Source organism: Myxine glutinosa, chromosome 2 (assembly GCF_964187855.1).
Source record: "Myxine glutinosa chromosome 2, kmMyxGlut1.1, whole genome shotgun sequence".
NCBI classification, from domain to species: domain Eukaryota; kingdom Metazoa; phylum Chordata; class Myxini; order Myxiniformes; family Myxinidae; genus Myxine; species Myxine glutinosa.
Window position 1 is genome coordinate 102,640,421 of NC_136262.1, and position 72,089 is coordinate 102,712,509.

At 48.0% G+C, this 72,089-nt stretch overlaps 1 protein-coding gene across 1 annotated transcript; it reads right to left on the minus strand.

Annotated features, from left to right (window-relative positions):
- Nucleotides 1–7,372: 7,372 nt before the first annotated feature.
- LOC137421508 (E3 ubiquitin-protein ligase TRIM7) lies at nucleotides 7,373–37,799 on the minus strand. Its single transcript, XM_068107633.2, has 6 exons — nucleotides 36,827–37,799; nucleotides 28,365–28,460; nucleotides 20,032–20,265; nucleotides 19,901–19,923; nucleotides 13,264–13,382; nucleotides 7,373–8,197 (listed from the first exon to the last, which is right to left on the minus strand). The coding sequence occupies exons 1-6, from the start codon at nucleotides 37,403–37,405 to the stop codon at nucleotides 7,662–7,664; spliced, it is 1,587 nt and encodes a 528-aa protein (XP_067963734.2). The 5' UTR covers nucleotides 37,406–37,799; the 3' UTR covers nucleotides 7,373–7,661.
- Between the last annotated feature and the right edge of the window lie 34,290 nt (nucleotides 37,800–72,089).

A 72,089-nucleotide genomic window follows, 5' to 3' on the forward strand; every position in this document is an offset into this window, starting at 1 on the left:
CAGGAAATCAGAGCTGTCTCACTTGACATATCACGTGCCTTCGATACGGTCTGGTACCCAGCTCTGCTCAGCAAACTCTCCTCCTGTGGTATTCATGGAAATCTCCACTCATGGCTTGCGGACTTCCTCTCTGGTCGTAGGCAACGTGTGGCCCTGAATGGATTTCTCTCATCTCCCCTTCCTGTTCTGGCTGGAGTTCCCCCAAGGTAGTGTTCTGGGCCCTGTGCTATTTCTGGTCTTTATCAATGATCTCTCCGACTCTCTGGAAAATCCTCTCTATCTCTTTGCTGATGACTCCACTATCTGCCGCTCCATTCCTCATCCCTCAGATCGACAGTCTGCAGCCTCCTCACTCTCTGCAGACCTGGACAAAATCACAGACTGGTCAAACAAGTGGAACATGTCTTTCAATCCTGACCAATCTCACACTCTTACAATGTCTCTCCGAAAGGACCGACTGGAAAACCCTCCCATCTACTTTCTCAACAATCCTCTCCAAGAAGTTCTGTCGCTCAAGCTTTTGGGTCTCACTATCTGCCATGATCTTTCTTGGGAAAACCACATTTCTAAGCTGGCCTCCAAAGCCAGTCGCCGACTGGGCATCCTCCGTCGTGCGAAGTCTTTCCTTGGCACACCTGAGCTCCTCACCACATACAAGGCTTTCATCCGCAGCTCAATGGAATACTGTTCCCCCCTCTGGGCTGGTGCTCCTGCCTCACACCTAGCTCGGCTTCACCCTGTTGAGGCCAAAGCTTTCAGAATCATTGGAATCTCCTGCATTGAAGTCAACTCCGAGGGCCTTTCACTCACTCACCACAGGCAGGTTGGTGGTCTTTCTGTCTTCTACCGACTCCTCTCCGGCCTTGCTCCCCCAGCTCTCTCTGTGCTCTGTCCCCCAAATATTCCTTCAGGTCGCACAAGATCTGCCTGCAACCCTCTTATGGTTAAACTGCCAAAATCTAGGCTCTCTGCTCACATTCACTCTTTCATTCCCCTTTTCTCCCGCCTCTGGAACAAACTCCCCCACTCCCTTCAATCCCACTCATCCCTCCAGGTCTTTAAAACAGCTGTTCACCACCATCTCTTATCTTCCCCCATCCAAACCTTGATCTTTTCCACCCCTGGTAATTCACCCCAGAGTCCTTGCAGTGTTCATATGTTTTATACCTCTCCCACCTCCCCCCAAGTCCTCCCGATGTCACTGCTCTCAAATGTTGTGTTTGTGTCCTTCCCCCTCTCTCCCCATCTTGTCTGCCGCTCCCCTTGTTTTTTGTGTTTTGTGTGTCGGTTTGACTTTTTGTGTGATTAATGTTCGCTCTTTCACGAGCCTCGATCTTGTATACAAAAAAAAAAAGTTCGAACTTGATCTGTAATTTATCGAGGAAACCATGTGCCAAGTTTGAAATCATTAGCATTAAGCGTTTGGTAAAAAAAAGTCCGGAAAACTGTTCTTTGCACGACGGACTGATGGACTGACGGACTGACTGACTGACGGACGGAGGGATGGCGTGCAAACCTATAGTCCCCTCCGGTGTACACCGGTAGGGGACTAATAACTGAAGTCCTATGATGACCTAAGTGTTGCTTGTGGCCTACCTATGGGGTGCAACCTTTAACCCTTTGATGTCATATTTATTTACAAGAGTGTGGGTTCTCAAAACCGCAACAATACTTTGAAAATCCTATTGTAGTTTCACTTTGTATTAAAAACAAATAATTACCCCATGACACGCCGTGGTCAGCTGAACTCAAGGGAACAACAGCTCCACCATTTGTTTTGAATGATAAGATTTGAGTCTGGCGAAGAAGCAACATCTGGGAACTCGGACATGTTGCAGAAAGAGATAAGCTGGGGAATGTTGCAAAACGCCTAAGAACATGTCTTTATGGCTTGCCTCAGCAAATTCGGACTGATAGGATAGAGGATGGGGCTATTGATGAATTTCCCCCTTTTTCTTTGAACTGTCTTTGGCTCGCTGAGAATAATCTGATTCGGCTTATATATAAACGCACTCCTGGCTTGTAAAAGTCAGAGTTTGTTTGAGAATTATTTTGGCTCCTCAGAGCTCTGTAAATCTCTGTCATCTCTCCACGATCGTGCATTGGTATATTAGTTAATTTTGTTACTCTTCTTCTTCAACGTGGCGGACCTTGGATTCATTCACAAACATAGACAGATAACAGACTTTGACCTCTTGACCCCAAAATCTAATCAGCTCATCTTTACATCATTCTACATAACTCTACCAAATTTGGTCAGAATCTCATCCCTAGTTCACAAGTTATCGTGGTAGCAGGATTTTTACCTGACATGACCTCTGACCTTTAGCATTTGAACTCGTGACCCCAAAATCGAATCAGTTAATCTTTACCTCATTATACATTCTTGCACCAGGTTTGATTAAGATCCCTTCAGGTGTTCTCAAGTTATCGTGGTAACGAAAACCTGGACAGATGGACCGACCGACCGACAAACAAGCAAACAAACTGAACACATCATGCGTCTGGTGACTTCGTTGACGGAGGCATAACAACACATCATTTCCACTCAAGGTGATTCTTTATTTTACAGATATCAGAAACATTTTTGCATGAGAAATTTAATAGAACATTTATTTTAAGGCCAATAATTTTATTGAGCAGCTTTCATGAATGCAGAGACGATGACGACGACTACGACTACTACTACTACTACTACACAAAAATTGTAGCAATTACTCAGGATGAAGAGAAGCAAGATACCTTTTCCACAGGATGATTAAACAGCTTTGTACTGTACGAAAGCCGCAATTACAAATCAATTGCATAATCAAGATACAAGGTGTAGAAATAAAGCACCACTATTCAGCCAAAATAATGGTAGAGAAAGATCTGGATAATCCTTTAAATTTTGACTGTATTGCAAAACATCAGGTATTTCGGAATCCAGAAGTACCTGCTTTTTAGGGCAACAATGGTGAAATGGATGCCGTCGAGAGGAAACGGAGGAAGGCCGCAGAAGAATTCATTTGATGGTTTAATAACCACGTTGGCGAGAAACGTTTTCTGACCAAGTTGTCAAACAAGTCTGTCCAAGTTGACATCCAAATGAAAGGTGAGAAGCAAGTTCCATTACACCGAAAGCCAATTACAAATTATTTCACCCAAAGAAGAATACCTAGGCATTGTAAGGGAAGGCCCTATTAAAATACAGTTAGCCCAATCAGGAAGGTTATCACAAGCAAGTGAATCGAAAGACCTTCATTCAACCCGTGTGATTACAACGATAAAGTTAATTTTGTTAAACCGGTGACATGCTGAGGCGATTCGTCTTTACAAATGCTCGGCGATTTGTGCCTCAATGTCCCAGGGACCTGGCCCCAGATTTCCCTGGGGTTCACCCTACCATAGAGCGTGTCGGACCCGAGTCGCTTTTTGGGCCCTGAAAATGGCATTAGGTAACCATGCCCAATAAAAATTGATGAAGTGATTTACTGACAGCCACTGATATCGCACAACAATCACAAACTCTTTCTGTATATTGAAGGTTCCCCGAGGCTTTCGACCAGTTTATTAGGAGAGAGGTTGGGGCCTTTAAAAAAAATATATATATATATATATATATATATATTGGAACAGGAGAATTTGAAAGGCAAGAAAGTGATCTCGGTGTTCTCTCTTTTCTGTGAACATCAAGTGAATGTTTAAATTGTCGCTTGGCAGATGTAAAGTGACTCCTTTTAGACTTGATGTGAAGAAATGCTTGACTTACAAGGACTGAAAGCCAAAGCTGGCTGAGGAATGTTTTGCATAAGCCATGAGCATCAATCAGCACTTGGTTAAGTGTTTTCATTTTTGAAAAGTAAAATTGGGAGAGCATGGGTCATCATAATCCCAAAGGAATGACAAAGAACGGGTCTGGTCTCGCGTACTTGGACATCATTGAGGCACCGCAGCCTGTCAACAGTTGTGTACCAAAAATGGACCCATAACTGTATATGAGAAGATTCTTAAAGCTCAAAGCCAGACACTACTCAGTTTAGTGATGTCTAAAGCACTGGTACGAAGCATGTCGCCGAGGGGTTTTCAAATATCCTCAAGAATCAAGTCCTCAAGAATCAAGTTTTCAAATATCCTCAAGGATCAAGTTTTCAAATATCCTCAAGAATCAAGTCCTCAAGAAACAAGTTTTCAAATATCCTCAAGAATCAAGTCCTCAAGAATCAAGTCCTCAAGAATCAAGTTTTCAAATATCCTCAAGAATCACGGTGTAAGAATCAAGTCAAGTTGAACATGTACATTCCTTCTTGTGCATGCCCTAAAGGCTGGAGGACACCCAACATGGAACTGCTCAACCACCTTGCTTCACCACACATGATATCAAGAAGCAACTTCCTTAACACAAGACATGCAACAGGGTTCCAATAACATACAATTGTTGAAAACCTACGCACCAGAGCTGACTTGTCCTCTCACCAAACTATCCCAGTCCTGTATAATGTTGGCATTTTCTCAAAATTGGAGAAAAGTCCTCAACCATGACTATAGCCAAGAATCCCAACGAGTCCAATCCAACCAGACCATCAGCAAAGTGATGGAAAGTGTTTAGAAAAGGGCTTTCCAATAACACACAAAAAAAAAACTTCAAACATGGTTCAATTACAGAACCTAGTTTCGCTTATGCTCGAACCATTCAGCACACAACGTGGTCATGTGACGATGCCATACATGGACGCAATGGTCAAATGCCAGAAAAGTAATAGTTGCTGACCTTGACAGCAAGGCAGCATTTAATTATTACTTCTGGCAGCAAGAAGCTCTAGAAAACTCCCAAGGGGCTATCTTTCCAACCTCCTAGACATAGACATTGCTCGCATCACTCGTGGCAATGACCATGGCCTAACCATCTTCAATTGCTTGTTCTGCACCGACCGTATTAACATAATACCTACAGAAATGAAGCCACACAGGCCGACCAGCAACTGCAACTATCCTTAATACTATCCAGGCACCAAGAGTGAGATGTCTCAGCTCCTGACTATCAAATATTTACCTTGTTGTGACATTTTCTTTTCTACTATTTTGCTGCGTAAATTATCTGAACAATCTGCAAGTTCACAGTCAGACACACCATCTTGGAGACCACCATTGACATGAAGTGGAACAGTAGGGGCTCAAGGCTAGCCGAGTTTAAAGGCAAGACACACTGAAGTGACAGGCCCAACTTAAAATCCCTTGAAACCTAGTCCCTGCATGAATGAAGCCAGAAGATGGAGCGATTAGTGACTTGCATGCGTGAGCCTGTGGTTTGTCCTGAAAATTATTTCTCAGGTGGCCTCGCCATAAACCGCTTTATCTTTTTTTTTTCTAAAAGCATGGCCCGCACATCAATCCACCTGTTATTCATCATCAATGACACCTGCAATCTGTCGAATCAATGAAACAGTAAATTGAGACCTATGTCACCACTGTCCTCATACTGTTCAAAAATTTTTGTGCAAACAATTTCTGTGAGCAATGAGAGAGCGAAAAAAGCCTACAAGGAAATAGGAGTGGGTGCAGGAAGGGTTAATGTAGGAAGGAAGGGTTAACGTAGGAGAATGTGTGCTCCCCCTACCTCACCTCAAATAGCATCAAAGCCGACAATACGCGAGACGAGGAAGAGGATCATAGCTCAGTGTTTGCCTCAAAAGCTGGTATACCGAACCAATCCCTGCCTTTAGGACGCGGACTTCTGTTTACCTGGGGAGTGAGAGCATTCTTGCCAGCCTTAACTCTGCCCCAGCATCCGCATCAGGCCCAGGTGCCATCAGTGCCAGCGTTCTCAAACCCTGCTCTAGCTTATCTTCTGTTTGCTCTTTCCAGCCTTCCCTTAATCGTACACAGCTTCTCGTCTGCTTTGATGACATCCAGTATCATTCCCAACCATAAGAAGGGTGAAAAAGCACATCCCCTTCCCGATTGGCCGGTAAGCTTATTTTCAATTTCAACAGTAATGGAATCCATCATGGCAGCTGACATTGCCTTCCCCCTTATCAAACGGCCTTATCTCTGATAATTATCAGTTTGGATTCTGTTCAAGTCAAGCAACTTTGAATATACAGCCGCTTCCACCTCAATAATAGAATTATATGCCAACTCCCAAACAAGAGGTCAGGAATGTGCCTCTGGATAAATTAATTGGGCATTTGTGGCTGTCTGGTACGCTGTTTCGCCTGCCAAGGCATCCGTAGCATCCAAGAGAACCTTCACTCTTAGATTGCCGACTTGCTTCACTCACGTAGCAAGTCCATAGTTCTGATTGGAATCCTTTCCTCTTCCAGTAGAGGCTGGAGTGCACCAAGGCAGTGTCTTGGGTCCAGTCATGTTCCTCCTTTGCATAGATGGTCCCTCTCATGAATCGTCCTTGCCAATTCCACGTTATGACAAATGATACTGCACCCTACCAAAATGTCAGCAGCATCTGCTTCACTGTCTGCTCAACTGGAAAGGATCGGATGCTTGTGTAACACTTGGAACAAGTCTTTCAATCCTTGTAAATATGATTCTCCCAGTGTATGTCCATAAGGTAGTCGAAAGAGCCCACATAACTATTTCCAGGATCAATCACTGGAAGAGATTCAGTCCCTTAACTTCTGGGTCTCCGCATCAGCCATGATCTCTCGAAGGCAAACAATGTATCATAGCTGGCCTCCAAATCCAGCAATTTATGGGCATTCTCTGTCGTGGCAAGTCCACATCTCACAACCTGCAAGGTCTTTGTACGTAGCTCAATGGAGTACTGTTCTCCGCTAAGTGGTGGTACCCATACTTCACATATGTCTCTTCTGGTTGCTATGGAATCCAAAGTTCTTTGCATAATTGTCATCTCCCACAGAATCAGAAGCACAGGACCTGATGCTCTACCAATCATCCCTCCGTCGCTACAGGTCGCACATTATTCCAGAAATCCCTCCCAGGGAAAACTCCCATCATCCAAGCTTGCTGCTCACTTCCACCCCTGCATTCTTCCCTTTTCCGCTTGTATAATCTCCTTCAGACTGTTCAGTCCCACTCTTCCATCCAGGGCATCAAGTTGGCTGCACACTGCCATCTGAGTTCATCTTCCATCCATACCTGTGAACCTGAAAACAAACATTTTAATACACTCACTCACCCTTCCTAACAACCCCATATCCTGGCAGGTTGACATTTCTCTCTCCTGTCCTCTTCTGTTTCTCCTCCGGATAATTCCTCCCCTTTTTCACTGTTCACTGACTTTTTACCCCTCTGTCACCTCCCCTCATCCATGAGCCACCGTTTTGGATTAAAAAAGAAAAAGGTTTTCAAACATAAACACAAAAAGGCCTACATCGAGCAGGCCAATCCAGGCATTGTACAATATTATTTGTTAAAAAAAAAAAAATTTGATAAGATAATAGTAAAAGCTGTTATGGTCCCAATGAGAATGTCATAGGATAATATAAACTTTTGGTTGTATTGACCATGTATAAATGACTGGTAGACCAATTGTATTGCAAGAGAAAGTTGCAATTGCACAAATTGCATGGAAGCAAATGTATATGTACGTACACACTAACACACACACACACACACACACACACACACACACACACACACACACACACACACACACACACACACACACACACGTTGCATTGGGTCAAGATATTTGAAAGTTACTACTTTCCAAGTTTAACAAATCTCAAGGAATGATCATATTTTACAACTGCCAGGACTGGGAACACAGGCTCGGTAAACCGTGCCCGGAAAATAAACAAACTGGCCATCGTTGCCACATTGTAGAAGATTACAGAGCCAAGGTTGAAGTCTAAAAACAGGCCAACTTTTTTCATTCCCTGTTGATGAGGCACCTGCCATTCTTTGCCATTGCTTCTCGCGAAGCAGCGGGACTCTTTGTACAAGCACCAGGACAAGGAATTTTGCCCAAACTTGAACTCGGTTCCAAGCTTTCTGCGTGGTAACGAATTGTATGCAATGCCGACGCTCCATAGTTCTGCCTTGCTAACATCCACCTCCCAATAATGGCGTCCACTGTGAAAACCTTTGCTTGCCATCACCTGGCCCCATTGGATGAATCGACTGGGAAGGTCTTCGTAGGATTGTGGCAATTTAGTGGCAGTCACTGCTGTCAGGTCTTCGGAATATTTCAGGTTGACATGACAGGTACTTGGAGCAATGGTGGGAATCCTTCCATCTGCATGAGAGTGCCACGCCAACATCACCATCATTCGTATTTCACCATGCAATGTATTGTAAAAATAACTCTAAAAATCCAAAGTAAAATGCGACCGTTGTCATTTGTGTTTGCAGAAATAACAATATTATTGAGAAATAACAATGTTGCGAAGAAATGGGAGATAAAAGAAAAGGAAATCAAATGGAATACGATGACAGCATAGAATAGCAACTTTTCACTCAAATCTTTAAAAACACGTGGAAGCTTGTACGTTACCCAGAACGAGATAAATATGATAGCTGTTTCAACTTTTTCGCCTTTTTTTTGAATTTCAGTGGTGCTAATACTCAATTATGATACGCTTCACACATGTACGTGTAATTTACCTTTTTTTTCTCAGTCACTGCTGTGCTATCAATGATGCTTTTCTTGTATTGATAAACGAGGGTAAATCAGAAAGTAAAGGCAATTTATTGGGTGTTAGCTTTACACCCATATTGCCTTTACTTTTTGATTTAACCTCGTATGTAAATGGACCACAATTTTGAAACGGGTTATTTGACCTTTAACTTCCCTCGTCTCATGCTCTTCGAAATGCGAATTTCTTTCCTTTACGAATGCATCATTATTTTTATGCTGATGTTTCTGAACAAGTTCAATCAAACACGTACCGCTCCTGCAAACATAAAAACATTGGGGCAATACCCCTGGTGCTCACTTGGTAGAATAAACAGTATACTGCAACGACTAAAGGTATTTTAAACCAATTTCAATGGTTGCTAGAAGACAGGGCAGCATGTAGAATCATACTAACATAATCATAAGACTTTAAACAAACAAAGAAAAAAAATACCTATTTTGGGGGGCAACAAACATTGGTACATGACAGATGATGAAGGTAGTGGTGAAGTTTCATCGAAATTGTGTGTGTAGGTTCTAAGAAAAAAAGCAAATACGTATTTTGGGGGCAGGCCACCCCCCATAGACCACCTTAAACCCCGAATTTTTAAATACCAGGAACAAACTTTGGTACAACACAGGTGATTACGGTTTTTTTTGTTTGTTTGTTTTTTTTTGTTTTTTGTTTTTATACAAGATCGAGGCTCGTGAAAGAGCTAACATTAATCACACAAAAAGACAAACCGACACACAAAACACAAAAAACAAGGGGAGCGGTAGACAAGATGGGGAGAGAGGGGGAAGAACACAAAAGAGAGGGGGAAGGACACAAACACAACATTTGAGAGCAGGGACATCGGGAGGACTTGGGGGGAGGTGGGAGAGGATTAAAACATATGAACACTGCAAGGACTCTGGGGTGAATTACCGGGGGTAGAAAAGATCAAGGTTTTCGATGGGGGAAGATAAGAGATGGTGGTGAACAGCTGTTTTAAAGACCTGGAGGGAGGAGTGGGATTGAAGGGAGTGGGGGAGTTTGTTCCAGAGGCGGGAGAAAAGGGGAATGAAAGAGTGAAGGTGAGCAGAGAGCCTAGACTTTGGCAGTTTAACCAGAAGAGGGTTGCAGGCAGATCTTGTGCGACCTGAAGGAATATTGGGGGGACAGAGCACAGAGAGAGCTGGGGGAGCAAGGCCGGAGAGGAGTCGGTAGAAGACAGAAAGACCACCAACCTGCCTGCGGTGAGTGAGTGAAAGGCCCTCGGCGTTGACTACATCGCAGGAGATTCCAATGATTCTGAAAGCTTTGGCCTCAACAGCGTGAAGCCGAGCAAGGTGTGAGGCAGGAGCACCAGCCCAGAGGGGGGAACGGTTATGGTCAAGTTTCATCAGAATTGCATGTGTAGTTTCTGAGAAGAAAGCAAATACCTATTTTGGGAGGCAACTCCCCATAGACCCCCAAAGGGGCAGATTTTTTTTAGTGTCGTGAACAAACTTCGGTACATCATGGGTGGTGAAGATTGTGGTCAAGTTTCATCGAAATAGTGTGTGTAGTTTCAGAAGAAAAAGCAAATTCCTATTTTGGGGGGTCAAACCTGCACCCACTTTGACCCCCTGTAGACCCTCTCAGACTTGATTTTCCTAGTGCCGTGAACAAACTTCGGTACATCATGGGTGATGAAGATTGTGGTCAAGTTTGATCGAAATCGTGTGTGTAGCTTCAGAGAAGAAAGCAAATTCCTATTTTGGGGGGTCAAACCTGGACCCACTTTGACCCCACCATACACCCCAAAGGGGCATATTTTTTAAATACCCTGAACAAACTTTAGTCACAACACAACAACATCATTTGTGGCAAATTTGGTCGCAATCCTATCAGCGGTTTCGGAGAAGAAGTTTCAAGTGTTTACGGACAGACGACGCGCAATCGCATAAGCTCCCCTGAACTTCATTCCAGGTGAGCTAAAAATAACAGAGCAAATAACTTGAACAATAGATTGCCAAACAGTTGGCCAGGTTGCAAATGTTAGAAATTTGGTGTTGTGATTCTGAATGATGATAAACTTGTAAAGGGTGCGACTGCGCTGTGAAACTGGCAACGTGTTGAGAGTATTCACCGTGATATCCGAGCAAATTAGCTTCAAGTTTCTGGGGCCCAAGTTGAAAATACGCCTCTGTGGTGTGTTTCCAGCCAACAAACAATCGAGTGTGTACCGGATTAGATCTGCCCCTGAAAAACAAGTTTTGGTGAAAAATTTATCCCACAAACCAGCAATGATTAGTCGTGGAGCCCCATAGCCAAAATATTCACAGCAATTGTGCATTTTGTCATAAGCATCTCTGACGGCCGTGGCAACCGTGCTCTTAGGAAATGGCTACTAGCTTATGGCGCCCCGGAGGATATGTTATTTATTTATTTGACATTGGAGCAGTGTACTTTGAATGCACCTCGACTTGTTTCACCTTTATTCGCCTTTAAATTTGTTCTTCCCGCAACCGCTTGAGCAATTGACACAAAACTTTCAACATAACAGCGCCGACCCATGGAGAATTGTTAACAAAGTCACATGATGATTGGATGGAAAATGTAGCCGGCATTCTAAACAGTCTGGTTTCTGTAGGCATTGGTTGCCGGTTGTTTCACATACCAGGAATCACAAAACGGCTTCGAACTTGCTTCACTCAGCCGTGGCCGAATAATTAAGGAATCCTCCGAACTCTTTCTTGGCATCAAGCGTGTGTATCCGTGGGAGTTAAAGGGTTCTTTTATTGTTGGTTGCATCGTTTCTTTTTATGCATTGCTCTCATTCTTGTTTCCTTCCTGCAAGCCATTTGCTCTTAATAGAGATACCTGGTCTCGGGGTGAATTCCGCTTGGCCTGGCTGCTTCGTTTGAAGGTTTACGCTGGTTGTAGTTTAGTGTTGTTTCGACTGTGGCCGTGGTCTCAAGGTTTGCTCGGCCTAATCTACTACAGTCACGTGAAAAAGTAAGTACACCCCATGTAAAGTTTTGACTTTTTCAGCATATTTCAACAAACAGCTATTTGATCTTCATTTCAACAATATTGGTAGATAAAGGTGATATAATATAACAAATATCATGAAACATTTACATTTTGTAGTCCATTGTATAATTTAAATAAACATAAATGCAAATTTCGCATGTGGAAAAAGTAAGTACTGTCTGTGTCTGTTGTTGGTCTGTGTGTCTGTCTGTCTGTGTCGCCATTTTTCTCAGAGATGGCTGAATGGATCTTCGTCAAATTTAAGAGGTTCATCAGTAAGTGCCTAGGAGTGTTTTACGGGGAAAAAATTATGAAAAAAGATCATTTTTTTGGAGTAAAAAAAATAAAATAATAAAAATCGCTCGATAGTGCCTAAGCTTTTTAAAATGAATGACAGTTATATACAAGTACACATTCGCATAAATAAACACAAAACAATCACCAGACATTTGAATACAAATAAATCAAACAATTCCGGAAGTGTACGAAGTTGGTAGTACGGCTTCTTCTTCTTCCTGATCGGCATCACACTTAACTCAAAAAGGTGATGAATGCCACATTCACCCACCAGCATATATATGAACTCCCTTTCTCTCCTGCTGCCCCCTACCCCATTCCCCCCCCCCCTCCTCTTTCCCCTCCCCTTCCCCTCCCCTTCCCCTCCCCCCCTCTCCCCCCCTCTCCTTCCACTTCTCCTCCCCCACCCAGCAACGCCGGGTACTTCTGCTAGTTAATAATAAGAGGCACGGGCATCTATCGGCGGGACACCCGGTTAATTCTGCGGCCCCAGGAGCAGTGTAACGTGGTAAATAGGCCTGAGAACTTGCTCGGGCTGTGGCTGGCAGTTACAGTAATTTTGACACGACCCACATGACTCAAACTGGGCAACCAGAATGGATCCGTGGCTGTAAAAATATTCGACCAGCTTTTTATTTTATTTAAAAAAAAAAAAAGACAAAAGTCAAATGGCTCATCATTTCCTTCAAAGTAAGACATTTACATTGATGAAACATCCTGCTTGTGGAGCAACAAAACAGCTGCTTTGGTGTTGGATCCCATTTTTGTTGGTTTTCTTGGTTCTGGTTTTGTTTTTGTTTTTACAAATTTCAGTGCCTCCAACTTGTTGTTGTTGTTGTTAAGACGAGGATGCATATCCGATTCTGTTTTTTTTAATAGACCTGGACCAGTAACTAATTTCTAAGAATGATGTTAACTTACCAACTGCCCTTCTGATATAAATGATACATGACATCTCAGATTTTGGGTGCAGTGGCTTTGGTATTAGATGGTGAAAATAATGCAGTGGTCTCGCTAATGACATTCAAAGGAGGTGGTCAGCCTTCCTCACTTGGTCTGCACTTGTGGGGCTGGTCGACAATATGCGGTGGGGTCTCAAAAGCCTATGGGCAATGTGGAACAGGCACCAAAAGTTCCTGCATATAAAAGGTGACACTGTCCACATACTCGGAAAGAAATATTTCTTATTAAATAAATGACACGAGGAGCGCGAAGTGGTAGCGATTTATCGGCTGTTGCATGGAGCTAAGAAGATAGGGTTTTGTTCCTGAAAATAAAGGCTCACTCATGTCTGACAAAGGAAAGAAAGGAACAACATAAGCGATTATGGAAATATTGTAAACAAAAAACAGTTGACCAACAAAATAGTTGATGTCCTTGCACTTACACACGCATTGAAGCATTGCAATGAAGAGGTTATTGCAGTAAGAATCCATGATCGTCTGCTGAGTCTGGCTGGTGGTTGACTTGCATGAATCAGGATTGTTCTTCCGGAGATTTTCCACACTGCAAACATTTTACATTCACAGGCACATGGTGTAAGCAATGACTGGTGAGAACCTACTGATTGAAAGGACCAAAGTTTAAGTTGCGGTTAATATTCTGGTCAAACTTTCCCCAACCCTGCTCCCCCTCCCCACCCCTTCCTCAATAAATGCTGTACTCATCACTTTCTCCCCTCCAACTCCCACAAACTCGATCGTTTTTCATGTTTTAGTTAAGCACATGCTCGTTTGTCGTTTTTTTCGTATACAAAGTCGAGGCTTATGGAAGAGCGAGAACAAAGAACAGACCAGAACATAACAGAACAGAAAGAACAATGTGGAAAGGGGGGGAAACACACCAACAGCAGGGCAGAGGGACACAACAGAGGGCATGGGGGGAAGCAGAGGGGCCGGGAGGAGAGGAAGCAGAGAGGGAGCGGGGAATGGGGGAAGTAGAGATGGAGCAAGGCGTGAGGGGAAGTAGAGAAGGAGCGCGGGGTATGAGAGGAAGCAGAGAGAGAGTAGGATGTGAGGGGAAGCAGAGAGGAAGCGGGCCATGAGGGGAAGCACAGAGGGAGCTGGGCATGGGGGAAGCAGAGAGGGTACAGGGGGTGAGTGGGAGCATAGAGGGAGCGGGGCGTGAGGGGAAGCAGAGAGGGAGCTGTGCATGGGGGAAGCAAGTATAGGGGGCAGGGTTTGGGGGGAAGGTGTGATGGAGGGAATGCTCAAGTTGGGGGAGGGGAGTGCGGGTTAATTGGTTAGGCCTTACTAGCCGAATAGTGGAGGGGGGAAGGGCAGGAAACACCAACAGAGGGAGTGGGGCATGGTGGAAAGCAGAGAGGGGCCAGACAGGATGGAAGCACTGAGGGAGCAGGGCATGGGGGAAGCAGATAGGGAGCGGGGTGTGGTAGAAAGCAAGGGTAGAGGAAGCAGGAAACGTTGGAAATAGGTCACTCTGAGGAGATAAGAAAACCCAAAAACCGAAAAAAGGAAACCAAAACAATGTCAGCAAGTTGGACTGCCTCCACGACCTCATTTCTGGGAGTCATCTATCTATAATTCCAGTAATCTCTGTGTGTCTGTCTGTGTGTTTGTATGCGACAACGATTTCTCGACAACTACCGGTCCGATATACTTGAAACTTGCCAGGTATATTGCTGGGGACCCGAGGATGTGCCTTTTCAAGGTTTGAAATTAATCGGACAATTACTTACCGAGATATGTCCAAAAAACGCTTCAACCAATCACAGAGCAGCGAACGATCGCGTTTGCCGAACGTGGCGGGCACACTCTGCCTCGGATGGCACATTTGAGAGCGTATTCATTTATTTCACGTTTGCAAACTATGTTGGCGTTAAACTATGTTTTACAACTGATAAAAACGAATTTGCGATTCATTCGCTTTCCTGCGCGTTTGTGTACGCGATGGCGATTTCTTTACCAAACTCCGGAAGCCGTTCGCTTTGGACCGAACCATTGCATGTAAATAGAGGGGGGGGATTGTCACCACTCGCAAGCCGTTCGCTTTGGACCAAACCATTTCATGTAAATAGAGGGGGGGGATATAATTTTAGATATAGATATAGTACGGGCAATGCCCTAGTAATTATAAATGAGGAACCGTTATTGTGACGGATAATTCACAAGCATCAACATAAGCTAAAAAAAATTCCGTTGTTTGGAATCAGGAATAATGCAAAGGCTAAGCCAGCTGAAAAAAGGTTTGACTTATGAGTACAAAGGGCTGGAAAAAAAATATGAGCAGTGCCGAGCTGGGCTGGGCCTTCCCTCTTACTGTGATGTCATCAAAATAAACAAATCTGTTCACACGTGGTTATATGCCCCTAATGCGGAATAGCTCACCCGACAAGAAAAATGAACTATTGTCAGATGAAAATGTATCAGATTCTAGGGATGATGATCATGTACACTACTGGTCAAAAGTTTTAGAACACCTCAATTTTTCCAGTTTTTATTGAAATTTAAGCAATTAAATCCAGTGAATAACCTGAAATGGTACAATGGGAAGCAGTAAACTGCTCAAGGTTAAAAAAAAAAGTTTAGGTTCGCAAAAACGGGAAAATAATGTAAATTGCACAGTTATATTGTAAAAAAGGCCTTCTTCAGGCAACAAGTTATGGGTTAACAACTTACAACTGTTCTGCAGCAATGTAAGTAAATTAAGCCTTGAAAGTTGATGCAAACAATTCCAACAGGTGTCCCAACCTCTGCTGATTACTTGATTACAAACCCCCTGTCTGTATAAAAGCAGTATTGGAACAGACGGTTATTACACCCTCTGAAGCATTATTTTGACAACTGGAGGAAACTCTGACAGGAAGAGGTCTGGCAGACCCAAAGCCACAACAGAATCAGAAGACAAGTTTCTGAGAGTCAACAGCTTGCATGATAGGCAGCTCACAGGACAACAGCTTAACACTGGTCGAAGTAAGCAAGTCTCAGTTTCAACTGTGAAGAGAAGACTTCGAGCTGCAGGTTTGACAGGTCGAGTGGCAGTAGGAAAGCCATTGCTATGATGGCAAAATAAGAAAAAGAGGCTTGCCTGGGCCATGAAGCACCACCAGTGGACTACTGAAGACTGGAAGGAGGTCTTATGGACCGATGAATCAAAATTTGAAATCTTTGGTTCATCACGCAGGGTTTTTGTACGCCGTCGAGTAGGCGAAAGGATGGTTCCTCAGTGTGTGACACCAACTGTCAAACATGGAGGAGGAAGCGTGATGGTCTGGGGCTCTTTTGCTGGATCCAGAGTCGGCGACTTGCACAGAGTGACTGGCACCCTGAACCCAAAGGGCTACCACAGCATTTTGCAGGGCCATGCAATACCCTCTGGTATATGCCTAGTTGATCAGTTGTTCATCCTACAGCAAGATAATGACCCTAAGCACACCTCCAGGCTATGTCTAAACTACCTTCGAGGAAAAGAACAAGACATTAGGCTTCAAATCGTGGAATGGCCAGCACAGTCTCCAGACTTAAACCCCATCGAGCTGGTTTGGGATGAGCTGGACAGAAGGGTGAAAGCAAAGCAACCTACAAGTGCAACACATTTGTGGGAACTTCTGCAAGTGTTGGGAAGAACTTCCCGAACAATATTTGATTTCCATTGAAGAAAGAATGCCACGAGTGTGTTCGGCGGTTATATCTGCAAAAGGTGGCTACTTTGCTGAGTCAAATATTTAAATTAAATTTTGTTAAACAAAATGATTCTATGATTTCTTTTTTATCTCCAATTGTTTATTTGTTCTATGCTTAATTTCAGAGTACATTGAGACCATAAACTGCGTAAATTTCAATAAAAACTGGAAAAATTGTGGTGTTCTAAAACTTTTGACCGGCAGTGTATATGTAGATACCGGGACAATATTTCCATACATGTATAACCCCAAAATAGTAATTTGGGACACTGACGATTAAAACATACCTGGTGTGCACAACCAACAGGACAACGTGGAAGGACGACAACACAACAGTGATTGGTAACTTTTTATGGCGTAGCCCGCAGGGCAAAGCTGTCTAGAACATTGTTTGTCTGTCCGTATATCTGCATGTATGTATGTATGTCCGTCCCTCACAAACGTACATCAATCAGAGCTGAGTATCTGGTCACATGACAGGGTTGATGTGATATGATTACGTCTGTGACGTCATTACAGCGTACAATGGCTGACTCCACACACCGCCATTTTGATTCCTATGCCGTTCAGGCCGAACATATCGTCGAACCTGTCATATATCACAATCGCCATGCTCTACCTATACGTTTTTCATGCAGTGCGAAACACAAACAAACCGATTGTTAAAATGACCATCAAATATTGCAAGCATAGACATTACAGGTCTTCCAACAACACAGTACGTATAGGCCTTAGGCTTCATACCTCACCTTCAGGACGCTTCAGACAAATTAGCCCAGATTTCTTAACACAGTATTATCGTTTTCATAATAATAATAATGCCAATAATAATAATATAGTAAATATAATCATAACACTGCAATCCCTTTGTTGTGACTGCAAAGTAACTGGATTGGAGCGGTGTATGGTTCATGGATGTCTCGATGAGAAGTGGTGTACTAATTATCGCGGGAGTAAGGAATTAGCCTTGGTTTATTAATACAGTAACAACGTCTTCGTAATAATAATAATATAGTAAATATAATCGTAACACTGAAATCTTTTTGTCATGATTGCAAAGTTACTGGATTGAAGCGGTGTATGGTTGGTTCATTGTCGACTCGAAACATATAGAATAAACCAGCATTCTCAATGCAATCTCTTCACTTCCATTGTAACAGACAGCTTAGAGATTTGGAGTACTTCAAAATATTTTAATACTTACATTATTTGCTAACTTGCTTCTTGTTAATTTGCTTCAGAATCATTGGAATCTCCCGTGATGAAGCTATCTCCGAGGGCCTTTCACTCACTCACCGCAGACAGGTAGGTGGTCTTTCTGTCTTCTACCGACTCCTCTCTGGCCTTGCTCCCCCAGCTCTCTCTATGCTTTGTCCCCCAAATATTCCTACAGGTCACACAAGATCTGCCAGCAACCCTCTGATGGTTAAACTGCCGAAATCTAGGCTCTCTGCTCACCTTCACTCTTTCATTCCTCTTTTCTCCCACCTCTGGAACAAACTCCCACACTCCCTTCAATCCCACTCCTCCCTCCAGGTCTTTAAAACAGCTGTTCACCACCATCTCTTATCTTTCCCCATCCAAAACCTTGATCTTTTCTACCCCCACTAATTCACCCCAGATCCACCTTGTTTGAAATTCCAACTTCTTTCCTGGAAGTCCCGGCAGTGTCCATATGTTTTATACCTCTCCCACCCCCCACCCCCCTTCCCATGCCTCCCCCCCCCCCCCAAAGCCCTCTCCCTCCCACAGATCTCTCGATGTCCCTGCTCTCAGATGTTGTGTTTGCGTTCCTCCCCCTCTCACTCCATCTTGTCTACCGCTCCCCATGTTATATGATTTATGTGTCGGTTTGTCTTTCTGTGTGATTAATGTTAGCTCTTTCACGAGCCTCGATCTTGTATACAAAAAAAAAACTAAAAAAAAACTGGTATCTCCACCCAGGTCATACTGTCCTGTTCAACTAAAGTATCAAACAAGCCCGGCTATGCCGATGTTAGCCTTTTGGTCTTGTCAACATTACGGTGCCAAGGTCACATTTTACATTATCTCATGCAATTGTTTTTTTTGGGGAGGGAAGAGCCAGGGAAACACAAAATGCAAAACACAAAGTGCACAGGAAACACAAAATGCAAAATACTGTGTCATTTCTTTTATGTGTCCGTTTGTTTTTTTGTGATTATTGTTAGCTCTTACACGAGCCTCGATATTGTATCCAAAAAAAAAAAAAAGCACTTTAAATTACTAGAATATTTGACCATAAAATGTTGTGTTTTTTGATCGTTTGTTTTTGTTTTTTTACACAAAAATATATTTTTACCAAGATTTATTTAAAATTCTATTTACATTTGTTAAGACAAACATGAAGTTCTAATTCAGTAAACCTTTAAATCGCTCATGCTTCTGGATAAGTGTCAAAAAGGAAACTCCTTTCCAAATATAATTTGTCATTTCTAAATACCGTACACTGCAATAAAAAATTAAACTAGAACGGCACTCTACGACGTCACGACGTCGACTGATATGCCTCCACCCACATTATTACATCATTATACATACTTGTACCAAGTTTGATGTAGTTCCCTTCAGCCATTCTTAAGTTATCGCAGTATCGAAATACATAACATGACCTTCGACCTCTTGACCCCAAAAATTCAGCCCATGCTTAAGTCATGATACATACTTGTACCAAGTTTGATTTAAATCCCTTCAGCTGCTCTAAAGTTGTCACATTTTTATCTGATATAAGTGAGGAGACTCTGACCTATGACCTCTTGATGCCATAATCCAATCACTTCATCTTTGCATCATATATACTTAAACCAAGTTTTGTTAAAATTCCCATCATTGGTTCACAAGATGGCCCGGTATCATAGTTTTTTTTACTTCACATGAATTCTGACCTTTGACCTATTGACCCAAAAATCGAATCAGTTAATCTTTACATCATTATACAGACCTCTACCAAGTTTGACTTGGATCCCTTCAGCCGTTCTCAAGTTATAAACCTATTACAGACTCTTACATTTGGCCTTCACCCCAAAATCGAATAGGTTCATATTTGCATCATAATACTAGTTCATCAGTATATTAGTACTTGTACCAACTTTGGTCAAAATCCCATCACTGGTTCACAAGTTACCATGTTAACAGGATTTTTACCTAACATGACATCTGATCTTTCACCTTATGACCCCAAAATATAATCAGTTCATCTTTACCCTATTGTACATTCATGCACCGAGTTTGACTGAGATCCCTTCACAAGTTATCGCAAGTTATCACGGTAACGAAATTATATTGCGGACGGATGGACAGACAGCCGGACAGACAACCCAAAAACATAATGGCATAAAAATTACCACCCCCATTTTTGTCATACCTGGTAAGAAGTTCATCAAAATCCTGCAAGAAAATAAACAAACAAATATCAAACCAATTTTAGCCAATAGGATTTACAAGTTATAGAAAATTAATATACAAAAGTATAGAAACCATGGATTCAAAACTCACCTTCAAAAACACAAGCGAATTTTCTTCTTCTTCAAAATCTTTCAGCTTCTGCTCCAGGTAATTCAGCTCTGTTAGCCGACCCTGAAGCATCTGACTTGTGGTCTTTACATTCCCCATGACGATTCCTTCCAGGTGATCGAGTTCACGCACACACTCGGCTTTCTCCTCACCCAACGTGACTGTGAGCTTTCTTTGAACATCTTCAACTTCACTCTTCAAATTACCCATGGTCGTCTACAAAAACGAAAACACACAGACGCAACAGGAGAAGCCTCTTCCACAGCGTGAAAAATAAAGAGTATCAATATCAAGAAGAGCGGTCTTGGTACAAGAGGGTTTCAATAAGCAAAGGAGACTAATGACAATTTTGCAACAAATGCCGGTGTAATTTGGATATGAATGAAAGAGTCCTGTGACCCGGGAGGAGATCAGAGGAATGATAGAGGGAATGGAGAGGAAAAGAGAGAAAGAAGGAAAAGGAAGTGGTAGAGATGAAAGAAAGTCAATAATGCCACAATTCCGAACATATGTGGAGGACTCTCAAGATCACACAAACTTGTTTAAACTGTGCTGATAGCCGGTTGTGGCCATTCATGGTCAAATAACAGAAATTCTGGAAAGAGGATTTTGGAGGGGCTCTGGACCCTTCCCTTGAATTTGTCTACCGCCTCTTCAGAGCCCGACCGGACGGTCATAATAGCTGCCCGAAACAAGGTTTAGGAGAACTGTTTTCAGTCTATAACCTTCCTTTTCCTTGAAGACAAGAAGTTATATTGAAGACTAGAAGCTCAAGAGACTAAACCTCTTCCAGTGGAGGATCAAGGAAATATACTGAGACGCAATAGAAACTGACCACTTCTTTTGGATGGAATGCTGCTGGATCCTGTCCCATCCAGTCCTCAAGCTCTCAGTCAGCTTTGCACGAGTCCTGGCCGTGCCAGCTACACATCTCCCCAGCTCATCCCACAGGGTTAGGTGGTAGGTGGTAAGTTTCTATTGCGTCTCAGTATAGATAGGAGGGTTCTTTTGATGATCCTCCTTAAGGGATAAGGTTAGAGATTTTCTAGGATTGAAGGACCTGTTACATTTATCAGACCAGTGTCTAATCACTAGCAGATCAGCAGATAAATTACTGACGAATCACGAGACATATGTCCGACCCACACTTTCGGCTGATAGCTGTTACGGCACTCCGTCTCGGAAAGGTTTCTCCCACCTGGTCGAGAGGATGGATAGGAAAGCTGCAGACTGGATGGGATAAATCAGTTCATGAGAGAAAGTAGACTTTGTGAAAGTATTCTCAAGTGGAATGAATATCCAGTGTTGTGGAGATGGTAGCCCAATCCTTTTGTGAAAGGGCAGATTGAAGTCCCTGCCAGATGGCCCGAGTGAAGATACATATTCTGCATTGTTGAACTTGTTCCATTGAAATAGTCAGAGAGAAATGGGCTTTGGCAGGAAAGTGATCAGAAGAACCAGTTGGGGCAGATGCAGAACAAAATATCTGATATAAAGATTGGAGTCATTACTAGGTCCAGGAGAGAGGATGTACTAGTGGTAGATATCTGGTTTGGTAAGTTTACAGATCGAGTCAAATCCATGGACACTCAGAAGGCCTTTGCTCCAATGCCAGGGTGGGTTGTCGCCGAGCCAACACCCAGCCAATTGGCATTGGCTGATGACAGTTGAAATCACTGCAGATGAGAAACAGAGTAAGTTGTTCCATGTTAGAGGAAAAAGAAGAATATGGTATAGACTCGTCATCATTCGCTAGACAGTATACCACGCCATACATTATGAGTGGGTCGAGTGTGGTGGTGGACTTGTGGCGGGGAACAGGGGGAGAGGAGGGGTGTGAGGTGGGGGCATGCGGTGTCGCGGTGAGTGGAGTGGGGGTGGAGGAATGTGTGGCAGGAGGGTGGTGGCAGCAGGACGCTTGGCCAGGGGGTGGGATGCATAGCCGGCGGAGCAGGACATGTGGTGGGGGGAGAAGGATGGGCTGTGGGGAAGCATAATGAGGGACACGACGGAGTGGAGAGGAGCGGGGGACTATGGAAAATGTATGGAAAACTATGGAAAATTAAACATTTTAAAATGTCATTAAAACCTTTAAAGTCAGAAGCAAATTCGTTATATTAGCAGATATTTAGAATGAAAGATAAAGAATGAGTGAAGGAAGGAAATTGGAGGCAAAATGGTTAATATTTTTCATGTTCACATTCCTTTTTGTTGTTTTTAAAATAAGAGGGGGGAAATGACAATGGCATCCAAGGTCAGCTCCACACATGGCTTACTGACTTCCTTTACTCTCATAACCAACATGGAGATCTCAACGGGATCCTTTCATCTCTTCTCCCTGTTAAGGCTGAAGTGCCTCAAAGCAGTGTTCTGGGCCCATTCATATTCCTAGTTTTCATTAATGATCTCTGACTCTGGAAAATCCCCTTCATTTGCTGACGATTCCACCCTCTGTTGTGACATCCCTCATCCTTCAGACAGGAAGCAGATTATTCTCTCTTTTCAGACCTTGGCAGAATCACAAGCCGGTCAAACCCTTGAAACATGTCTTTAAATCCTGACAAATCTCACACACTCACTATCTCTCTCTGAAAGGACAGTCGGGCAAACCCTCCTATCTACTGTACTTTCCGTGGAGGTTGGTCGAGGTCCAAATGGGCCGGCTTGAGGCGGTCCACGGAGATGCGGTCCGCCTTGCCGCCGATGTCGATGGTGAACGACTTGTCGTCCCTCTTCAGGACCCGGAAAGGTCCATCGTACGGCGGCCGGAGCGGTCCCCGGTGTGCGTCGTGCCGGATAAAAACGTACTCCGCAGTGCGAAGTGCTGGGGGGACGTGGGGTTGGGGGCAGCCGTGGTGGGACGTGGGCACGGGGGCAAATCTCCTGGCGGCCTCCTGGAGGACCGAGCGTTGGCGAGCCGCGGACCAGGGGCCGGTGGCGTCAGGGATGAATTCGCATGGCACGCGCAGTGGCTGGCCGTAGACCAGCTCGGCGGTGGAAGCCTGGAGGTCCTATTTAGGGGCCGTTCGGAGGCCCAATAGGACCCACGGGAGCCTGTCGGCCCAACCATCGTCCTGGAGGCTGGCCCTGAGAGTGGCCTTCATCGAGCGGTGGAACCGCTCGCACAAGCCGTTGGCTTGGGGGTGGTAGGCCGTGGTGCAGTGAAGCTTGACCCCCAAGGCCTGGGCGACCGTGCCCCAAAGCTCGGAGGTGAATTGCGGGCCTCTGTCGGAGGAGATGTCTGAGGGGGCGCCGAAACGGGCAATCCAGGTGCCAATGAAGGCCTGCGCCACGTCGGCGGATGTTGTTGATGCCAGCGGGACGGCCTCCGGCCACCTGGTGGTCGTGTCCGCCATTGTGAGGAGGTGGGTGAAGCCCTGCGAGGAGGGAAGGGGTCCCACCAGGTCCACATTGACATGGTCGAAGCGCTGCGCGGCCACGTCGAATGGTGCCAACGGGGCCTGGGTGTGCCGGTGGACCTTAGCGCACTGGCAGGCGACACAGGCATTGGCCCAGTCGCGGACGTCTTTACGGAGCCCGTGCCAGACAAATTTCGCTGCCACGAGCTTCTGTGATGCTTTCCGGCCCGGGTGGGAAAGGCCGTGGAGGGCGTCAAAAATGTGCCGCCGCCATCCGGTGGGCGCGATGGGGCGAGGTTGGCCCAGGGAGATGTCGCACAGGAGAACTGTGCCTGTGTCCTCGAAGGGGACGTCGGCCAACCGCAGGCCTGTGTCCGCTGTCCGGAGGGCTTGCACCGTGGGGTCGGCGGTCTGGTCGGCCGCCATGCGGGCGAAGTCCACACCCAGGTGGATGGCGTTCGTGCCGGACCGGGAGAGGCAATCGGCCACAGCGTTGTCCTTGCCCGTGACGTGCCGGATGTCCATCGTAAATTCGGACACGGCGGAGAGGTGGCGCTGCTGGCGGGCCGACCATGGCTCCGTAACCTTGGCCATGGCGAAGACCAGGGGTTTGTGGTCCACAAACGCCGTGAACGGGCGGCCCTCCAAAAGATGGCGGAAGTGGCGAACAGCCAGGTAAAGGCCGAGGAGCTCGCGGTCGAAAGCGCTATACTTGCGCTCGTTAGGGCGAAGCTGCCGGCTGAAGAAGGCCAGCGGTTGCCAAGCTCCGTTCACCCACTGTTCATGCACGGCGCCCACCGCGTAGTCGGAAGCGTCCGTGGTGAGGGCGATGGATGCGTCAAGCGCCGGGTGCGCCAGCATGGTCGCGTTGGCAAGGGCCAGCTTAGCGCCCGTGAACACCGCGTCCATCTCTGTGGTCCGGGCGATGTCGTACTTGGCCGGCTTGCCCCGGAGGGGTTCGTACAGGGGGCGCATGAGTTGGGCGGCGCGAGGCACGAACCGGTGGTAGAAATTTACCATCCCCAAAAATTCCTGTAGGGCCTTGATGGAGCGAGGGTGCGGGAAACTTGTGACTGCCTCCACCTTGGTAGGCAGCGGGACGACCCCGCGCTTCGTGATGCGGTGCCCCAGGAAGTCGACGGCCGTTACGCCAAATTGGCATTTTGCTGGGTTGATGATGAGGCCGTGCTGGCCGAGGTGCTCAAAAAGCGTGCGCAGGTGGACGAGGTGCTCCGCCCGGGAAGTGCTGTCGATGAGAATGTCATCCAGGTAGACAAACAGAAAGGTGAGATTGCGCAGCACACTGTCCATCAGCCGCTGGAAGGCCTGGGCCGCGTTCTTAAGGCCGAACGGCATTCGGAGGAACTCGAAGAGGCCAAAAGGTGTAATTACAGCCGTCTTCGGAACGTCGGCCGGCCGGACAGGTACCTGGTGGTAGCCCCGAATGAGGTCTACCTTGGAGAAGATCACGCGCCCCGCCAAACGGGCGGAAAAGTCCTGTATGTGTGGTATCGGGTACCGGTCGGGGGTGGTGGCATCGTTGAGGCGGCGGTAATCGCTGCATGGTCGCCATCCGCCACCCGGTTTGGGCACGATGTGCAGGGGCGAGGCCCACGCACTATTCGAGCATCGCACAATTCCCAATCGCTCCAGCGCATCGAATTCCGCCTTTGCTACGGCGAGTTTGGCCGGGTCGAGGCGGCGAGCCCTGGCGTAGACCGGTGGACCTGTGGTCGGGATGTGGTGTTCGACGCCGTGCATGACGGCGACGGCCGAAAACGTCGGCTGCATGAGGGTGGGAAACTCGGCGAGTAGGCGGGTGAAATCGTCCACGGCCGGGAGCGCGCAGGCTAGCTTGGTCGGAGCGGAGCCGCTCAATGAGCAAGCGAGCGAGCTGAAGGTCTCCGCGTTGATGAGCCGACGCCGTTTGACGTCGACCAAAAGCCCATGCACGCAAAGAAAATCTGCACCCAGCAAGGCCATGGGCACGTTCACCGTGATGAAGTCCCACCTGAAGCGCTGGCCCCCGAAGCAGAATTCGACGCTGCGCGAACCGAAGGTGCGGATGGAGGAACCGTTTGCGGCGACAAAAGCGGGGCCGCATAGATCGGCCCGTTTGTCCTGCACCGAGGCGGGTATCACGCTCAGCTGAGCGCCTGTGTCACACAAAAAACGCCGCCCGGACTCCGTGTCCGTGATAAACAGAAGGCTGCCTGAATGGCCAACGCTCATGGCAGGCAGCGAGCGCCGGCCTGGTCGTTTCCCGACCCGCCGAAAGTGCACGGTGGGCGGCACGTTCTGGCCTTCTGCCCGAACCTGGCGTGGTAATAGCACATGGTCCGCTCTGGTGGAGGCTCCGGCGGTCGCGTCGGGTTCGGTCGACGGGGCGTCGCGGCGGCCGCTGCCGTCAGTGGCGCTGACTCGGCCGGTGGAGGCGCCAGTCGTGGCGCGGGCATTGCCTCGGTCGGCCCAGGGTCCCAGGCAGCCGCTCCGACGTGTTGCCTGGCCGAGCAAAATTTATCGGCCTCCTTGGCCAGGGCGCGAGGGTCCGTGATGGGCGAATTAGCCAAAGCTAAGCGTACCTGCCCGGGTAGCCCTGGAGGAACAGCTCGCGGAAGAGGAAGTCCGGGCTGTGGTCACCGAGAACAGCAAGCATGTGGTCCATGCTTTCGGACGGATGGGCCTCTCCCAGCTCCGGGAGGTGCAGTAGTTGTCGTGCGCGTTCAGTCTCCGTGAGTCCAAACGCACCGAGGAGTAGGCCTTTGAGCGCGCCGTATTTGTCGGCGTCCGGCGGGTGCTGTAGGAAGCTCAGAACCCGGGAAGCGGAGGAGGCGTTGAGCGCGGAGACCACGTGGTGGTAGCGCGTCGTGTCCTCCGTAATCTTTCGCAGGGCGAATTGAGAATCGGCTTGAGCAAACCAAACGGCCGCGTGAGAATCCCAAAAGCCCGGGAGCTTCAAAGCTACAGCTGACTCCATCGCCGTGTTCGTAGAAAGGGGTCACCAATTGTGGGAGCTGTGCTCGCACGATAAAATCGGACAAAATGGACGACGCCAGGAATTAAGTTTCTCTGCCCGTTTGACTGATGACGTCATCATTAATTTTTTTCGAAGCGAATTTATTCCTAGATTATGCTCAATAAATTTCATCTTGATCGGATGAAGTTTTGTACCTGTCGAATTATGACGTCATAATGGAGGCACCTATGACATCATCATTAATATATTTTATTCCCCATGGAGAGTTCTTTACAATGAGCCATGTCTCAATTTTTTCTATTCAGTGCTTTCGGAGATATAGAGGTGCAAAGTTTTTCGGTTTTTCCAAGATGGCGGCCGAGCCACGTTACCTATGACGTCATAATTATCATTAAAAAATTATACAGGTGGAGTTGCACCTATGGTGAAAATTTCCTGTCCGTCGGACCAACGGTTGCAGAGAAAATCATATTTATTCTGTGCGGACAAACAGACAAACAAAGCGACAAACAGACAAGCAAACAAACAAGAAGACGTCATGCGTAGCACGATACTTGCAAAATCCGTCCTCCCCTCCCCCCCCCCCCCCCCAAAAGTTTTCCATTGATACAGATTGTCCATTTCATGGAGATTAAAATTTACAATCTTGATCAAAGCTCGGGTCAACAGGATGAAAAGTGACGATTTTTCAGCTGAAAAATGAGGATTTTAGAAATTTGGCCTATGTTGACCTTTTGGCCTATGTTGACCTTTAGGCCTATGTTGACCTTTCGGCCTATGTTCACCTAAAATATAACTTGTGGTTGAATTCAGTGACCAGATATGCAAGTCCTCTTCAAATTTCAAGTCAATCAGATGAAAATTGAGGATTTTAGAAATGTGGCCCATGTTGACCTTTTGGCCGATGAAGACCTCAAATATACTTGGTGGTTGAATTCAGTTGCCAGATATGCAAGTCCTCTTCAAATTTCAAGTCAATTGGATGAAAAATGAGGATTTTAGAAATTTGGCCTATGTTGACCTTTTGGCCTATGTTGACCTTTTGGCATATGTTGACCTCAAGAATACTTGGTGGTTGAATTCAGTGACCAGATATGCAAGTCCTCTTCAAATTTCAAGTCAATTGGATGAAAATTGAGGATTTTAGAAATTTGGCCTATGTTGACCTTTTGGCCGATGTTGACCTCAAGAATACTTGGTGGATGAATTCAGTGACCAGATATGCAAGTTATCTTCAAATTTCAAGTCAATTGGATGAAAATTGAGGATTTTAGAAATTTGGCCTATGTTGACCTTTTGGCCTATGTTGACCTTTTGGCCGATGTTCACCTAAAATATAATTTGTGGTTGAATTCAGTGACCAGATATGCAAGTCCTTTTGAAATTTGAAGTCAATTGGATGAGAATTGAGGATTTTAGAAATTTGGCCTATGTTGACCTTTTGGCCTATGTTGACCTCAAGAATACTTGGTGGTTGAATTCAGTGACCAGATATGCAAGTGGTCTTCAAATTTCAAGTCAATCAGATGAAAATTGAGGATTTTCGAAATTTGGCCTATGTTGACCTTTTGGCCTATGTTGACCTTTTGACCTATTGACCCCAAAAACAATCGGCTTCTTGCTTTTGACCAACTCTACCACTTGGTGAAGTTTCGTGAAGATCGGTTGAAAATTGTGACCTATAGCCCGGTGACAAACAAACAGACAGACAGAACCACAAACACAACCGACCAATATACTTGAAAAATCTTCGATTTTGCAAGTAACAAACAAACGGACTCAAATGCAATACCCTCTCCTCTGGCGACGGTAATAATAATCACCACTCACGTGGAATTTACAATGGAGATCATCCAAAGATATCCGTTAAAGTTAACGGATTCAGTGCAATTCCAATCAACATCTGTACGAGTTGTGGAGAGGACAACGACCCCCATTACATGCTGAGGGGTTTCATGCACTTCCCCTGAGCAACGTACCTGCACTTCCGTCGTTGTTCGAGACGAATGCTTCAACATGTTTGAGGTGAATTTCTTCATCCCCAGCACTTTTTTCTGCTCTGATGGAATCTTTTTCTGTTGGAAATAAATACAAAGCATCCGATTCGTTTCAATTAGACGATGATGCACACAAATATCTCGTGAAATCCTTAAGCACGATGAATAACATGCCATTTACCCTCCAAGAGAGCGTACCCTGGATTAGGTGGTGGTGGTAGTGGTTCGTATGCGGCCTGTGACTGCTTGGGTGCACCATTTTCTTGGGGCACGGCTGTCTCTCCCCCCTACCCCCCCGCGTCTACCCTCCAGCTATCTGGTACTCATTTTGCCGACCTCGGAAGGATGACAAGCTGAGTCAACCCACCTGGTGGTAATTTCAACTGCACCACATGGCTCGAGTTCAAGACCCTAAGATCTCAAGCCAAACACCTCAACCGTTAAGCCAACGTCAGGCTTATTTGAGTTGATGCAGGGACGTCATGGGATGTGAGTTTTACTCACATTTACATTAAAATACCGACATCTTTCCTGGAAGTCCTTGCAGTGTCTATGTTTTATATCTCTCCCACCTCCCCCCAAGCCCTCTCTCTCCCACAGATCTCCCGATGTCCCTGCTCTCAAATGTTGTGCTTGTGTGCTCCCCCTCTCTCCCCATCTTGTCTCCCGCTCCCCTTATTATATGTTTTTTATGTGTCTGTTTGTTGTTTTTTTGTGATTAATATTAGCTCTTACACGAGCCTCGATCTTGTGTACAAAATAAATAAATAAAAACCTCCATCATGCCATACTCTTTGCAGACCGTCAGTGCTGCCAAAGCAGTTTCTTGGCAAGAGTTATACTGGGTGGTTTGTCATTGACTTATCAGCGGTGTTTGTCCATGCTCCATCTTCTGAAATGCTGACCATCGCAGCAAGGAAGCAGGTAAATTGGTCCGAGTTTGAACCAATGATCCCCCAAAGAAAACCTTGATCTCTTCAACCCCCGTTAATTCACCCCAGATCCACTTTCTTTTTTGAAATCCCGACTTCTTTGTTTCCTGGAAGTTCTAGCAGTGTCCATGTGTTTTATACCTTTCCTGCCCCCCCCCCCTTCCCATTCCTCCTCCCCCCAAGTCCTCTCCATCCCACAGATCTCCCGTTGTCCCTGTTCTTGTGTGCTTCCCTCCCTCTCCCCATCTTGTCTCCTGCTCGCTTTATTGTATGTTTTGTGTGTCGGTTTTTTTTTGTGATAAAATGTTAGCTTTTACATGAGCCTCGATCTTGTATACAAAAAAAAACAAAAAAAACCTCACAGACTCCTAGTGGATGCTCTCACCATTACACCCCCATCTTCAGCCCCTGAGGTTCTGTCGCAAAGGAGTCAAATCCAAGATATGCAAATTACAACAAGCGGTATCATTGAAAACGATGTCTGGTGTTGGCTTAAGATTTTAGGGTCTTGAGTTTTAGCCTTCGTCGTGCAGTTAAATAAAACCATGTGGGTTGACTCAGCCTGTCGTCCTTCTGAGGTCTGCGAGTACGAGCTTACTGGAAACGGGGGGTCGGGGGGGGGGGCACAGCCGTGCTTCCAGGAAATGATGCAACCAGCAGCCACAGGATGCAGACTGAATCGTAATAATTGAGAAGGATAAATTTGCACAGAGGGATGGAGCATGGGGTGAAAAATGGATGCAAGAGGATGTAGACTGCCAGGTGTTCCAATTTTTCATTTCATTTCGTGACCTGAAAATCGGGTGGGCATCAAATTGGCATGATAATATAGAAAAAATTAAGAAATAATGTTCATGACTTTTCACAAGTCAGATTCTGGTACGTTAGTCTGTAATATAATGTTGAAATGTATAATTTTATTTCCAAAATCTCCGTTTAGCCTCGAACGCATTTCGATGTATTGACCAATGAGGATCGCGCTTATTCGCGCTACGAACGATGTCTGGGCTTCCGGCTGCGAGTAAACAAAATGGCGGCCTCCAGTAGCAGCGACGGTGACGAGGGTGGGAGCGAGAAACGCTGTTATATGTGCATTTCTCCGGCCAAAAGATCAAGTTTATTACCTTTTAGTGATATAACATGGCCGCGATATTTGCAATTTGTTCTTACGTGGCAGAATTTAGAAGGTGATCAAGCTGAAATTGCGAGAAATTTCGTGAAGAACCACGCTGACGAATTCGGCGAACGTGGCAACAGTATGGTAACAATACCTGCTATAGCTATACCTCATGATGCAGCGTTTCATCAAGTGTGTTATTCACGATTTACCGATAAACAACGAGTGAGCAGGGTGCAAAGCAGCATGAAAAAGAGAGAAGGAAATGCAGCCAATACTGGTAGGTTGAATAACTTGAATAATAAATCATGACAATGCTTCAAAACTTAGTTTGATTTTTTTTTTTGTGAGATATATGTAAAATGATTTTGTGTGTAGTCGAACGATTTTGAATTGAAGGAACTGTCCAATATTTATGCAAGGAGGTAGGGCCGAGGTGAAACAAATAAATTTTTAAAAGGAAGTCTGAGGAAGGGGGTGGGGGGGGAGGGAATCTAGTCGGGCTAACCATGACTTGAGGTCTAGACATTTTAAACTCACATAATTTTAATTGTTTTCTTTTATGTGTATTTATTGCAGCTTCAACATGCAACGACATCAACGTCAACATTGACAAGGTGCATAAAGGCCCACAACCAGTCAGGAAACGTGCTCTACGCTCCAGCTTAGGCAAGCCCAAATGTTCAGCCAGATCCCAATATGTGTTGCCTAATATATGCATCCTTTGTCAGAAAGAGAGAACAATCAATACAGGCAAAAGGGGCCGAAGAAAAGAGCCTCTAACAAGGTGCTCAACAATTGAGGCACCAAGACTGCAGCAAGCTGCTAAAGACAACAACAATACAAACCTGCTGCTTCAAATTCAAGACCGCGATTGTGTTGCGATAGAGGTAAAATACCATGGTCGCTGCTACAAGGAGTATACCCGGTATTTAGGCAAGCTAGCAACAACACCTAATGCAGAGCAACAAGGAGACTCCAACTACTCAGAAGCATACACATTATTTTGTGCAACAGTCAAGGATCATATAATAGACAACAAGGAAATCTACAGACTGAAACGACTTAATGACATGTTCATGAAACAAATCAAAGCAACACACAGAATAGAATCAAACTACAAAAGTGGCTTTCTCAAGACAAGACTGATGAAAACATTTCCACAACTATGCTTTCTAACCCCGTATATGCGCTGCCAAGGACACCTTGTGTATGTTAATGACATCTCCACTGAAGTGCTGGTTGAAGAAAAGAAAGTGTTGCAAGAAACCATGCATGGTTCAGGTGATGACACAACAGAGACAGAACAAACATCCGACTCTGAACCAACCCCACCAAAGCAACCTGGGTATACTGAGAATAACCTTAGAGAACACTACTTCACTGCGCTACAATTGAGAAATGCAATAGATGAGATCAAGCCAAATATGCCATGGCCCCCAACCTCTGAGCACCTGACAACAAATGCCGCAGAAGCAATTGTACCTGCCTGTCTCTATAACTTTATTGCATGGATGGTGGGAGTGTCAGACGAACCTGATTCTGATGAGTTTGTAAAGATAGAATCTACAATACATAGAAGAATTCTCACAATTGCACAGGACATCATATACCTCCAATCAAAGGGAAGGAAACAGATGCCCAAACATTTGTCACTTGCAATGACAGTACGTCATCTCTCAGGTTCAGCCCAATTAATCAGCCTACTGAACGGGTTTGGTTACTGCGTCTCAAACTCTGTCGTCTTAAATCATGACACTGCACTGGCTAACCAAAAACTACATCGTGGAGAGGATGCTCTTCCATCAATCATTCAGGCGGGCAAGCATGTCACACTCGTATGGGACAATAATGACTTCGGGGAGGAGACATTGTCTGGGCGTGGAACAACGCACAATACCAATGGGATTATAATACAGCGACCAAGTCAATCCCATGAAGTAGTACAACCAGCACCAGTCACTACAGTTAAGAGGACGCGGGAGAGATCGATGCAGCCACCTGCAGTGAACCTTGCCACATATTATGGAGGGAAAAAAGAAGGACCCGCTCCATTCGCAACCAGCGTTCCATTGGATCGAGCAACGTACTTCCCATTACTCCAGCACCCTAAGACGATAGACCTAGCATACCACATCACCAAGTACAACATTGACGGGACTCTGCCATCTTGGACAGGATTCAACCAACTACTGTCTTGTGTTGAAGTTCCACCAAAGAGCGTGATAGGGTATCTCCCTGTCATTGATGCCACTCCGACTGAAATGAATACGGTACTAACAATACTGCAGAGAAGTGTTCAGATCGCCGACAAGTTACAGTTGGAAGCAGTCGTCATTGTCGTTGACCAAGCCATCTATTGCAAGGCAAAGCTCATTAGATGGAAGAATGCACAGTTCATGAAGAGACTGGTAATTCGACTTGGGGCATTCCACACTGCAATGTCCTTTCTTGGCTGTATTGGAAAGAGATTTCGAGAAGGTGGTCTCCAAGACATCCTGGTTGAGTCAGAGATTGTTGCAGTGGGGTCTGTGAATGGAGTGTTCAGCGGCAAGCATTACAACAGGGCAGTTCGAGCCCATAAGCTGATGTCAGACGCGATGCAGCAGATGCTCCTGGATGCATATTTTGAATCTATTCCAGAACATGAAGCGGGTAGAGTGAAGGAACTTTTGTCAAATTTAGCTGAAGCTTTCCCAAATCCAAACTACCATGTCATTCTCAACAGTGACAAGTTCAAAGACTTCAAAACCTCCTTTGACAAATTCTTAGAAGCAAGTGACACCAAACCAACATTTCGCTTCTGGAGTTCATACATTGAGACGGTGGAGCTTCTCTAGCCCATCTCGAGTTTATCATGACGTCAATGCGCACTGGTTCGCTTGTACGCCGCGTAATTGTCTTTGATGGGTTAAAATATCACCCCTTACACACTTATTGGACCTATTAACAGTTTCAAAATAGCATTGGTAAACCACCATGGATCGTAGTAGCAACACCAATCACAAATATTGTACAAAAATTTAAAATTATGCAGGTTTTAAGGTCCAAAAACATGACTTTCTGATAAATGCATCAACAGCATGTTATTTTACCAAGTCGTTAAAACAACATTTTTACTACTTTTGGGGGTCTGAATTAATAAATATTGCTGCCAAGACCAATGTGAACATGACATCATATAGTTTGTGTTGTTTTTTTACTGTGTAAATGGGTATTTCAAATGTAACATACAATTGGTGTATACTGGTGTTTTGGGGCAGCGGTTCTCGGTAACGTACCACGATATCGCTTGTGAAAAAAAACAAGATGTTTTGGAGGTCATAAGGCTTCATCCCACACCCTTCTTGCCAAATCCCTAGGTTCAGGTCATGAAATCAAAAAAAAAAATAGATATCCACCCTATGGCCCTGTGTCTAATGGTTGAGAAAAGGAAAAACAAGATGGGAAGAGATATGACGGAAAGAGGGTTAAGCTTGTCGGACGAACAAGGCGTGTCAGACGTATAATGCGTGTCGGACGTTCAAGGCGTGTCAGACGTATAATGCGTGTCGGATGTTCAAGGCATGTCGGACGTACAAGGCGTGTCAGACGTATAATGCGTATCGGACGTACAAGGCATGTCAGACGTATAATGCGTGTCGGACGTTCAAGGCGTGTCAGACGGATAATGCGTGTCGGACGTACAAGGCGTGTCGGACGTACAAGGCGTGTCGGACGTTCAAGGCGTGTCAGACGGATAATGCGTGTCAGACGTATAATGCGTGTCGGACGGATAATGCGTATCGGACGTACAAGGCGTGTCTGACGTATAATGCGTGTCGGACGTTCAAGGCGTGTCAGACGTATAATGCGTGTCGGACGTTCAAGGCGTGTCGGACGTACAAGGCGTGTCAGACGTATAATGCGTATCGGACGTACAAGGCATGTCAGACGTATAATGCGTGTCGGACGTTCAAGGCGTGTCAGACGGATAATGCGTGTCAGACGTATAATGCGTGTCGGACGGATAATGCGTATCGGACGTACAAGGCGTGTCTGACGTATAATGCGTGTCGGACGTTCAAGGTGTGTCAGACGTATAATGCGTGTCGGACGTACAAGGCGTGTCAGACGTATAATGCGTGTCGAACGTACAATGCGTGTCGAACGTACAATGCGTGTCGGACGTACAAGGCGTGTCGGACGTATAATGCGTGTCGGGCGTACAAGGCGTGTCAGACGGATAATGCGTGTCGGACGTTCAAGGCGTGTCAGACGGATAATGCGTATCGGACGTACAAGGCGTGTCAGACGTATAATGCGTGTCGGACGTTCAAGGCGTGTCAGACGTATAATGCGTGTCGGACGTACAAGGCGTGTCAGACGTATAATGCGTGTCGGACGTACAATGCGTGTCGGACGTACAATGCGTGTCGGACGTACAAGGCGTGTCAGACGTATAATGCGTGTCGGGCGTACAAGGCGTGTCAGACGTATAATGCGTGTCGGGCGTACAAGGCGTGTCGGACGGATAATGCGTGTCGGACGTATAATGCGTGTCGGACGTACAAGGCGTGTCAGATGTATCATGCGTGTCGGACGTACAAGGCGTGTCAGACGTATAATGCGTGTCGGACATACAAGGCGTGTGTCGGACGTATGGGGATTTAAGGACGTGTCGTACAAGACGTGTTGGACGTACAAGGCATGTCAGACGTATAATGCCTGGTGGGTGTCAAACGTACAAGGCGTGTCGGACGTGTAATGCATGTCGGACGTACAAGGCGGGTCAGACGGATAATGCGTATCGGACGTACAAGGCGTGTCAGACGTATAATGCGTGTCGGACGTTCAAGGCGTGTCAGACGTATAATGCGTGTCGGACGTACAAGGCGTGTCAGACGTATAATGTGTGTCGGACGTACAATGCGTGTCGGACGTACAATGCGTGTCGGACGTACAATGCGTGTCGGACGTACAAGGCGTGTCAGACGTATAATGCGTGTCGGACGTATAATGCGTGTCGGACGTACAAGGCGTGTCAGACGGATAATGCGTGTCGGACGTACAAGGCGTGTCGGACGTACAAGGCGTGTCAGACGGATAATGCGTGTCGGACGTACAAGGCGTGTCAGATGTATCATGCGTGTCGGACGTACAAGGCGTGTCAGACGTATAATGCGTGTCGGACATACAAGGCGTGTGTCGGACGTATGGGGATTTAAGGACGTGTCGTACAAGACGTGTTGGACGTACAAGGCATGTCAGACGTATAATGCCTGGTGGGTGTCAAACGTACAAGGCGTGTCGGACGTACAAGGCGTGTTGGACGTACAAGACATGTTGGACGTACAAGGCGTGTTGGACGTACAAGGCATGTCAGACGTATAATGCCTGGTGGGTGTCAAACGTACAAGGCGTGTCGGACGTACAAGGCGTGTTGGACGTACAAGACATGTTGGACGTACAAGGCGTGTTGGACGTACATGGTGTATTGGACGTGCAAGGTGTGTTGGACGTACAAGGTGTGTTGGACGTACAAGGCGTGTTGGACGTACAAGGCGTGTTGGACGTACAAGACGTGCTGGACATACAAGACGTGCTGGACATACAAGACGTGTTGGACATACAAGACGTGTTGGACATACAAGACATGTCGGACATACAAGACGTGTTGGACGTACAAGGCGTGTTGGACGTACAAGACGTGCTGGACATACAAGGCGTGTTGGACATACAAGACGTGTCGGACATACAAGACGTGTTGGACATACAAGACGTGTTGGACATACAAGACGTGTTGGACATACAAGACGTGTTGGACATACAAGACATGTCGGACATACAAGACATGTCGGACATCTGGCGATCCAGCGATCACACCCACGTCCGCTGAACTACAATATGACTTTAGTTTCCTTTTCAATATCTGAAGAACAGGAAGTACAAAAAAACCTAAAACAAAGTTTGAGACGTGGGTGCAAAATCACCATCACTTCCTATGTAGCCGATGGCTGCTGATTGCGCATCTGTGCCGCTGATGCAGTGCCCCCTGTTCCCAGTCATTTTGCCGATCGAGAGATGACCGAGGCTGTGTCAACCCACCTGATGTTATTTAACGATGCGACAGGGGCTCAAACTGAAGACCCTGAGATTTTAAAGCAGCCACCATGACATTGAAGGCAACACCAGGCTTACCTGACCTATTAAAGGTCAGGTAAGCCTGGTGTTGTAACTTTTTGAACATGCCACGTGGAACTCCCGATAATTTACCTGCACGTAAGTGTGACGTAACGTGTTTCGAGCGCAGTACGTTCGTGTGACCGTCGTAACAGAAACAGCTGGTACAGGTGAGCACACGTAACATTAGAAAAACGAAAGGTGGTTGAACAGACACTAAATAGGTACATCACCTTCATGTCCATCATGGCGTCGTGCACCGAAGAGACCTTGTGGTTCGCGTGCTTGCCCGCCATGGCGCAGCTCGTGCAGATGAAGGTCTTGTCGTCCTTGCAGTAAAAGGTGAAGAACTCTCCGTGCTGGGGGCACTTGAGACCCTCGAGACCACCGCTCAGCACGCTCACCATCACGTGTCTCCCCTGGAGCTTCTCGTGCGCCTTGACGTGCGCCTCGCAGTACGACATCTCGCATTTCAGACACATCTTGATCGCCGGGGTCTTGGTGTCCAGGCAGCCGTCACAGGTGACCCTCTTGGGAGCCTCCGGAGGGACGTCCGGGACGATCTTCAAATGACCGAGCGCCGCCGTGGCCGCTGCGATGACCACGTTTCGCTGCAGATTCGGGCGGGAAACGAAGCAAGCCCGACAGTTGGGACACGGAAACATGCCCAGCACGCCTCGCCAGGCGCTTTCGATGCACGACTTGCAGAACGTGTGTCCGCACGGCAGAGACACGGGCTCGTTGAACACCTCGAAACACACCGAGCACAAGAAATCATCGAGGATGTTGTCGCCAAGTCCGGCAGCTGCCATTTTACTTTGGGTGGAGTGGAAAGGTGTCGCTCAAAGTGCGTCGGACGAGGAAAAGGAGGCAACGAGGAGGACAGGGGACTCAAACTCGGGTACGTACAGCCATACAGGTACAGGTAAATTGTACGGGACAGATTATTACCAAACAACGTAATTCACAACAATTGGGGTTTGCCGTCTTCACGTCGTTCTCCAAACTCGAACACCTCGCACGGAAGCTCAAAGCAGATGGACGGAGATCGAATGAACTTTGTTTGGATTGATTTGTGAACCGGGTCTACGGGTTACACGGAGTTCCTCCCAGTTCCTGTAACTGACGCCGCCGTTGTTGTCCCCTCCTACTTCGCCTTCATGACACCGAACGCACTTCCACGTTCGAATGAAGCTTCTTCGCAATGACGGCAACAATTAACCTGTCAGTGTCATGGAGATATTTTAGTTTATTGTAAATGTGTACTATCAAATGGGAGGAAGTTGTACAAACATGAAATACATATATATATATAAATGTCGAATAAATGTAATATTGAAGGAGCTGGGTGGGGCTCCCACGTCGATCGGAAGAATGGACGCGACAAAAAGCTGGAATTCATCCGAGTTGCTTTAATCAAACCAAACACTCAGGCACTCTGAAAAGCCCGTTTATCGGGCAGCAATATATATACATATTATCCCGGAGCGTTTGCCCAGGAAAGGCGAGAGGGGGCGTGGCCCAGCGTCCTGGCTGCGGCCTGGCAAGTTGAGGGCGAGCCTGCCCGGGCGTCCTGGACGAGCCCGGCATGGTGATCGCTCCGCGTCCTTGATAGGTGCAAGGCGATTGTGAAAACCCAGCGGTAGCCGCTACAATATATATATAAATATAAATATACGGAAGCCTCTCCTCAGTGAAAGACACATGAAAGTCCGCTTGGAGTTTGCAAAAAAAAGCACCGAAAGGACTCTCAGACTGTGAGAAACAAGATTCTGTGGCCTGATGAAACCAAGATTGAACTGTTTGGCTTCCATCTGGCCACTCTGCCATAAAGCCCAGATCGGTGGAGTGTTGCAGTGGTGGTTGTCCTGGAAATTTCTCCCATCTCCACACAGGATCTCTGGAGCTCAGCCAGAGTGACCATCGGGTTCTTGGTCACCTCTCTTACCAAGGCCCTTCTCCCCCGATTACTCAGTTTGGCCGGGCGGCCAGCTCTAGGAGGAGTCCTGGTTGTTCCAAACTTCTTCCATTTAAGAATTATGGAGGCCACTGTGCTCTTGGGAACCTTCAATGCAGCAGAGATTTTTTGTAGGCTTCCCCAAATCTGTGCCTCGACACAATCTTGTCTCTGAGCTCTGCGGGCAGTTCCTCCGATCTCATGGCTTGGTTTTTGCTCTGATATGCATTGTCAGCTGAGAGACCTTATATAGACAGGTGTGTGCCTTTCCAAATCATGTCCAATCAATTGAATTTACCACAGGTGGACTCCAATCAAGGTGTAGAAACATCTCAAAGATGATCAAGAGACATGGGAGGCACCTGAGCTAAATTTCAAGTGTCATAGCAAAGGGTCTGAATACTTATGTAAATGTGATATTTCAGTTTTTTCTTTTTAATAAATTTGCTTAACTTTCTAAAATCCTGTTTTCTCCTTGTCATTTTGGGGTATTGAGTGTAGATTGATGAGGGAAAAAATGAATTTAAACGATTTCAGCATAAGGCTGAAACATAACAAAATGTGAAAGGGTCTGAATACTTTCTGAATGAATGAATGAATGATCGTTTTAAGGCCATTTTTCCCCGCTAGAGCAGGGGTTGGCCTTGCGGGCCCCATGACAATCATGGTTCCCTCTTTGAGGCAATGTTTTTATGGCCGGATGCCCTTCCTGATGCCAACCCTTGGTCACACTCTTACGATGCGCAGTGACACAGTGTGCCTATTCTGAATCGCGGTACACACCGGGATCATTCATCCCAGCAAGCTGGTACTCAATTTGCCGACCTCGGAAGGATGACAGGCTGAGTCAACCCTCCTGGTGTTAATTCAGCGATTGACCGGGATTACGAACCCAGGATCCTAGGATCCCAAGCCAGCACCCTGACCGCTAAGCCAACGCCAGGCTTTAAAATGCACTGTATATATATGTATGTGTATATATTGTTGTGGATATGAGAATGTTGTTTTTTTTTTGTTGTGTAAATTGTTGAAAAAATATCGCCCTCCTTGCTCCAGTTATGTATAAAGGTCAAAGTGCGTCCCGTAATTAGTTCATAAGCACTCACGTTAGCCAATCATAGATTTCCCCCCTTGTTGACAGTTATTTCCTTATTCTGTGTATTAGGCTAAGGATTTGTCTTCCATTAATTTTACACTCCATTGCACCAAGTGAAATAAGAGTAGATTCCCTTCACATTCCCCTTCCAACCATTGCCAACTGCATTCCCTCAAAGCCTCAATTGCCAACTGCACTGGGCGGTTTGTTAGGGTTGCTACAGCTGTGGTTTGTTTCATCCCAAGACTCCATTAGCCACGAGGTAATCTCGGAGCCGAAGGTGGGAGGAGTCGGCCCAGCGCCGGGAACAAGGCGTGGCCTTGCCAACGCCTCCTCTAAGGGCGGGATCGGGAGCCCGCGCGACCAACCAGGGCCGAGGTGAGCTCACCGATGGGCGTATCCTGGACACCAGCGGCTTGATCGCCTGAGGCGCTATAAAGAGCGCGCGCCAAGAAGCCTTTGAAGAGAGAGGACGAAGCGAAGCGAAGAGAGCAAGAGAGAGAGGGAGAAAGAAGCAGAAAGAGGGAGTCAGGGCAAAGCAAGAGAGGAAGAGAGGGAGTCAGAGAGAACAAGTGCCAAGTGCCAAGCCTGAGGACAAGTAACAAGTGCCAAGCCTGAGAAGAAGTGCAACCACCGCAGCTTTAAACCACCACAGCTTTGAGCTTCGATGGCAGTTTTCGTCCGTGGCTGCGAAGGAACGGCGGCTGCTAAACGTGCCGATCGACCAGGGGGCGGCGGCTGCTCACTCCCGGCCTGACCGTGCTCCGGTTCCAGTTTTCGTCCTCTCCCTCCAGCCATCCACCTCCTGCCATTCCTGTCATCATTCCCCGCGTGAGTCTGTCTTTGTTTGTTCTGTCCCTGGGTTAATTAAGCCTGTATAGATAAGCTAGCATTTCACTGTGTCACCTTTCCTCTTCTGTATTTTATTTTCTTATCCTTCCTTCTTCCTTGGTTTCTTTCAATTGTGTAAATAGTAAATAAATCATATTTGTATTTCTTACCCTTTGCCTTTCTTTCTTCTTTACATCCTTCGTCTTAATCTTTTCCCCATTGAATATCTGTGGCGCGATTCGGCCAACGTTCAGGAATCGGGTTAGTCGGGGTAACTGTTAGGGCGCGGCGGCCATCTGCTCGGCAAACAACATCCTCGCCGCGGTCCCGTAACAATTGGTGTCGGGAGCGAGATTGGACCCGAAGCGCGCTTAACGCGCTAAAAATTACGAGCGGCCGAAATTCTGTTTTGTTTTGTTTTAGAAAAATCCGAAATTTGAAATCGCGCCATGGCTAGTCAAGGCGAAGGGATGCCGGTGGGGGAAATAGAAGAGGGGTTAGGGGTAACCCAGGACCACAGGGAAGAAATGGAGGAGAGCAATGAGGAGGTGGTTGAGGGAGTATCAGGTGCACAAAATGGCGCCCTCGCGCACGTGAATGCAGCGGCACCAAATTTAGCGGCGCCCGTGACCGTAGCAGCACCGGTGGATTTGAACCTTTTTATGATGCAAATGGAGCCCTTATGGCCAAGAATAGTGAGCAATTGGGAAACCAAATCGTAGGGTTGGAAAGCAGAATGAGGGACGAAGCGAGGGGTGCCGGTGAATGGTTAGACAATAAATTTGCGGGGTTAGACAATAAATTTGCGGGGTTAAGACAATAAATTTGAGGGGTTCGACAATAAATTTGAAGGGTTAGACAACGGGATAAAAGAGGTGAAGAATGGGTTAACGGGGTTGGAAAATAGAATGGCTGCCCAGGAGAACCAGATGGAAGGAATGAAGAATGGGTTAATGGGGTTGGAAAATACAATGGACGACAAATTGCGGAAAATAGGGGAGCAATCCGCCCGGGAAATCAAACTGATGGGGAACCAGATAGAGGAGGTGAAAGTCGGGTTAGAAGGTAAATTGGATGCTCAGAGGGATGAATTAGAGCAAATGAGGGCGGCATCTACCAGATAGATGGGAGAAATGAAGGAGGAAATAAGACGAGGTGTAAGCGAGGAGGTCTCGGGGGTACGCGAAGAGGTAAAGCGAGGTGAGAAGCGTATGGAGAAAGAGGTGAGGAATAATACGGCTAGGTTACAAGGGGGCATAGAGGACCTGACGCAGGAGGTGGAACAGCTGACGGTGGGACAGACTGAATTAGTGGAGCAGGTACAAAGGTACACTGCGGTACTAGGAGGGTTAAAGGCGACACAAAAAGACATCAAGAACGACTTGATAGCGACGAAGAGGCAATGTCAGATGGTACGTGAGGGACTGACAACGAGGTGACGGAGGCAATGGAGACAAAGGACCGAGAGGTGAGGACGCACATAGAAACGGTCAAGGTGGCATTAGAGGACGAAATTGAGGAGACGCACCGGGAAATAAAAAAGGTGAAGCAAAAGTTAGAGGAAGTGGAAGAGGGGGTGAGTGAAATTAAGAAGAGACGGAGGGAAACTAAGAGGGAGATAAAGGAGGAGGTGATGGATTATGTACAAAGTCGGTGCTCAAATCGTGATGGTGAGCTCGCTAACCAAATAAAGAGTTTGCAGGTGGCGAAGGAGGTGCGGAGACGAGGTGCCAAGGTGAGTGGCGATATATTCGGAAATGTATATGATGTGAGGGGAGTTTCAGTCGGCTTGGGGGTTGGTGTGGACCCGGGTGTTTGTGAGAGGCCGCGGGTGAAGTGTGCGACAGGTACGGAGTGCGAAAGAGGAGGTGTGCGAGAATGTCCGACCATGGGGTGTGTGAGGAAAAAGTGCGCGCCAAGGAGTGAGATTGCTGTCGAGAGTGAGTTGGTCGTAGCGCGTGTGCGGGGGGGCACATGGAAGCGCGGGATGGGGAGTGTTACAGAGGATGTAACGAGAGGGAGCACACCTGTGGTGAGTGTTACGGAGGGTGTAACGGGAGAGTGTGCGCAAGAGGATGCACGAGAAAGGTGTGTAACGGACGGGTGCATGAGGAAAGAGTGCGCTGGCAAGAGTAAGGGTGAATGCGCGACCGAGTGTGGTGGTAAAAGTAGTGAGAGTGACACGGAGCGTGAGTTGGTTGTGGCAGGTGAGAGAGGATGTACACCTGGAATGGAAGGATGCGCACCTGGAATGGTAGAGCGCGTATGGGAATGCACACTGGAATTGGTAGTGAGGCACGTGATTGGCTGTGCAAGTGAGAGCACACCTGTGGTTGTCACAGAGGTGACCGAGGAGGGGGCGCGAAGAGGTGTGTTGGTGAGGTGTGCGAACGACGAGTGTGTGCAAAGGTGTGTAATGGTCAGGTGTGTGACCAAGTCTGTAAGCGGAATGAGTGTACCTGAGTGTGTAAGAGAAGGTGCAATGACTAGGAGCATGGGAACGGCTGGATGTATGAGCAAGGAACGGGCTACGGGGTGTAAGCATGCGAATGGAGCATCGACGCTAACCGGGTTAGCGGTTAGAGCGACTTATAGCCGAAGCGGGCCTGGGCAGCTTTGCGTGCCGCGGGGATCCGCGGCGGTTTCGAAAGAACCGCCGTGCGAGATCAACGCCGGGCCGCGCTCTGACCAGCCGCGTCCATGCTCCGCTAAGCGGAACGGGCGGTCCGGTAGGAAGGGTCGTCACGACAACCCTTTGTGGTTGAGGCGTTCCGGCAGGGCGAGATCGGGCCATTGGACGGCTCTGTGCCGAGATGGTGCGTGGGATCTCGGCCCGGGTAAACCTCCTTCCCTGCACCGAGTGTCGGACGGATCCAGCCGTCGGCACCAAGCAACCCGCATTCATTGCTCGGCTTTGCGAAGCCGAGCTTTAGAGATGAATTGGCGCACCGAGAGGCTCAAGTGAGTGGACGTGTGATGAGGATAGTGTTTTGGACCCGAAATTAGAAAAACAAAATTTGATGATTGGCAAAGGATTGGCAGATTGATGATTGGTAATGGTAGAGTGATTGGCAGATGATTGGCAAATTTTTAATTAGCTGGAATTTGGTGTGCAAAATTGGTAGTGAGAGATACCCGATGTGGTGGGATGGCAACTCTGCCATCTCTCACACCGCGGGCAAAGGAGCACTAGTTTTATGGGGTTGGCAGTGAAAACTAGCCCGGGAGGGTTAGGATAATGATAGGGATCTAGAGAAGATGACCTTAGGTAACGTTAAGGTTAGGTAGTGACAATGATACTTGTAGTGGGAACGCAGGTAGATTAGAGTGGATGATAATGACGTGGTATGTGCTTAGTTTAAAGGGAAGACGGGGAGCACTAAGTTAGCAGGGCAACAGGTAGTTCAGATGATGCCGTGTGTGAGGAACAGGTGTGATTGCACAGGTGTGCAACTGAACAGGTTAGTGGAGCAGTGTATGAGTGAGAGAAGGTGATGGTGCGTTGTGTTGACCAAATGGTCCAGGAAGGAAGGAGGGTGCAGGTGGCACCAGGTGTGATTGCACAGGTGTGCAACTACAGGAGGTATGGAGAATGGTGGTGTGGAATACATGGTTGTGTGGAATACATGGAGTGTGGAATATATGGAGTATTGGAATGGATGGTCGTGGAGTGAGTATGGTGGAAACTGTGGAGTGGAGTGGATGGTGCGAAGGTGTGGATGGGGGAAAGGAGGATGGACCCCATCACGAATACCCGGGGAGGGTAGTGTAAGAGTTAGCTAGAGGGTACAGGTAAATTGTGGTTGGATATTGGCATCTGTGGTGCGTGGTGGAAGAATGGTGATTGAATGGGTGCATTAGTGTTGTGGAAATGGCTGGGCGTGTAGCCTGTTAGTGTGTATAGTTGGTTGGGCACTCCACCACTGTGAGGATGTCGGCCAGGTGAGGCCGCAGGTGGGCTCTGGGAGCCGGTAGTTGTTGTGGATGGGGCCCGAGGATCCGGAGGACGGACCCGGGTAGCCCAGTGCCAGAGGGCACCGAGGGGTGACAGAGCCAGGAGGGGCCTTCCCCAATTAGATAGGTTAGGGTGAGGAGCTAGGTAAGCTCGGGTGGCAACTACAGTGGTCGAGGTGTGCAGGTGGGTAGACCTGCTGGGAGAGCTACACGCCCCAGTCCTGAAATTGTGCAAGGGCACAGGGAGTTGCATCGGGGGAGTGAGACCCCAAATTGAGAAGCACCACAGTTTGGTCAATGGGAATTTGGTTCTTAAAACCACATAGAGTAAGATGGCCAATGGTTTGGCAGGGAAAGACCCCGGGTAATGTAAAGTGTGTTCATGTCATTTAGAAGATAGTTAGGTTTGAAATCTCCTTGCACCATCTGCATCCACTCACCTGAGGTGACACTACTCCACACCATGCCATGGATGTTTTGTTATTTTATTATTTTGATGCAAATGTTTGGATTGTGAGACGCATCATGACGTGGGTGTGACATTGTGCTGATGTTCCATCTCTCCCTCCTTATGAGGATTGATGATGAATTGGGTGATGGCAAATTTTGGTTAGAGGGATTGTGAAGACGAATTTGGCGTAGGGGAAATATGGGGGAGACGTGACAGTAGTGACGAATTTGTAATGTGTAGATTTTGTAAATATGGGGTAAGGGCAAAGGTAGAGTAGGTGACGGACGGACGGACGGACGGACGGACGGGGGGGGGGAGGGGTGACGTACAGTAGGGACGAGCTTTTCTCACTTCGCTCTCCGTACGCACTTCGCCTTGCATTGCCTTGTTTGATGTGTACCCTTGTGACCTTACCCCTCGCTCACCTGTCTTTTCCCCCCTTTGTCTCCCACCCGAGGACTGTGCGCCACTGGGCGTTGAGGGGAGTGTGCGGAGGTCGTCTTGTGTGCCAGGACCCTCGCAACCCGCATGCATTACATTGATGTACCACTTTATGGACCGCTGTTCTGCGGCCAAGTACCACTTGATGGACCCCAGGTTCTGGGGCAGGGCACCTCTGTTGGAGACCGGCCATAGTGGCCAGGGAATCTTGCTTGCGGACCTCGGTAAGGTGGCACCTATGCCAAACAGGTGGACCACCCTTAGTTGGCCCCTGTGGCCCTAAATAAAAATGGACACGGTTTGTGCTTTTTATATTTCCAAGTAGGCCGCATGAAGCAAGAAGACATCGGGAAGAACATCGGCCCAGCAGAGAAGGAGAAGACCACCACCAGTTGTTTTTTTTTTGTGTTTATTACAAACAGTAATGACTGTGCACTGGTTGGTGCTTTTGGGTGCTTTGGTGTTATTGGTACTGGTGCATCGATGCAATGCGTGCTGTCTCCTCCCTCCCAACAGGAATTTCCTTCTCTTTGTTTCCCTAAAAAGAAAAAAAACACAGGTCCTGGGTTGCGTTGTAAATAAGAAATAACGTCACTGTAAATAATGCTCCCCACCGTAAATGTATAGCTTGAAAACAATTCCGCAATTCGGTTATCCTGTGGGCGCAAATCTGTTAGGCAGGGTGCAATGCAGCAGGGGGACATATTTATTTGTGTTTTAAAATTGTCACACTCAGGGTCAGGTTAATTGTAGAGGGAATTACACCTACGTGTCACACTAAAAGTAAAGTTTTATAGGCCCGAGGATGGGCCTGAAGGAAGGAGGGTGCAGTGTAACGAATTTGAGAAGTGTAACGAATTTGAGAAAGTGTAACGAATGTGAGAATTATGGTTTTGTTGTGTGTAACTGTCACCCTCCGTAATGTAAAGAAAGGTCGAAGCTCGTCCTCTTAGTTAATTCCATAAACCTACACACAGGACACCATATATCCTTTTAAATAGTTAGTCCCTTATTCTCTGTAGGTTAAGGATGCGTTTCCCAATAGTTTGACTCTTCATTGCACCGAATTAAATAAGAGTAGGCCCCTCCGACGCCCCGTGGCAGCTTCCAAGTGCCAGGTTTGCCAGGTTTGCTGCAATTGACTTCTTTAGCCACTTTGCTGCATTTCATCCCCTGTCCACTTTGCTGCATTTGACTCCATTATGCACGAGGTAACGACGAAGAAGAAAGGCGGGTCTCCACCTCGTCATAGAGGGGAGGAGTAAGTCGGCCCCGCTCATCCAACCCAGAACGAGGGGTTTGGCTTGAGAGGGCGGAGAGAGAACACTTGGGGGAGGTTCGCAAAGGTTGAAGGGCGGGGCCTATATAACCCGCAGCGCGACGCTCCCCAAGGCAGATGAGCTTTTTTGGAGAAGATAGAGGTCCGAAGAAGATTGAGAGAGAGGTGCGGCAGATGCGCGATCCAGCTAAGGCAGCCAAGAGAGAACGAGACGTGAGGGGGTGCTGATACTGAGCAATACGCCGAGACCCTCTAGGCCCTATTGCCGGCTGTGGAGACGCGGAGCTGCCAGCTGCTGTTCGCTTCGAGCACGGAACGTGGACCTCGATGGTGTGGAATTGCCCGGACCTTCCTGCCCTGCCATCGGCTTGGACCTTCTCCTCCCTCCAGTGATTCCTGCCATCATTTCCCCCGTGTAAGTGTGCCCGTTTGTCCATCTTTCATGTTGTCTTGGGGTATTAATTAAGACTGCCATATATATAAGCTAATCATTGCCCTATGTCTCCTGCTCCTTCAATTGCCTTATAAATCATCTTTCTTTTCCTTTCTGCTTAGTGTGTATAAATAGTAATAAATCTTGTTATTCCCTACTTTGTCTTTACTTCTTCATGCTCTTTCGGTTGCTTTAGAGGTTTCCATATTGAGTGCACGTGGCGCGATTCGGCCAACGTTTGAGAATCGGGTTAGTCTTTGGTAATGGCTCGAACGTCGGGTTGCTAAAAACCGCTCGGCAACTAACTAGACCATCCAAACCGGGGTTCGAGCGGTACTTGTCTCCCTAGTCTGCGGAGGGACGGATAAAGGTATTCGGGATAAACCCTGGGCCCATAACCCTGATCCGTTCCATCCCGCGGGATAGCGTTACAAGTGCCAGGACCGGGGAGACGGCCAGCTTAACAGGACAAGGGGCTAATCACCCCTTGCTAACGGGAGAGCCGTCCCCCGTATCCGTAACAATATACTGAGATGCAATAGAAACTTACCACCTGTTTTGGAATAGCATAAAATTGTCATGGTTCAAAATAAGACAACACAACAATTTGGACACAACAATTTCATCAGCAGAGTTGTAGAGGGTGTTTCTGTGCACCAGGTTCGCTATCGTCTGGTGTGTGCACCCAATGCGACATGCCACCTCACGGTAGCTCAGCCCGCATTCCAGCATGCCCAGGGCACGCTGCCATTGATGACTTGACAATCGTGGCATGTTGACAGAAATGTTCATTTTGCATTGGCGTTTTCAGGCCAATATCCAGACATCACGTGCTGCTAATTAAAATCATCACATACCCCTTGAGCAATCGCTAATGGTCAAAGCAAGTGTTACGCACCTGGGCCATGAAGAGAACGACTCAAAGGTGACGTGACCATGTCTGACCGATTTGTCTGTAGGGGGTACACTGACTTGCCAAAATAAGTGCACATATTACATTTGTGCATTGTGATTACTGGTAATTTAAGATCGAAAAAGTGATAAGTTTCTATTGCGTCTCAGTATATATATATTGTTACGGATCTCTCCGTCGGCCTCTTTTCCCCTTATCGAGGGGGGATTAATCCCCTCGTCTATGACTGACCGACGTGGTCCTGAAGTTGCCCAAGCTTCCTCCGGAGAGGCAGGTGCACAACCTCGTTCGCGACCGCGGACAGATGTTAATTGCCAAGCGGTTTAGCAACCGCGGCACGAACCATTAGCAGGTAACTGACCCGATTCTTTAACGTTGGCCAAACCGTGCCACAGGTGTTCAATGTGGAAACCTCAAAGACGAACGGATGTGAAGAAGAAGAAGAAGAAGAAGAAGAAGAAGGCAAAAGTAGGAAGAACAAATATGATTTATTACTACTATTTACAAGTCAAAAGAAACCAAGGAGAAGGAAGGATACTAAAATAAAGACAGAAAGAATGGAAGGACCAGAAGACACAGTGCAATTACTAGCTTACCTATTTAGTCTTACTTAACCCCAGGACAAGAAAAAAGACAGACGACGGTCAGACTCACACGAATGGGAAATGAAGGCAAGAACGAATGGCGGGAAGGAGAGGAAGGTTCAACTAGAACCGGAGCACGGTCGGGCCGGGAGTGAGCAGCCGCCGCCCCTTCTCGATCGGTTTCGCACGGCGGCGTTCCTTCGCGGCCACGGTCGAAACTGCCGTCAAAGCTCAAAGCTGCGGTGGTTAAAGCTGCGGTGGTTCAAGCTGCGGTGGTTCAAGCTGCGGTGGTTCAAAGCTCATGGGACATCCCTCTCTCATCTCCTGGATCACGCAGCTCTTGTGGGGGCGTTCCGCTGCGGGTTATATAGGCCACACCCTCGAACCTTCGCGAACCTCCCCGATCGTTCTCTCTTCGCCCTCTCAAGCCAAACCCCTCGTGCTTGGTTGGTCAGCAAGGGCTCTCCTGGCTCCACCCTCTGATGACGAGGTGGAGACACGCCTTTCTTCTCCGAGCTGGAGCACATGGCAATGGCGGCAAATGCAGAAAACCGCCCAATGCAGTTGGCAATGGAGGCTTTGGGATATGGAAGGGAACTTTCTTGTGTCATCTGATGCAATGCAGTGTCAACTAGTGGGAACAGAGCCTTAAACTACATAGAATAAGGAGATAACTATTTGGAAGGATATATGATTTGCTACATGCATGTATATGGATTAACTAGGAGGACGACCTTTGACCTTTACACTACGGAGGGTGATATTTACAACAAGATTCATGACACTTACAACAATAAAAAACACAGGATTCTCATATCAGCAACAATATATATATATATATATATATATATATATATATATATATATATATATATATATATATATACTGAAACGCAAAAGAAACTTACCACCTTTGAAACCTTTAAATATCAACAATAACACTGCGTGTAGTAAATGTGTGAACTTATTTGTGGACAATAGTGTCCTCACTGTCAGACAAAACGGTCACGGATGGTCACCTGAACCTTCAATGGTCACTTCATAGCACAGCTGTTGAACAGCCATTTTGACTGTCAGTGATTAGCCAAGGGGTACGGGATGATTTTATTGAGCTGCACGTGATGTCTTGATATTGGCTTTAAAAAGGCCAGTGCAAAATGGGCATTTCAATCAACATGCCACGATTGTCAAGGGATCAACGGCAGCGTGCCCTGGGCATGCTGCAAGGCGGACTGAGCTACCGTGAGGTGGCACGTCGCCTTGGCTGTTCACACCAGACGATATCGGCCCTGGTGGACAGAGACACCCTCCACAACTCTGCAGATGACAGACGTCGATCAGGGAGGCCAAGAGTCACCACTGCAAGGCAGGACAGGCAGATGGTCCGAAGTCACCTGCGGGATCGATTCCGTCCAGCATCCCGCAATGCGGCAGAAACTCCGGGGCGTGCAAACCCACGGATCTCCAATGATACTGCACGAAGACGACTGCATGACTATTGCAGTCATGCAAGAAACTTACCACTTGTTTGAAATGTAATAAAATTGTAACAGTTCAAAATAAAACAAACCAACAATTGCTAATTGAAACATTGGCATTTTATTGATGACATGTCAAGTTTTTGACCAAGATACACCATCTCATCAGTTTGTTCTACAGTACAGAACAGCACAGGGTGCAATGTCAGTCCCCTTTCAATAGCGTGTGTGGCCACCATTGTTTTGGATACAGGCAGTGCATCATCGGTGAAAACTGCCTACCAGTCTTTGGATGGATTGCTGCTGGATTCAGTCCCACTCAGTCCTCAATGTCTGAAGCAGCTCTGCCCGTGTCCTGGCCCTGCCAACGACGCGTCTCCCAAGCTCATCCCACAGGTGCTCTATGGGATTCAGGTCAGGGGAGAGCGCAGGCCACTGCATGGTGTTGATGTTCTCGCCTTGGAGAAATGCAGTGGTAAAGCGAGCAGCATGGGGACGAGCGTTGTCATGCTGAAAGGTTCTCAGTTCTGGGTGGTCTAGCAGGAATGGCAGCAGATGAGGTCGCAGGATGTTATCCACATACCGCTGGGCATTAAGATTCCCATCCACAACCACCAGTGGCGGGCGTCCTGTACCGGCCTGATATGGCGACCCACACCATCACACTTGGGCCACCCCACCTGTTGGCTTGACGCACGCAACAATCGGCATATCGCTCGCCAGTTCTTCTCCAGACACGCTCACGCCCATCAGGACTGTCCACACAGAACCTTGACTCATTGCTGAAAGCGACCTCGTTCCACTGCGCCAAGGTCCACCGCTGATGCTGCTGGCACCATCTCTGTCGGTTGCGGCGATGGGCAGCCGTCATCACGGGGCCTCTGTATGGTCTTCTGGCAGTCAGACCATAGTCATGCAGTCGTCTTCGTGCAGTATCATTGGAGATCCGTGGGTTTGCACGCCCTGGAGTTTCTGCCGCTGTGCGGGATGCTGGACGGAATCGATCCCGCAGGTGACTTGGGACCATCTGCCTGTCCTGCCTTGCAGTGGTGACTCTTGGCCTCCCTGATCGAGGTCTGTCATCTGCAGAGTTGTGGAGGGTGTCTCTGTCCACCAGGGCCGATATCGTCTGGTGTGAACAGCCAAGGCGACGTGCCACCTCACGGTAGCTCAGTCCGCCTTGCAGCATGCCAAGGGCACGCTGCCGTTGATCCCTTGACAATCGTGGCATGTTGATTGAAATGCCCATTTTGCACTGGCCTTTTTAAAGCCAATATCAAGACATCACGTGCAGCTCATTAAAATCATCCCGTACCCCTTGGCTAATCACTGACATTCGAAATGGCTGTTCAACAGCTCTGCTATGAAGTGACCATTGAAGGTTCAAGTGACCATCCGTGACCGTTTTGTCTGACAGTGAGGACACTATTGTCCACAAATAAGTTCACACATTTACTACACGCAGTGTTATTGTTGATATTGAAAGGTTCCAAAGGTGGTATGTTTCTTTTGCGTTTCAGTATATATACAGGCGTTGGCAACGCTAATATATATACGTATACAGTGCATTTTAAAGCCTGGCGTTGGCTTAGCGGTCAGGGTGTCGGCTTGGGATCCTAGGATCCTGGGTTCGAATCCCGGTTGATCGCTGAATTAACGCCAGGAGGGTTGACTCAGCCTGTCATCCTTCTGAGGTCGGCAAATTGAGTGCCAGCTTGCTGGGATGAATGATCAGTGTGTACCCTGATTCAGAATAGGCACACTGTGTCCCTGCGCATCGAAGAGCGTGACCAAGGGTTGGCGTCAGGAAGGGCATCCGGCCATAAAAACATTTACCACATATATATATTGTTGCGAATATGGAATTTGGCCTCCATATCCGCTTGTAAATATTCCCCTATTTCCCCAATACTCCCCAACTATCCCCAATCCCCCATTCCCTAGTCCCATTGTCTGTAAACAACAATCAGTAGAGCCGACCTTCCCCTTTTTCCCCCATTAAATGTCGTGCCCAGGTCCACCGCATCTCACGTAGACAACTTTCGGACATCTTGCTAGTTATTCTTAGTCTATGTCAGTTAAGGACTCCTTTCCATTAATTCTGACTCTTCGTTGCACCAGAATGTGATTATATGGCACCAGTAGTGAGTTTAGGACCTTTCCCATACCTCCTTCCATCTTCTTCCCCAAACAACAACTACAACTACAACTACAACTACAACTACAACTACAACAACAATTACAACAACAACGACGCTGCACCGGGGGAGTGTGCGTCATCACACCGGCTCGGTTAGCCGCCATTGACAATGCGCGCCGGACCATGCGCTCCACGGGGTTACCACGAAGGGGCTGGCTGTCAGCTCCTCGTCAAGGGCGGAGCCGGTAACCCCCCCGCACGCACCCAATGAGAAGCAACGAGCCGATTCCATCTGGGGCGGAGCTAACGAGCCGAGGGCGTGTCACTCCCCGCCGGATATACGAAGCGACTCCCCGGATGTGACGTCAGATGCGCCCCCAGCCTGGAGAGAGAAGTTGCCACGTACGAGCGCTGAATACCTCCCCGCATCTCTGGACCGGACCGAGTCGATTCTGACCTTTGAGCCCAGGTGCACCTGGAGCCATCGCTACCTGCCTTTCCTAGCCATACATCCCCGTGTGAGTCAGCCTTTTGTCCCGTTTATCTGTCGTCTGTTGGGGTTAATATAAGATTGTGTCTAAGTGCTTGTCTTTCTATGCTGTACCTCTCGTCCTTGTAATCTAACCTTCCGTAACAATATAACCTCCTCCGGAGGGCTTGAGAACTGAACCCTGGGTGTCGTGTCATTTTAATCCCAGCCGGGTGTCCTTTTCCTTTATTGACCTAGCGCAGCGCGATTAGTCAACGTTCGGGTATAATCGGGTAACTTGTGCAGACGTGGTCATACCAAAACCGCTCGGTAAATAACATCTAAGCCACGTCTGTAACAATTGGTGTCGAGGAGTGGAATTCGAACCCGGGACTAAATTTATTAGGCCCAAATTTGTAACAATTAGAATCGATTCGGAGCGCGTTTCCCGCGCAAAATTATAACGGCGAAATTTGATTTTGTTATACGAAAATAAAAACCCGATTTTGAAAGTCGCGCTATGGCGGATCAAGACAGCTGGGGTCCGGTAGGGGAGAGTGAGGCAGGGTCGGTCCAGGACCAAATTGAGGGACGGGAGGAGAGCGAAGCAGTGAGGGCGGCAGGGTCGCAAAATAGCGTTGTCATGCACGAGGTGGCCACGGCGTCCACGCCCGCGACCGTAGTGGCGCCACCGGTGGATTTGAACTTGTTTTTCATACAAATGAAGGCCCTTATGGCCCAGAATAGGGAGGAAATGAGGGCTCGGAGTGAGCAAATGAGGGCTCAGAGTGAGCGATTGGAGGGCCAATTGGGGGTAATGGGAAACGAAATGGGGGTAATGAGGGACGAAGCGAGGGGTACCGGTGAGGGGTTAGACAACGGGATAAAAGAAGTGAAAAATGGGTTAATGGGGGTAGAAAACAGAATGGCCGCTCAAGAGAATCAAATGGAAGGGATGCAAAAGGGGTTAGAGGGGGTAGAAAATAGAATGGCTGCCCAGGAGAATCAGATAGAGGGAGTGAAAAATGGGTTAGAGGGGTTAGAAAACAGTATGGAAGGCAAATTGAGGGACATGAGGGACCAAGCGGAAAGGGAAGTTAACCAAATGGGGCAGCAGATAGAGGGGGTCAGAATGGGGGTAGAAACTAAACTGGATGCTCACAGGGAGGAAATGGAGCAGATGAGGGTGGCATCTGGGCAGGAGATGCAAGTGATGGGAGAGGAGATCAGAAGAGGTGTGAGTGAGGAGGTCGGAGGAGTGCGCGAGGAGGTGAGGCACTGTAAGGAGCACAAGGAGAAGAAGAAAGAGAGATGCACTCTGGGTTGGAAAAAGAAGGGTTGTGAAGAGAGGAGGAGTTGGTTGCAAGGAGTTGGTCACAGTCGGTTGCCAGAGAGAGGAGTCGGTGGTGAGAAGTGAGAGAAGCAAGAAAGAGTTGAGGGTTGAGGGTTGAGGGACCAGACCAGTGAAACAAGTCCTGGGAACGCAGCGGACGGAGGCCGCCGCAGCCGCGCCACCCCACCGCCAAAGGGGGCCTGAACGGCGGTTCGGAGCAGGGCCAACAAAAAGGAACGGCGGCTGCTGAACGCGCCGGTTGTGCTGCGGGACCCCCCTTGGACCTTTCCTCTCCCTCCAGCCATCCACCTTCTGCCATCCCTGGCATTCCCCGCGTGAGTCAGCGTTCTGTTTGTTCTGTCCTGGGATATAAGTTAAGTCTGTAGGTAAGCTAAATTTGCACTGTGTCACCTGCGTCTTGTGCTTGTAAATAAACGTGACATCTGTCTTTTTGCTTGTGTGTAAATAGTAGGAATAAATGTGGTAGTATTTCGAACCTTTTTTTGTCTCCGTTTTCCTCTTGCATTGCGTCGCTTTTGTCTTTTCCCTCATTGAGCAGCTAGGGTGCGATACAACCAACGTTCGGGTGGAATCGGGTGAGTTTTGTTAGGTCGTGGTTTTAAACCACCGCTCGGTCTATAACATCCTAACCGCGATCTATAACAATTGGTGTCAGGAGTGGGATGAGTGCGCTGTCAAGAATGGAGGTGAGAGTAGTGAGAGTGACAAGGAGAGTGAGTTGGTTGTGACAGGTGAGCGAGGATGTACACCTGGGATGGAAGGATGCACACCTGGAATGGTAGAGCGTGAGTGGGAATGCACGCTGGAATTGGTAGTGAGGCACGTGGTAGGATGTGCGAGTGAGAGCACACCTGTGATTGTCACAGAGGAGGTGACCGAGGAGGGGGTGCGAAGAGGTGTATTGGTGAGGTGTGCGACCAACGAATGTGTGCCAAAGTGTTCGGTGGTCAGGTGTGTGACCAAGGCTGTGAGTGGAATGAGAGTACCGAGGTGTGTAAGGAAAGGTACGAGAAGCATGGAGACGGCTGGATGTGTGAGCAAGGAACGGGCTGCGGGGTGTAAGAATCCAGGTGAAGCATCGACGGTAACCAGGTTAGAGGTTAGGTAGACTTTTAGCCGAAGCGGGCCCTCGGTGCGTGCCGGGCCTCGCTTTGAACGGCCGCGTCCGTGCTCCACTAGGTGGAGCGGGCAGCTGGATAGGAAGGGTCGTCATGGCGACCACGTTTTGTTGAGACGTGCCGGCAGGTCGAGATCGGGACATTGGATGGCTCCACGCCGAGGTGGTGCGTGGGATCTCGGCCCGGGTAAGCCCCCGTCCCTGCCCCGAATGCCGGACGCATCCAGCCGCCGGCACAAAACAACCAGCATCCATTGCTTGGCTTTACGAAGCCGGGCTTTGGACAGGAATTGGCGCACCGAGAGGTATTAGTGAGTAGACTGGGTGATGAGGTTAGTGTTTTGGCCCCAAAATTAGAGAAAAACAAAATTTGATGATTGGCAAGGGATTGGCAGTAGTGATTGGCAGATGATGGGTAGTGATTGGCAAATTTTTGATTTGTGGAAATTTGATGTGCAAGATTGGTAGTGAGCGATGGGCCCGGTGGGTAAAAGGGGCATCCCTGCCACCCTTCCCATAGTGGGGCAAATGCGCAATAGCTTATGGGGTTGATGGCAGTGGAAATTAGCCCGGGTGGGTTAGGTTATTTGTAGGGATCTAGCGAAGATGACATTAGGTGACGTTAAGTTAGTTAGTGACCGATACCTGTAGTGGGGACGCAGGTAGATTAGTGTGGATGATAATGACGAGGGAGCGCAATAGTTTAAAAGGGACGACTGGGAAGCGCAAGTTTCAGAAGGGAGTAGTTAGCTGAGATGATGCCGTGTGTGTGAGAGAATTGAACAGGTGTGATTGCACAGGTGTGAGAACTGGACAGGTGTGTGGAGCAGTGTGTGAGTAATGAGTGTGTGGATCAGCGCGAATGCGCTTGGGGAGAGAAGGGTGCAGGTGGCACCAGGTGTGAGAGCACAGGTGTGCAAGTACAGGTGTGTGGAGAGAGTTGGAGTAAGTGGTACGGAGTGGTGTGCATGGTGCGAAGGTGTGGATGGGGGAAGAGTGGACCCCTTTCACGATACCCGGGGCGGGTAGTGTAAGTGTTAGGTAGAGGGTACAGGTAAATTGTGGTTGGATATTGGCATTTGTGGTGCGGTTGCAGAATGGTGTTGTGGATGGGTGCATTAGTGTCGTGGAAATGGCTGGGCGTGTAGCCTGTTAGTGTGTGTAGTTGGTTGGGCACTCCACCACTGTGAGGATGTCGGCCAGGTGAGGCCGCAGGTGGGCTCTGGGAGCCGGTAGTTGTGAGTGGGTGCCTGAGGATCCCGGGTGTGGATCGGGCAGCCCCGTGCCAGAGAGGGCACCGAGTGGGGAGAGTGCCAGAGGGCCTTCCCCAGGTAGTTAGGTTAGGGTGAGGAGCAGGTAAGCTCGGAGGCAACTGCAGTGGTGGAGGTGTGCAGGTGGGTAGACCCACTGGGAGAGGTACACGCCACAGCCCAGAAATTGTGCGAGGGCACCGGGAGATGAATCGGGGGAGTGAGACCCCAAATTGAAAAGCACCACAGTCTGGCCAATGGGAATTGGTTTTTAGAACCCATAGTGTAAGAGGGCCAATGGTTTGGCCGGAGAAAGACCCCGGGTAGTGTAAAGTTGTTAAAGTCATTTAGGAAATAGTTAGGATTGATGAACCTGTCGCACCATACGCAGCCACTTACCTGTGGTGATGATGATGACTCCACACCTGTGTTTTCTTTGTTTTGTTGCAGGAAATGAAATTGCTGTGTGGATTGTGAGACGCATCACGACGTGGATGAGACATTGGGGTGATTCCATCTCTCCCTCCTTAGGAGGGACTGATGACGAGTTGGAGATGGCAAATTTTGATGAAAGTTGAAAATGGCAAATTTGATTGGTTAGGAGGGAGAGAAGACGAATTTGGTTTATGGGAGGAACGGGGAAGACAGTAGGGATGTTTGTTGATTTGTAAAGTAGATGTTTATGGGTAGTGTTGTGTTGTGTGGATACAGTAAGGGGTAAGGGAGGGGCCATGTAGGTTACCTGGTGGGGGGGGGGGGGGGGCGTACGATAGAAACGTACCTGTCTCACCTGGTTCCCATGTGCCCCCAGTGTGCATCATCTTACATTGCGTGCACTTTTGCGCCCTTACCACCTTACTCACTTGTCTTTTCTTTTGTCTCCCGCCTCCGAGGATCTGGCTTTGGGGTAGAGAGAGAGGAGAGAGAGGTGCTGGCTACGCAGTTGTGGGCCTGCACTTTCGCTGCTTGCTGCTTGGATCGATACACCATATGGACCGCAATGTTTGTGGCCACCCACCATGGACCGCAGCTCTTTTGCGGCCAAGCACCACCCGTGGATGGACCTATGGGTCAACGTGGCACCTATGCCATGCAGGTGAACCACTTTTAGTTGACACCACTGAAGGCCACAATATAGAAATGGACGCGGTTGGCGCCTTTCTTTATTTTTTGAAAGAGGCAAGAAGGCCAAGTGCACCACACGAAGGCAAGACCAGCGGCAGAACATCGGCCGGCTGCGACACCACCGGTGATTTATAGACACTTTATTGGTGCACCGGATGGTGCTCACTGTGTGATGGGGTGGTGCTTGATGCTTGGAAGGGGTGCTCTGCACATTATTAAAGGCCGTAGGCCACAGAGCACTCGTGGGTTGGTGTATCGATGCTAGCATGCGTGCTCTCTCTCTATGCATAACATCTGCATGTGTTCCTCCAAAAACAGGTCCTGGATCGTAGTGTAAATATCAGCGTAGTCTTGTGTAAATAATGCTCCCTACCGGCTGTATGTTTAGTTTGAGGATTCTTTCCGGATTCGGTTATCCTGTGGGTGTGTTTCTGTGAGGAGAAGGGTGCAACGTCACAGGGGGACATATTTACTCATTTGTGAATATCTGTAAAACTGTCGCACTCAGGGTAGAGTTAATAGTAGAGGGAACTACATTGCGTGCCACACTAAAGTAGGTAAAAATTTATCGGGTCGGGACGCCCCGAGGGTAGAGAAGGGTGCAATGTTGCGAATATGGAATTTGGCCTCCATAACCGCTTGTAAATATTCCCCTATTTCCCCAATACTCCCCAACTATCCCCAATCCCCCATTCCCTAGTCCCATTGTCTGTAAACAACAATCAGTAGAGCCGACCTTCCCCTTTTTCCCCCATTAAATGTCGTGCCCAGGTCCACCGCATCTCACGTAGACAACTTTCGGACATCTTGCTAGTTATTCTTAGTCTATGTCAGTTAAGGACTCCTTTCCATTAATTCTGACTCTTCGTTGCACCAGAATGTGATTATATGGCACCAGTAGTGAGTTTAGGACCTTTCCCATACCTCCTTCCATCTTCTTCCCCAAACAACAACTACAACTACAACTACAACTACAACAACAATTACAACAACAACGACGCTGCACCGGGGGAGTGTGCGTCATCACACCGGCTCGGTTAGCCGCCATTGACAATGCGCGCCGGACCATGCGCTCCACGGGGTTACCACGAAGGGGCTGGCTGTCAGCTCCTCGTCAAGGGCGGAGCCGGTAACCCCCCCGCACGCACCCAATGAGAAGCAACGAGCCGATTCCATCTGGGGCGGAGCTAACGAGCCGAGGGTGTGTCACTCCCCGCCGGATATACGAAGCGACTCCCCGGATGTGACGTCAGATGCGCCCCCAGCCTGGAGAGAGAAGTTGCCACGTACGAGCGCTGAATACCTCCCCGCATCTCTGGACCGGACCGAGTCGATTCTGACCTTTGAGCCCAGGTGCACCTGGAGCCATCGCTACCTGCCTTTCCTAGCCATCCATCCCCGTGTGAGTCAGCCTTTTGTCCCGTTTATCTGTCGTCTGTTGGGGTTAATATAAGATTGTTGTCTAAGTGCTTGTCTTTCTATGCTGTACCTCTCGTCCTTGTAATCTAACCTTCCGTAACAATATAACCTCCTCCGGAGGGCTTGAGAACTGAACCCTGGGTGTCGTGTCATTTTAATCCCAGCCGGGTGTCCTTTTCCTTTATTGACCTAGCGCAGCGCGATTAGTCAACGTTCGGGTATAATCGGGTAACTTGTGCAGACGTGGTCATACCAAAACCGCTCGGTAAATAACATCTAAGCCACGTCTGTAACAATATATATATATGTGTATATATATATATATATATATATATATATATATATATATATATATATATATATATATATATATATATTGTTACGGATCGCGGTTAGATGTTACTTCGACCGAGCGGTGGTGTATTACCGCGACCTAACAGTTATTCCCCGACGAGACCCCGATTCCACTCGAACGTTGACCAAGTCGCGCTATGCTAAATCAATGAAGGAAAGGACACAACGGCTGGGATAAATGAAACGACACAAGGGGTACAGTTCTCAAGACCTCCGGAGGAGGATATAATTAGTGGTGGAAAAGAAGGGTAGATTACAAGGTATGAGGTAAAGCACAGAAGAGATAGGCACTTAGACACAATCTTATCTTATCCCCGACAGACCACAGACAAACGGGACAAGACTGACTTACACAGGGATTGATGGCAGGGAAGGACAGGCAGTCGATAGCACAAGGTGCACCTTGGCTCAGGGACAGGATACAGCTCGGTCCAGTCCAGAGATGCGGGGAGGTATTGCAGCGCTCGGAGGTGGCGTCTTTCTCTCCTCAAGCTCAGGGCGCATCTGACGTCACCTCCCCCTTCCTGTGCATGCTCAACGGGGAGTGACACGCCCTCGGCTGCTTGGCTCTGCCCCAGATGGGATTGGTCCGCCGCTTCTATTGGGTGCGGGGGCTTACCGGGCTCCGCCCTTGACGAGGAGCTGACAGCGAGCCCCTACATGGTAACCCCGTCGAGCACATGTTCGATGGCGGCTAACCAAGCCGGAGTGAGGACGCGCACTCCCCGCGCCGCCGCCGCTGTTGTTGTTGTTGTTGTTGTTGTTGTTCCATGAGGAAGAGCTGCGGGGAGGTATTGGGAGGTCCTAAACTTCCTAACGGTGCCATACAATCACATTCTGGTGCAACGAAGAGTCAGAATTAATGGAAACGAGTCCTTAACTGACATAGACTAAGAATAACTAGCAAGATGTCCTATAGTTGTCTACGTGAGATGCGGTGGACCTGGATGCGACATTTAATGGGGGAAATAGGGGGAGGTCGGGTCTACAGAGTGTTGTTTACAGAAAATGGGACTAGGGAATGGGGGATTGGGGATAGTTGGGAAGGATGAGGAAATAGGGGAATATTTACAAGCGGATATGGATGGATGTAAATCCCATATCCGCAACATTGCACCCTTCTCTACCTCGGGGCGTCCCGACCCGATAAATTTTTACCTATGTTAGTGTGGCACTCAGATGTAGTTCCCTCTACTATTAACTCAACCCTGAGTGCGACAGTTTTACAGATGTTCACAAATGAGTAAATATGTCCCCCTGCGACGTTGCACCCTTCTACCAGAAACACACCCACAGGATAACCGAATCGCGGAAAGAATCCTCAAACTAAACATACAGCCGGTAGGGAGCATCATTTATACAAGACTACACTGATATTTACACTACGATCCAGGACCTGTTCTTTGAGGAACACATGCAGATGTTATGCATAGAAAGAGAGCACGCATGCCAGCATCGATACACCAACCCACGAGTGCCCTGTGGCCCTACGGCCTTTAATAATGTGCAGAGCACCCCTTCCAAGCACCAAAAGCACCACCCCATCCACACAGTCAGCACCATCCGGTGCACCAATAAAGTGTTCAATAAAATTGCACAATCAAGTGTCCATGGTCACCGGTGGTGTCGCAGCCGGCCGATGTTCTGCCGCTGGTCTTGCCTTCATGTGGTGTACTTGGCCTTCTGGCTTCTTTAAAAATAAAGAAAGGCGCCAACCGCGTCCATTTCTAAATTGTGGCCGTCAGGGGGGCCAACTATAAGTGGTTCACCTGTATGGCATAGGTGCCACGTTGACCCAGAGGTCCATCAACGGGTGGTGCTTGCCCGCAAAAGAACTGCGGTCCATGGTGGGCGGCCACAAAAATTGCGGTCCATATGGTGTATCGATCCAGGCAGCAAGCAGCGAAAGTACAGGCCCACAACTGCGGAGCCAGCACCTCTCTCTCCTCTCTCTCTGCCCCAAAGCCAGATCCTCGGAGGTGGGAGACAAAAGAAAACAAGTGAGTAAGGTGGTAAGGGCGCAAAAGTGTACGCAATATTAGGTAATGCACACTAGGGGCACATGGGAACCAGGTGAGACACGTACGTTCCTACCGTACGCCCCCCCCCCCCCCCACCAGGTAACCTACATTGCCCCTCCCTTACCCCTTACTGTATCCACAAAACACAACACTACCCATAAACATCTACTTTACACATCAACAAACGTCCCTACTGTCTTCCCCGTTCCTCCCATAAACCAAATTCGTCTTCTCTCCCTCCTAACCAATCAAATTTGCCATTTCCAACTCTCATCAAAATTTGCCATCTCCAACTCAACATCAAAATTTGCCATCACCAATTCATCATCAGTCCCTCCTAAGGAGGGAGAGATGGAATCACCCCAATGTCTCATCCACGTCGTGATGCGTCTCACAAATCCAACAGCAATTCTCATTTCCTGCAACACAGAACAAAGGAACACAGGTGTGGAGTCATCATCACCACCGGTAAGTGGCTGCGTATGGTGCGACAGGTTCATCAATCCTAACTATTTCCTAAATGACTCTAACAACTTTACATTACCCGGGGTCTTTCCCTGCCAATCCATTGGCCAACTTACACTATGGGTTCTAAAAACCAATTCCCATTGACCAAACTGTGGTGCTTCTCAATTTGGGGTCTCACTCCCCCGATTCATCTCCCGGTGCCCTCGCACAATTTCTGGGCTGTGACGTGTAGCTCTCCCAGCAGGTCTACCCACCTGCACACCTCCACCACTGCAGTTGCCACCCGAGCTTACCTAGCTCCTCACCCTAACCTAACTAACTGGGGGAAGCCCCTCCTGGCTCTGTCACCCCTTGGTGCCCTCTGGCACTGGGCTACCCGGGTCCGTCCTCCGGATCCTCGGGCCCCATCCACAACAACTACCGGCTCCCAGAGCCCACCTGCGGCCTCACCTGGCCGACATCCTCACAGTGGTGGAGTGCCCAAACCAACTACACACACTAACAGGCTACACGCCCAGCCATTTCCACAACACTAATGCACCCATCCACAATACCATTCTGCAACCGCACCACAAATGCCAATATCCAACCACAATTTACCTATACCCTCTACCTAACACTTACACTACCCGTCCCGGGTACTCGTGAAAGGGGTCCACTCTTCCCCCATCCACACCTTCGCACCATGCACACCACTCCGTACCACTTACTCCAACTCTCTCCACACCACTCATTCCAATACTCCATGTATTCCACACACCTGTACTTGCACACCTGTGCTCTCATACTTGGTGCCGCCTGCACCCTTCTCTCCCCCAAGCGCATTTGCGCTGATCCACAACACTCACTACTCATACACTGCTCCACACTGCTCCACACACCTGCCCAGTTCTCACACAGCATCATCTCATCTAACTACTCCCCTCTGAAACTTGCGCTTCCCAGTCGTCCCTTTAAACTATTGCGCTCCCTCGTCATTATCATCCACTCTAATCTACCTGCGTCCCCACTACAGGTATCAGTCACTAACTAAACCTTAACGTTACCTAATGTCATCTTCGCTAGATCCCTACACACAATATCCTAACCCACCTGGGCTAGTTTTCACTGCCATACACCCCATAAACTATAGCGCATTTGCCCCCCACCATGGGAAGGGTGGCAGGGATGCCACCCTTACCCACCGTCATACGGCGCGAGTGGGACCTTGTGGGACCACCTCGTATGTGAGTCGTTGCCCGCCTGCCGGACCCCGTGCGTCGCCCCTTGCGGGGTCAGCGCGGGGCCGAACCGGCCGGGCCCCCACAGTACATTACCCCCAAGGGGCTCTCGTGCCTCCCCTGTCCCTCTAAAAACTACCCCTGTTGGTGTCGATGCATGGGTCACACTTCCGCAACCCGCTACCCATTCCATACCACCACAACCTTGCTCACTCACACCTCGCACCTCTCCCATCACCGGACCCTCTCGCTCGCACCCTCGTTCCATACCCTCCGGACCAGCCATACCCCTCACTCTTGGCCTCTCACGAACATCCGGGTCTATCTCGACCCCCAAGCTTATTAAATCACCTGGCGCATCATACGCACGACCATATTGGTCACCACTTACACCGGGTCCTCTTTCTCTTCGCTTCTCCTCCATCACCTGCGAATCCCTCATCCGGTTAATGAGCACATCATCACGATCCGAACACAGACTTTGGACCAATTCTTTTACTTCCTCCTTTATCACTTTCTTATCCTCTCTCCGTCGCTTCTTAATTTCGCTCACCCCTTCTTCCACTTCTTCTAATTTCTGCTTCACCTCCTTCATCTCCTCGTGCGCCCCCTTAAGTTCTTCCTCTAACTCCACCTTATTTTTTTCTATGTGCTCCCGCACCTCCCGCTCTTTAACCTCCATCACCTCTACCACCTTGTTCATTTTCCTCGTCAGGTCCTCATGTACCGTCTGACACTCTTTTTTAATTACCCCTACGTCCTTTTTCATCTCCTTCTGTGTCGATTTTAAACCCTCTATTACCGCTGTGTTCTTCTTTACCTGGTCCCCCAACTCCTTTTGTCCCACTGTCAGTTGTTCTACTCCCAGCGTCAACTCCTCTATACCACCTTGCAATTTTACAGTCCCCTTTCTCACCTCCTTCTCCATGCGCTCCTTACAGTGCCTCACCTCCTCGCGCACTCCTCCGACCTCCTCACTCACACCTCTTCTGATCTCCTCTCCCATCACTTGCATCTCCTGCCCAGATGCCACCCTCATCTGCTCCATTTCCTCCCTGTGAGCATCCAATTTAGTTTCTACCCCCATTCTGACCTCCTCTATCTGCTGCCCCATTTTTTTAACTTCCCTTTCCGCTTGGTCCCTCATGTCCCTCAATTTGCCTTCCATACTGTTTTCTAACCCCTCTAACCCATTTTTCACTCCCTCTATCTGATTCTCCTGGGCAGCCATTCTATTTTCCACCCCCATTAACCCATGTTTCACCCCTTCTATCCCCTTGTCTAACCCCTCTAATTTCTTGTCTAATCCCTCACCGGTACCCCTCGCTTCGTCCCTCATTGCCCCCATACTGTTTTTCAAACCTCCAATTTGGTCTCCCATTTGTCCCATAAGGGCTCCCATCATTCTGTTTTCCATTTCTTCATTATTCTTGTCCATAAGGGCCTTCATTTGTATAAAAAAAAGGTTCAAATCCACCGGTGGCGCTACTACGGTCGCGGGCGCGGTCGCCGTGGCCATGTGCGAGGCGCCATTTTGCGAACCTGCCGCCCTCACTGCTTCGCTCTCCTCTTGTCCCTCATGTCCCTCAATTTGGTCCTGGATCGACCCTGCCTCACTCTCCTCTACCGGAACCCAGCCGTCTTGATCTGCCATAGCGCGACCTTCAAAATTCGGGGTTTTTTTTTTGTAAAACAAAACAATTTCCAACTGCTTGTAATTTTGAGCGCGTTAAGCGCGCTTCGGGTCCGATCTCACTCCTCGACACCAGTTGTTACGGATCGCGGTTAGATGTTACTTCGACCGAGCGGTGGTGTATTACCGCGGCCTAACAGTTATTCCCCGACTAGACCCCGATTCCACTCGAACGTTGACCAAGTCGCGCTATGCTAAATCAATGAAGGAAAGGACACAACGGCTGGGATAAATGAAACGACACAAGGGGTACAGTTCTCAAGACCTCTGGAGGAGGATATAATTAGTGGTGGAAAAGAAGGGTAGATTACAAGGTATGAGGTAAAGCACAGAAGAGATAGGCACTTAGACACAATCTTATCTTATCCCCGACAGACCACAGACAAACGGGACAAGACTGACTTACACAGGGATTGATGGCAGGGAAGGACAGGCAGTCGATAGCACAAGGTGCACCTTGGCTCAGGGACAGGATACAGCTCGGTCCAGTCCAGAGATGCAGGGAGGTATTGCAGCGCTCGGAGGTGGCGTCTTTCTCTCCTCAAGCTCAGGGCGCATCTGACGTCACCTCCCCCTTCCTGCGCATGCTCAACGGGGAGTGACACGCCCTCGGCTGCTTGGCTCCGCCCCAGATGGGATTGGTCCGCCGCTTCTATTGGGTGCGGGGGGTTACCGGGCTCCGCCCTTGACGAGGAGCTGACAGCGAGCCCCTACATGGTAACCCCGTCGAGCACATGTTCGATGGCGGCTAACCAAGCCGGAGTGAGGACGCGCACTCCCCGCGCCGCCGCCGCTGTTGTTGTTGTTGTTGTTGTTCCATGAGGAAGAGCTGCGGGGAGGTATTGGGAGGTCCTAAACTTCCTAACGGTGCCATACAATCACATTCTGGTGCAACGAAGAGTCAGAATTAATGGAAACGAGTCCTTAACTGACATAGACTAAGAATAACTAGCAAGATGTCCTATAGTTGTCTACGTGAGATGCGGTGGACCTGGATGCGACATTTAATGGGGGAAATAGGGGGAGGTCGGGTCTACAGAGTGTTGTTTACAGAAAATGGGACTAGGGAATGGGGGATTGGGGATAGTTGGGAAGGATGAGGAAATAGGGGAATATTTACAAGCGGATATGGATGGATGTAAATCCCATATCCGCAACAATATATATATATATATATATATATATATATATATATATATATATATATATATATATATATATATATATGTTGGAATTTGGACTTAGAACTTGGGACTCAGAAGACTCAGAGAAAGGGGCAACGGATATATTTATTAGAACTCGTTTTACACAAGCTTGCGGACAGCAAGATGTCGCAGGAGGTTCACATGAAATGACCAACACTACAACAAGATGCTCTGAAATAATTCGTTTAAAACTTGCTTTATATAAGGAATATCGGGTGTGGTTTTAGCTCACAAGATACAGAGACAGAATGGGCTCATTGGTCCTCCCACCATTAGTCCCATCCTGTTGTTCAGTTAGTTAGAGGAAGCTCATCCAAGGCCACTCATGAGTTAGCTCAGATAAGGAGATGGTCAGCAATATGTGGCAACATGTTTACAACTTTCTGTATGGAGACCTTGGTTGGGAAAGTACAAAGGGAGGGGGCACTCATAAAAGTGTCAGCCTACAGGATATTGGCAAAGTCATGAGGGAGGCTGAGAGATAGCAGCTGCAACCAAGGCCAGGAAGGGGAACAAGAGATTATGCCAACACAGGGCAAGAGCTCACAAGCACAGAACTCCTTATTAGGATATTACACATCCTTAAGGCACAAGAAAGGACTAAGTATATTAAAAGAATACAGCAATCAGTCAAAACAAAACATATAATTGGTTATACTTGATAATTGGTAGAGCAGCAACAAAATACAAAGGGGGTGGGGAATAATAGCTCTCCACATATATATATATATATATATATATATATATATATATACATATATATATATGCTACATATACATATATATATGCTGCATATACAGTCACGTGAAAAAGTAAGTACACCCCATGTAAAGTTTTGACTTTTTCAACATATTTCAACATACAGCTATTTGATCTTCATTTCAACAATATTGATAGATAAAGGTGATATAATATAACAAATATCATGAAACATTTACATTTTGTAGTCCATTGTATAATTTAAATAAACAAAAATGCAAATTTCGCATGTGGAAAAAGTAAGTACACCCCTACATTTATCACTACTTCAAATACCTAAAATTAGAATCAGGTGCACCAGCTCAGGTGCAAATGATTAGAACATCGTTAGAGGGGATCTTAGAGGAACCTGTCTTATTTAAACATCAGACATTTAGTTTGGTTTGCTCTTTGTTGTTGAAGTGTGCGGCGTCACCATGCCGAGATCAAAAGAGCTCTCTGAGGCCTTCAGAAAGAAGGTTATAGATGCCTACAAGTCTGGGAAGGGATTTAAAAAGATCTCCAAACAATTTGAAATCAATCATTCGACTGTCCGGAAGATCATCTTCAAGTGGAGAAGATTCCAAACAAGTGCCAACTTGTTCAGGACAGGCCGCCCCAGCAAGTTCAGCCCGAGAGCAGACCGCAAGATGCTGAAAGAAGTCTCTAAGAACCCCAGAATGTCATCACGGGACCTAAAGGTAGCTCTTGCCACTGTTGATGTCAAAGTGCACGGGTCTACCATTAGAAAGAGGCTGCACAAATTTGATCGACATGAGAGGTGTGCCAGGAGGAAACCTTTGCTGTCCAGAAAGAACATCAGGGCAAGACTAAAGTTTTCCAATGAACACCTCGGCAAAGACCAGCATTTCTGGAACAATGTGCTCTGGACAGATGAGTCAAAGGCAGAGCTATGTGGCCACAGTACCAGAAGACATGTTTGGCGAAAACCATAGGCAGCATTTCACCACAAGAACCTGATACCAACTGTAAAGCATGGTGGTGGAAATATTGTGGTTTGGGGCAGCTTTGCTGCATCAGGGCCTGGGCAGCTCACCATCATAGAATCCTCTATGAATTCTTCATTGTACCAGAGGGTGCTTGAGGATAATGTGAGGCCATCTGTCGGAAAGTTGAAGCTCAACCGAAGGTGGACCTTGCAACATGACAATGACCCGAAACATACCAGTAAATCCACCAAGGAATTGCTGAAAAGAAAGAAATGGAGGGTTCTGGAATGGTCAAGTCAAACCCCGGATCAAAATCCCATCGAGATGTTGTGGGGGATTTGAAACGAGCTGTGCATGCAAGAAACTCCTCAAACATCGCACAGCTGAAAGAATTCTGCATGGAGGAGTGGGCCAAAATTTCTCCCAGTCGATGTCAAAGACTGGTAGACAGTTATAAGAAACGCCTACTTGAGGTTGTTTCTACAAAAGGGGGCAATACCACCTGTTAAAGCCAAGGGTGTACTTACGTTTTCCACATGCGAAATTTGCATTTATATTTATTGAAATTCTTCAATGGACTACAAAATGTAAATGTTTCATGATATTTGTTATATTATATCACCTTTATATGTCAATATTGTTGAAATGAAGATCAAACAGCTGTATGTTGAAATATGTTGAAAAAGTCAAAACTTTACATGGGGTGTACTTACTTTTTCACGTGACTGTGTATACATATATATATATATATATATATATTGTTGAGGTTTTGAGATTGTACATATAACATCATTAAAGGTTAAAGGTTTGCCCCCCATAGTTAGTCCACAAGCAACACGTAGGCCCACGTAGAGTATTAGTTATGTCATAGTACGTGTAAGACTAGGCCATTTCCCGAGTAATATCTGCGTTGTGTAAAGAAATGAGCTTAGGTCCTTTTCATTTTGCGGGCCACCCTCCAATTACATCATGGGCAAACTCAATCCCGCGCCCCATTTGGCATCCCTCAAGTTTGTTACGCTTTGGCTACCAGCAGCGTTCGCTGCCCTTTGTTGGCTCGAAACTAGCCAAGTGACACGAGGTAGGCCTGAAAAGAGGGAGGAGCGTGAGGTCGGGGTGTGGCAGAGTCGAGGAGCACGTCAGAGGCGGTGACGGTAAGGGCTCCCAGCCAACCAGGGCTCGGATGGCGTGGCGTGATAGGGCGTGGTGAAGAACGTCTGGCAGTTCCAGAGGGTCCATGGGCGTGGCAATAAAACCCTTGGTGCAAGGCCCCCACCTCAGATGAGAAGGGATGCGCGGTGTTGAACTCAGTTGAGAAGGGAGAGGCGCTTGTGAGAACTTATGCAAGAGAACTGTATTCGGAGGACCGGCATGCATACGACAGTATCGGAGGGATTTGTCGAGGCCATTAATTGAAGAGCGCATTGTGAGCGCATGTTGAACTATTCGCTTATTACGTACGCGGCTGCAGCCGCAAGTGATTAACCGCCAAGCCAGCCCTACCGTTCGCCCTGTAATTACCCCGTGCGCGAAAACGACACGCGGAGAGCTCCTGGCCGCTGTATTCATCCTCTTCGCGGTGCGAGTTGGGGACCGGAGAGCGAGCTGCCTGGGCGCCATCCCTGGACGTGCTGACCTGGTCATCTCCAAACCCCGTGTGAGTGTGTCTGAGTGTGAACGGGCCCGTTTGTCTTGGGAAAAGTTAAGAATGTTTAAGGCTGCACTGTGTTTTCTTCTCATGATTATTGTACAAAGTGTAAATAAATTCTGTTCTTCCTTTCTTCCAAATTCGACCGTTTCTGTGATTTCCATCATTGGGTTAGCGTGGCACGATTAAGAACCGCTTGGATCGGGTTTAGTCATTGATAACGGCTCGGGTCACGGGTTCGCTACCGCTTGGCGTATCCACCAGCACCCGTGATTCGGGCGGGGCTTATTTCCTCGTTTCTGGGCGGCGCGAGTACTTAGGTATTAGTGATTAGTCCTACGACCCTACTTCGCGCTGTCCGGGAGGGACGTCATAGGTCCCGGGTCCCGTCGGCTAATCAAAAAAAAGGGGACTAATCCCCCCTTGGTAAGGGGAAAAGGCTGGCGCGGAGATCCGCAACAATTGGAGTCAGGAGTGGGGATTTGGAACCTGGGACTAAAAATTTTTTAGACCAAATTTTGGACACCAATTGTAATATTGGCCGCAACAATTGGTGTCGGGGAGTGGGATTTGGAACCCAAACCAATTTTTTTTGGACAAATTTTGCCAAAATTAAGAGCGACCAAAAATTTAGTTTTAACATCCAAATTAAATTCGTGCCATGGCTAGCCAAAGCGGTCGGATGCCGGTGGGGGTAGAAATAAATGAAGAAATAATAACCCAGGACCCCCGGGAAGAATTGGGAGAAGAGAGGAACATTGATAAGGGTGCGGCAGCTGGGAAAGAAAATGGCGGCCTCCCGTACGTGACGGCGATAGCCGGGCCCGCAGTGCCAATGGACTGGGGCCTTTTTATGGTGCATTTCGGTGCATATATGGAGGGTGACAGGAAGGGAATTGATGCAATGATGGCTACCCGAGGGATCGACATGGAAAAAATGAGGAACGAAGCAAGGTACAACCCGGATGGATTTCAGGAGCAAATAAACACCAACATAAAAAAATTGGGGAAGGACATTGAGCGCAGGTCGAGCGGGAAAGTCGCATTGGTACGCGACGAGGTAACGCGATGTGAGGAACGCGTAGAAAGCGAGTTTGAGCAGAGCACAGCCAAGTTGACCGGGGTAGAAATCGCGACACGGGGTATGGAAAAGCCGACGGCCGCCGAATTAGAAGAGAAAATTTTATTAGCACCGGCGGTCGTCGAGGAAAAAGAAAATGGAAAAATTATAATAGAAATTGGGGACGAAGAGACGAAAGAAGCAGAAATTAAATCGGAGATGGAAATGGAATATGTGCAAAGTCCGTGTTCACATCGTGATGTCGTGCTGCCTAACCCAAATGAAAGTTTGCAGGTGCGGTTGGCGGAGAAGAGAATCCCGAAGGTGAGTAGGAAAATGTATGGCGCGAAAAAGTATGGCGCGAAAGTGTTTGGCGGGAAAAGATTTTCGCACGCTTGGGATCGCGACGTCACCCGGGCGCTCGTGGAAGGTCCGTGGTGCGCTGTGTGAAGGTGAATGGCGCACGTGTGCGAACGGCGCCAGAGCGTGAGTGTAAGACGGAGTGTATGTGGGAAGAGTGTGTTGAACAAGAGTGTGAAACGGAGTATGGAACAGAGTGTGACACAGAGTGTGCGATTGCCGAAGAGAGTGTGCGGGAGTGCACACCAGAGCGCGTGATTGGGTGTGCAGCAAAAGAGTGCACACCCGTAGTTGTTACGGAGTACGTAACGGGAGAGTGTACGCGAGGGTGTGCGATGGCCAAGTGTGTAACGGAGTGTGCGAGTTCAATGAGTGCACCAGGGTGTGCGCGAGGATGTGTAATAAGGGAGTGTGCGAACGGCGTGAGTGCACGTGAGTGGTGTGCACCGGAGTGTGTGGGAAACGAATGTGCACCGGAGTATGCGGGAAACGAGTGCACACTGGACCGTGTGCGGAGAGAGAGTGCAGTAGTAGAATGCCTGTGGTGTATGAGAGGCGCTGGAGCGCCTCGGTGTGCGAGTATGGAAAGGGTCGCGTGGTGTGAGAATGCAGCTCAAGCATCGACCCAGACTGGGGGGTTAGCGTTTAGGCCGACGGATAGCTGACGAGAGCCCTCGGTGAGATGGGTGCTTTGTGTGCTGCAGGGACCGGCGGGGATCGTTGCCGCAGCGGTCTTGCAAGGAGCGCCGTGCACGATTCGTGCCGGGCCACGGACTGTATGGTCGGTGCCGCGTCGTAAAGGCGATCGGCACGGTTCGAGGGGAGGAAGGAGAGGTCAGACCTTCGCCCCCTGGCGGGCGCGGTGCTCCGACCGGGGGAGGTTGGGCCATCGTACCGGAGACCGAAAGGCTCCACGCAGAGATGGCGCCTGGAACCTTGGCCCAAGCATGCCTCCTCCCCAGAATCGAAAATGCCGGACGGACCCAACCAACAGGAGACCAACCACCCGCATGCATTGCTCGGCTTTTCGAAGCCAAGCTGTGATGACGAAAATGTATTCCCGCACGGAGAGGCTCGAGTGGAGGGGACAGTTAGCCATAGTGTTGGCGAATGGTAGCTTTACCATTCATTTGGGGCACATGAGCTATAGATTATGGGGTGGCAGTGAAAACTAGCCGAGGGCTAGGATATTGTTAGGGATTTAGAAATGACTCTAGGAGACATAAGATTTAAGTAGTGACTTTTGTACAGGTAGAGGGGACGTAGAGAGATTAGATGGATGATAATGACGAGGGAAGTGCTTAGTGTAAGGGAAGACGGGAAAGCACGAGTTTTAGAGGGAAGTAGTTAGTTAGATGATGCTGTGTGTATGTAAAAGTGTATAAGTGGTGTATTGAGGATAAGTGTAATTTTGTTGTGTGAATGGACTTGCATGGTGTGCAAATGGAGAATATTTGGTGTGGAATGCTTGGTGGGAGTAAGTGGTG

Coding starts and splice junctions, on each gene's coding strand:
- LOC137421508 (XM_068107633.2), bottom strand. CDS start 37,405: ATGGCAGCTGCCGGACTTGGCGACAACATCCTCGATGATTTCTTGTGC. Junction 28,461..36,826: donor ACGCCATGATGGACATGAAG/GTGATGTACCTA, acceptor TATTTCCAACAG/AAAAAGATTCCATCAGAGCA. Junction 13,383..19,900: donor TTTGATGAACTTCTTACCAG/GTATGACAAAAA, acceptor AAATGTTTGCAG/TGTGGAAAATCTCCGGAAGA.